Raw genomic sequence first — 72,089 nt, 5'->3', positions numbered from 1 at the left:
TCACAGCTGCCCACAGCCACTCGTGGCTCCGGGCTGGCCCCTCCCAGCGGCCCGGCCTCTGCCGTCAGCCCGGGATGCCCCCGCGGCCCGCTCCAGGACAGGGCCCAGGGGCCCCTCCTCGCCCCCCTCGGCGGGGAAGCAGGAAAAGGAACTTTTCACGGTTCCTCCGTTCTTAAAATGTCATCACAGAGGCGTTTCCAGCTTGTTCACTTGGCCTGGTAACCTGTCCATCCGCTATTGGCTCTGTGCCGGTCACAGAAGTTTTAAGCAGCTGTTCTTCCCTCTCTTTTTTCTTTTTCCTCTGCCCCTACAAACCAAGTTTTTGCTAACCCACCACACTCCCCTTCTCATCACAGTACAGGCTGCTTTTTTGATGCCATGATGATTTTTTGCCTTTTCTCTTATATACCTTTTATATAACTTTTATGTATCCTCAGTGCTTTTAGCATGCATACTTGTAATTCCTTAAGCCCGATAATTTAGCATAGTCCTAATATTCCGTTAAGCCAGGAGACCAAACATCCTGGAGGCCTCGCAGTTGGAGGCCAGAAAGTCCTACGCCATCCTGAGAAACCAAGGTCCTCTCTAGAACACATCCTGTAAACTAAGGTAGGCCCATGCAGAGGGGATATCACGCTATTCATTCAAGCCTCCTCTCATTGGGGAATCTTTGTTAGATATGCTAATTTGCAAGGCCTATTAATTGTATATGGAATCTATCGTGTGTGTGCATTTCAGCACATTCCGCCTGGGTGAAGTAGTGCACCGTAAGGATCCTTATTAAATACTGACATAAAAACCCCTTTTTCCCTTAACTGTGTCTGGCTCTTAATTTTAACACCAGGAAAAGGCAACATTTTAATATTTATTAACGATGCAGAGATGTTTTATGTGTTTGATTATTCTAGAAAGGTTGGCCCCAAATCTATTTATTTATTGCTTCCATCTCCCAAGCTGTTCTTGTCACACCAGCCTTTGTGCATCACTATACAAAGATCCAGCAATGATGTTTATGAGACTTCTCTTCCTTCCCATCAAGATTTTGTTATCTCAACTTCATCCTCTGCCAGCTCAAGTAATTGAACGAAGTCCTTACTTCTTTCTTGGGTTCATTACTCAAAATAGAAAAGAATAACGAAATAATTGTGAAAACATCAGTGTTTGAAAAGGGTGGAAGACACAAAGAGAAAGAGAGTCTGCATCCTTAAGTGAAAGAATGTGGTGTCTAACATTTCTCAGCTGGATAGAACTTAATGGTGCTTCCCCTAAATGAATGTGTTAGATGTGAAGAGTTTAGGAAGGATATACGTTTCTAGGCTTTGAAAAGGAAAATAGATTTCTATTTGTGCAGTTCTTCCTTGGTGTTGTTATCACTTGATTTCTATTTGTGCAATTCTACCTTGGTGCTGTTATCAGTTGTGTGTGTTTGGACGGGGCTTGGAGCAACCTGGGCTAGTGGAAGGTGTCCCTGCCCATGGCAGGGGGTGGAATGGGATGGCCTTTAAGATCTCTCCCAATCCAAACCAGTATGCGATTTTTTGTTTAATAAGCACAGAACCTCTGGAAGCTCATGGAAATTGGGAAAGGATGGCTGGAAAAAGCAAATATCACTTGATCTTCGTGAAGGACAAGTAGGAGGATTTGAACAAGCATAGGCTGGTTTGCCCCATATCAGACTCTGGGAAGGTGAGAGCAAATAATCCTGGAACCATTTCCAAACACAAGAAAGATAAATCCAGCAGTCTGTAGGAATTTATGAAGGAAATAATTAACCTGGCAGCCTCCATGGGCTTGGTGGACCAGGCAGAGCAGTGGATGGTCCAGGCTTGATCACAACCAAGTATGTGCTGCACAGAGACCCAGGGACACAGCCATGTCTGTCCAGGGGGCTTGGACACCCATCTGTGTCCCCAGGTCTGTCCCTGCTGCCACCCAGAGCTGGGGAACCTTTGTTCCTGCAGTCACATCTCCTGTGCACACCCTGACATGTCTTCACTGTCACCTCGTCCCACCTGGAGTTTGCTGTTGGTTGGACACAGAGGTCTGGAATGTGAAGCACAACAATGGGAAAGCAGTTGGAAATAGGATACAATGTGATCAAAGGACCCAGGGCAGTGATCGGGCCCATGGCTCAGCCAAGTGACACCTCCTTACACAAAACTTATCCCTCTCATGCCCTTTTCCCTTTATATTCCCATATTTACCCTCTCCAATCCATTTTGTTGTCTCCTTTCCCCTGCCTAGGGGTCCTTCCCTAAGCATCCCTTATGAAGTCTCACACATCTCCACACTGCTTTTAAAACATGCCATAAGAAATTTTACAGTGTCTCCAAATGCCCTTCCCTGGCATCCCATAAGTTCTATCCTCCTGTAGGCTGTAACTCCCTTTATTTTTCATACCTTTCTGGGGAGGAAATTTATTTCCTTGACTTCACCTCACATCAAGAGCACAGGGCAGCCCCTCAGTTGTCCCAGGAGGTGCTTTAAGCTCTCCCTGGTTGCTGCCTGTTGCATTTTCTTTGTGTTTAATGAGATTTACCATTAGTCAGATAGCCTGACTCCAACTCCTGGGAACCAGGCAACATTTCAACTCAAAATTCACTTCCCACAAGACACTAATTTTCACAGAAAACTGTTCTTCTATCTGTAATTAGGAAAATAAAAGTGACCCCTTTTGCTTTGAAGCTGGCTCATCCTGCATGGAAACATTGGCAGGTTTAATTCAGCTGGAGGTATTTAGGGTGGTGTGAGTCCTGGTCTGCTTTAGCTACTGCCATGCCATGGTGTCTTGGCGTGACTTCATGATGCTGTATCCCCTATCGCCTGTTCCATGCCCAGACATGAATCCTGTGCCTTCCTGTGGTTTTAAGCTGGATCCAGGAGAGGGGGGAGAGGAGCCAGGCGAATTCTTCAGAGCAGTTTTGTGCTCAAGGACACGCACACTCCCCTGTGCTCTTGCTGCTGCTGCAGACCCAAGGAAAGCACCTTCCTGCTTTTCCCAAGCTCTCGGCTCCTTTTCTCAAGAGAGAGACAGAGAGTCAGAATTCTTTGCTTTTTAGCTAACCTACTAGCTGAGGCAAGAACTTTTCCTGGAACTGTTTCAGCTCTACTCTGGTCTGGATCACCATCATGGGGACACCCACATGGTGGCCTGGAGGGGCCCACGCTGAACCCCAGCTCCAGAGAGAGAGAGAGCTACACCTACAAAGGACTCTGAATCTACCCAAGTTTTTCTCCACAGCGAGAGGTTTTATTATCTAATATTATTCATCCTTTTTTTGGTGCCTGCGTGCACCCTGCTTGTTAAATAAATAGGGTTTTTTTCACTTTCCTCCAAGAAAAATTCTTTCTGAACCTGGTAGGGGAGGGGGTGCTGAAACCTGCCTTCTATCAGAGGACGTTCATTTCAGATGTTTCCTCCAAATTTGTCTCAAACAGGGATACATGGAAAGTTTATTTTCTGACAGTGAAGTGGCCTTTATTCCTATTTTACAAGGCAGGTTTCTCTTATGTTATACTTAATATACGTATAGTCTCAAACATATAGAGCAAAATTCCTGGGTGTTATGGGTAGTAGAGTATAAAACTACCTAGGATAAAGTCCTAAGGATGCTCCTGAGGAACCAGGCAACGTGAGCCAACCGCTCATAGAATCATAGAACCATTGAGGTTGGGAAAGATGTCCAGGATCATCGAGTCCAAGCTGTGCCTGATCCCCACCTTGTCATCAGCCCAGAGCACTGAGTGCCACCTCCAGGCCTTCCTTGGACATCTCCAGGGATGGGGACTCCGACACCTCCTGGGCAGCCCCTTCCAAGGCCTGACCACCCTTTCCAGGAAGAAATTCCTCCTGGTGTCCAACCTGAGCCTCCCCTGGCCCAGCCTGAGGCCGTTCCCTCTCCTCCTGTCCCTGTTCCCTGCGAGCAGAGCCCGACCCCCCCCGGCTGCCCCCTCCTGTCAGGGAGTTGTGCAGAGCCACAAGGTCCCCCCTGAGCCTCCTTTGCTCCAGGCTGAGCCCCTTTCCCAGCTCCTTTAGCCACTCCTGGTGCCAGCCCTTTCCCAGCTGAGTTCCCTTCCCTGGACATGTGTGAGATGTACAACAAAGGAAATAAAAGCAGAGAAAAATGAAGTACTTAGCAGAAGTTATGCCTAACAAAATATTTAGACTAGTCAGTCATTATCTCATAATTAAAAAAAAAAGTCCAAAGGAAAGCAAATGAAAAGTTGTCTTTCAAACAGGTATTACAATGCTAATGTTTCATGCTTCTAATGAAGGTTCTAATAAGAATAGAAGATGAGAGTGATTGTAACGGGTGAAATACCAGTTCCCATTTTAGCTGTCATTCTAACAACATCATTCTGTGGTTCTGTCAGCTTGTTGGAGCTCTGTTGATCCCAATGTGTTTCATTTCCTGGCTGAATGTCTGCCTGTGTGAGGCAATATTGTTCCAGTGTGAAGTGTCTTCATCTCTGTGCAAGCGCTTGAATTGATCTTTAATCTTTTCTCCAAACGAATTTTTTTCAAAATTATTTTTGAATGAGCTTTTAATGCCGATGGAAAGTGTGAGATGTATTTATTCACATTTTTTTCCTCTTTTTTTTCTCTCTGAGTCAGGACATGAGGTGCATATCTCATGCCAAATGACAATTTTCTAGATAAAAATGTCTCTCCCATTATATCTGAGGCTGCAGAAGTGCAGATTTCCCCATATTAACTATTATAGCCCAGACTATTAAATATCTCAGCCCCTCACAGCTGTAATGTTTCCTATGAGCTAAATAATTTCGCAAACGACTTTGCACATTCATGAGAATTCCAGACCCACCTTCTTCCACTCTGTCACCTCCAGCCTTAAATTTGATTTGCTTTGCATTCCTTCTCCCTTCTAATTGGCACTGATTTCAATCATTTTCCAGCAAAGAGTCTTTCCCATGAAAATATGAAGTGAAATTTCTATATTGTTTCAAAGGGGCAGCAGGAGAAATCCAGGAAGTTTAAGGCTGTCCTAGTAGAGTTTGGTTTTAACTGGTAAGCACTGTACTCCATATGGATACTCTCCTGTTTGGCTGTTCAAGAGGGGACAAAACCCACAAAGAATCCCCAAAACACACAGAAAATCCTTATTTATTTATTTATTCATAGCAGAATTTTCAATTATTTCAGAATTGAAGTTTAATACTAAATCTTTTCAAAAAGGGGCATCCAGCTGCCAGTGGCCAAGGAAATATAATGGGACTAACGGATTTTACCATGATTCCAGTTGGATGGGACTGAAATGTTATCCTTTCCTGAAAATTTCCTGTGACTGTCACACCACTTCCCTGCTGCAGTTTTCCCTTATTTTTTTTAAGTAAACAACACTTTCTCATGCAGGGACCATTCATCCATATTGAGAGAACAAAGAGGGGAAATTTCTATTAGTCTGGGAGAATGAAAAACAAAGGAGGTAAGTAATGGAATTCCAGAACCCCAGGATGGTTTGGTGTGAAAAGGACCTCAAGGCCCATCCAGTGCCACCCCCTGCCATGGGCAGGGACACCTTCCACTGCCCAGGCTGCTCCAAGCCCCGTCCAACCTGGCCTTGGACACCTCCAGGGACCCAGGGGCAGCCACAGCTTCTCTGGGCACCCTGTGCCAAGGCCTCCCCACCCTCACAGGGAACAATTCCTTCCCAATATCCCATCTAAATCCTCCTAAATTGGACGATTCACCCTTATTTCCTCTTGTACTTTCCCAGGTTAAATAGGAGCTACGTCAACATTTCAGCCATGCTTGAAATTCTCTTGCAACAAGCTCATCTCTGGAGTTTTTCCTTTGCCTCCTGAACCATCTGAGTTCTCCTGTGGTTTACTCTGCATTATAAAGGGGCAAATGATGGAATTCTTAACTGTGGTGGAAGGAAACCCCTTTTCCCAATGAGCCCAGGATTTTCACATCCCAAGTCTTGATCCTAAACTTGGTGCTGCCCATGTTCCTTGTGCAAGAGCCTCTGCATTTTTCAGTGGGCCCTCTGTGCTGATTTTAGAAGGGAATTCTTGGCTGAGTGTGCAATTATCACACGTAATAGACACCAACAAAACGATGCTCTTGGATTTTTTGGAAAACTTTCCACAATTCTTTTTCATTTGTAATTCTTTCTAAAGACATTTCAGCCTGCAGCAATGCCTTCTACAACTCTAGCACGGTGCCTGATGTGAAAACACACTTTTAAAAAGCTGTGGCACATCCACGGCTTCCATTGGCAGTGGCTGATTTGTCACTGCGAGGAGCTGTGTGACAGCTCTGTCACCGCACTCTTTGCACACTCCTGTCCCCGCCGGTTCCAGCTGGTTCCAGCCGGTTTGCAGCTGGTTCTGAGCCCCCTGCCCCGCTGTCCGAGGGGTGCTGGGGAGTGGCCCGGGGGCCAGCAGCGTTCCCGGGTCCTTTGTGCCGGGGGGCCAGCAGCGTTCCTGGGTCCTTTGTGCCGTGGGCCATCACCAGAGATTGAGGAGAGGACCTGCGTCCTCCTGGAGGAAGACTGGGAATTGGACAGCCCCAAAGAGCTGTCCCAAGGAGAAGAGGGAACAGATCCAAGCTGGGGAAGTGAAGAAGAGAGGCCCCCTGTGAGGCCACGCGAGGCATGGGCAGAGCACGGGAACCTTCACCCGTGCACAGCCACAGGCCCAGCCCCAGCTCTGCCCAGCAGAGCCCCTCACAGCCGGAGAAGGGCCTCGACCCCATACCCGGCTATGGACCGCAGCTCCCCCAGCCCCTCGCCCAGCCAGCTGGAAGATCTCGATGGGCAGGGGGCAGGGGCAGAAGCAGAGCTGTGCCTGTCAGAGGCACCATCTGAGGAGGGGTCCCGCTCCAAGGAGCTCAGGTCTGTGTGCAGTTTGCCAGGGCTGTCCACAAAGTGGGCAGAAGTCACACACCTGAGCTGGAGCAGTGAGGAGGAGAGCAGCTCAGGGTCCCTGCCATGTGAGGAATGGCCAGAAGACACACAGCAGAGCAGGAGCACTGGGGAAGAGAGTGGCTCAGGCTCCTTCCCATGCGGGTCATGGGCCGAAGACATGCACCTGAGCTGGAGCAGCGAGGAGGAGAGCAGCTCAGGGTCCCTCCCATGTGAGGCCTGGGCCGAAGACGGAGACCTGAGCGGGAGCATTGCTGAAGACAGCGGCTCAGTGTCCCTCCCCAGCGAGTTATGGTCGCAAAGCAGCGACCAAACTGCAGCTGTGCCCATGCCGAGGCCGTCCCTCTTCAGGAGGGCACTCAGGGCTCTGCGCAGGGCGTTCGGGAGCCTCAGACACCTCATTCCAGTGCTCCAGGCATAGAGGCCGTCCCACCATGGCTCCATGCTGCCAATGGTGGAAGACCCACGGAGGGATGAGCCCTGCAATGAGCCCTGGAATGCTCTGTCCTTCCTCTGCTGTGCTCCCCACACCGTGTGTGTTTGTGCACAGGCACCTGAGCCAGGCCCTGCACAAAGTGGATGCCTTGGCTTTGACACATGGACTCGACCAGGAAAGAAGACTTGGCAAAGCAAATGCCAAAGCGAATCAGGGGTTTTGTCTGAGTATCAAAACCCTGACTATGGACTTGACATTTTCTACAATGACCTGGACAAGACGATCGAGGGCACCCTCAGTCATTTGGCAGACGACACCAAGCTCAGTGGCAGTGTCGATCTGCTGCAGGGCCAGGAGGCTCCTGACTGAGGTGCCATTGTAGCTGCTGCCCCAAGGATTTTAGGAGGAAAACTAGGAGAATGAATTAATTTGTTTAGGTGTAACTAGGGGTAGATATAAGTAGTATTCCCTGCTAGAATATAAGGTAAAAGGAGATTGAAATGCTGTTATAGCCACATCATCAAGAATTTGAGGAATAAAAATGGGAGAATTAAGAGAGTTAAATTCTGTAGGTGAAAGTAGGGGCAGATAGTAGTGCTCCCTGCTAATATTTAAGATAACAGGATAAAGGCCCTCTCACGGCTTCTGTTCCTGTTTAATTAATAAATTACAAGCTGGGGCTCAGCATAGGCAGTAACATAAGAAAACACAAGTGTTGAAGCTAAAGACCTCTGAAGGTTTAAACTGGACATTAGTTTGTAAAGAGAAGGGGTAGGAAGCTCTTTTTATTCCAGATAGATAATCTTATTCAGCACTTGGTCTGGAATATGCTCCTCTGGAATATCTTCCTTAGGCAGTGGAGCTGTAGCTGGTGCTCAGTTAGAACAGGTTGGATATAGATAAAATGATTTCATATAAAATATGAAATTAAAAAAAAATGAAATAAAATGACTGAATAAAAGGATTGAATTGATAAATCAGAAGTGCTTGTTGTTTTCATTGCGCTGCAGTCGTTGATCTGGGGGGAAATGCTGGAGCCCGAAGCCTTTTGGTTCTGGGGCGTTGCAGGGTGTGCTGGGTGGGGCAGAGGAGAAAGGCGCTGCCTGGGCCGGGAGGGACGCGGGGACAGCAAGTCCTTGTGACTCCTGGGGCACAGGGTGGTTGTTTGATGCAAAACAGCTTTCCCTGGGGCTGAGGCTCTGAGGAAGTCTGACAGGCTCAGAGGAAGTGTCAGGCACCAGTTTAATTTCTGAGTGCCATTTCTCCCTCCCCAGCTCGCAGCCAAGGTGTGATAACCTCTCTCAGAAGTGACAAGACCTGAACGTGCTGACCTCGGGATAAAGGAGATGCTTTGCTACCTGCTTAACAAGAATCCCAGTGAATGGCCGGCTTTTATGGCACTCCAGCCTGATCCTTGAGGAGCTTGGAGTGATGTCAGAGGAGCGATGTCCCGGTGTAGTGTCACAACACACAGGTGGATGGGACAGAGGAAGAGGGAGCAGCAGGGGAGGATGTTATTTAAATTTAAATCCTATGTCTTCCCTCTTTTATACAAACAGTGGCTACAGGTTGATTTCATCTGAGTTAAATGCCTGATTTTTTTACAGATTTTATGTTGACAGAACCAAAATTCCTTTTTCCATTGCAAGGCTTTGAATTTCTGATAGTGGTGTTGAGAAGCACTAAAATCAGCATCCATTATTTTTGAGGAAGCCTGGTGTTCCTCACTTTTATCAGAGACTGGCCATGCATGAGGTGGGTTCATGAAGCCCTGAGTGCTTTACAAAGACCTCACTAAGCCACAGCAGTGTTTCTTCTTGCTTATCTAAATCTGTCTCTTTTTGGTACGCATATTCTCTCCTTTTTGATGCATATTCCCTCATCCCTGGAATAGTCTACCTATTCCAAACAGGAAGTGGGAAACTGCTGTAGGAGAAGGGAACTACTAGAATCTCTGTTCAGTGCCCTGGTTCCTTGTCTTGCAGCAATTCATGTTTCTGAAATGGGCTTCTCAAAAGGACACTGCGGTTCTGACCCAGGTCAACCTTGAAGAGAAAAAAAAAGGGAACTGAATATTTACATGCCCAAGACACCAGAAATACTCTGTAAATTCATGTGATTTCTTATGAATCGTGTTTAACTTGGCCCAAAGACGCTGTACCACCTTTGAAAATGTATTAAAAGGGAATACAGGGATAATTTAATCCAATAAATGCACCTCCCACATGAGGCAAAAGTGATACTTGGTTTCATTCTCATCCGTTCTTGTCTGCACTGTGGTTTTCAGTGATTTCCTAAGCTGTACCTGCTAAAATATTACTTCATACATAGATATTCCAGGTTTTTATTTAGAAACTGCTAAAATAAACCTACCATGGGTCAGTATGAATTAGCACATGTGAGGCTATTGATAACAAACCCAAAAGCACAAACAAAAGTACTAATTGGTTGCTTTCAATTTATTGATTTAAAATATTATTTAGCTTTTAAATTGTGAAGTGCTCACCTGAAAACCTGGTCTTTCCTCACAGATATTGAGAGAAAATACTCACTTCTACTTAAAACTTCTAATTCAGATATGTATTCTTAAAATGATTATAGAGATAAAACAAAAACCCCCTTTAAATTATTTATTGTAATACACCAGCTGTGCTTTTTCACTACAATTCTTACAAAGCAAATAAAAGTCAAATGCACTGAAAATGTGAAATCTTTTTTAATCTTTTGAGTAATTTCAAGTCATTATAAACGGAGTTCAGTAAACCCTGCAGACAAATGCAGAGCCCCTAATCAGTGTGGTGTCTGAGAGATGGGTCCAAACCCCATTATTTGGTAAGATTAGATCCAAGAGTGCTTTCAGGGCTTTTTTTTTTGAGGTCTTCACGTGCCTTTCAGTCCCATGGATAAGCTCAAGCCACACTATTTAAACTTCATTTTCAAGTACAATTCCCTTGTTCATCTCCTCCCTCTGTCTCCCGTAGCTCTGCCTCTGCATCAGTGCCTTAATCTGTCACTTCAGTAATTTTGGGAAAAGGCAGCCAGACTTGCCTAATTTAATTTTCCCCCTTGAAGGCCGTGCCCCTGGCTGTGCCTTGTGCTGCTTTTTCTCGCTCTCCGCCTTTCATCCTCACATTTCCCTCAGCAGTTGTGTTATTTTCATAGCCACTAAATACACTTCACTCTGCTCAGGGACCAACCTGAAAGAAAACTCTCTCTCAGATCACTTTCAATGGGTGCAGAAATGTACTTTTCTGAGCAATTCAGGTGACATTTTAAGCTAATTTTAGCAATCTCCAGCCAAACGTGATTAAAAAGTGAAGCACACACTTTAACTCAATTTCATATTGAAGTTTTGGGGGATTTATATACATTTTCTAAATCGGCATGTAAGGAATATTGCAGAGGATGCTGACTAAACATAAGTAATTTAAAATTTCTTCTAGTTCATCAATTATGGTGCTTTAGTGGTTGTGGCTTTTGAGCTGTAAGTAACACTGACTGCTACAGGATCAGGATCGGGATCAGGAAATTCTTTGATTTAGTCTTATGAAATGAATAGCCTTTTGAGGGAAACTAAACTTAGGTAACTCCTCAAGCAAAGGAAAGTTAAAAAATAAAGTTAAAAATAAAACACCACAAAAACTGACCCAAAGCAGTAACAAAATATTTCTATGTAGTATGTGAAAGATGTTCTGTTTACTGGAGCAATTCCCGTATGAGGAAAGGCTGAGGGATCCGGGAATGCTCAGTTGGGAGAAGAGGAGGCTCCATGGGATCTTATCAATGATTATCAATATCTGATGGGGAGGGGCAGTGAAGAAGATGCTGCCAGAGGCATCCAATGGCAGGGCATGAGGTAAAGGGCACAAATTGAAATAAAAAAGAAGAAGTCTGGACATAAGAACCCTCTTTTACCTTGAGGGTGGTCAAACAGTGACGGTTTTCACCCCCAAATTTCAGTCACTTTGAGCATAGGGGCAATCAGTGAAGGGATCCTGATATCTGATTCCTTTATCTCACTTCTGTAAACAACACCTTCTGTGTGGTCACAAGGGTCTGCAATTTAAAGTCTGATTTAAATTGCACTAATTTGAAAAATGTGAAATTAAATGCAAGTTCCTTTATCTCTTCATGATATTGCAGAAGTGCTATAATACATTTTAAAAGTACTGGGGCAGCTACTCCCTGAGGCTTTCAATTCCACTTGGAATCACATAAAAGAGATGATAAAGGACACATTAAAAAAAATTACACAAAGCTTGTTTATTATTACTTGGGAAAAGATAAAATACACCTTAGCTGTTTCTCATTTGAATGTGTTATATGCCTTTTTGTTTCCCCTCTGTAAAACATTTTTATTTTCTTCTTTTATTTCAGACCATGGATAGACAAATATTTTTCACTAGGCTACAATATACAATATAAAAAGATTGGGTGCATTGCTTTGATAGTGTGCAATATAAATGTATTTCCAGGGTAGCACTGGGAGAATGGAGTGAATGGGTCTTTCAGCTCTCCCTAAGCCAGAAGGTCAAAATAATGCGTAGTGAAACGATACTTGGTAATCAATTTGGACAATGACCTTAAAGAGTTTCAGGTGCAATGAATTGCAAAGGGCAGCAGCACACCGTTTAGGAATTTTAGACTCTTTGCCCTAGAACTCTGTATGGTTTCCAGACTGGCAGTAAAAGCTATGAGTCTTTGAGAACCCAAAAATGACCCCAGGTATGTGTGGTCAGGCTGCTCCCCGGCTCTGCCACACACCTGAGGATCTCCAGTCCCCAAAGTATTCAAGAACGCATCAGAGAACCCTTGAGAAGCCAAGTGTTCACCAAAGTCATATCTCACTGCTGCTGAAAAGAGCAACATGTGCAAAACAAAGGCTCTTAATAGGTAGCTTGCAAGATTTCAACACAGAATGTAAACCTGAAGCCAAAATGTACTTAAAGGAATGTGTAATTTCAGCCAAGTGCTCCTGCAGTGCCCTTGGTCATGTTAACCACTTGCAGGTTGTATTTTGAGACATCAAAAGGTCAAATGGCTAAAAGAAGTGACAGAGCATATAAATTCAAATGGGCTTATTTGGGGAGAGTCTGGAGTCTGGACTCATGGAAAACACTGAAGAAGTTGGACTTTCTGTACAAAATCTTTAGGCTGTGCTCATTTTAATGCACAGTAGCTGTGCTGAATCTTTAATTTAGTGCAAAACACAAACACCTCCAGCTCACTTGAGAAAATGGTACAAGGCGGTAGATTTAGTGCACACCTGTGTGGCAAAAGACTATTGCAAGAGTGTGTATTTGCAAATAATTAAAACATAATTTTGGAAAAGCTTCCCATTAAAACACCTTTCCAATTCATTTACTCTTGCCATCCTTTACTCCAAGATCAATTATTCCACAATAGTGTTGTGCGTGGTTTTACGAGCGCGGTGCTGAATGGAGATTTAAAGGTGGGTGTTGGAGAGTTTTGAGATTATCTGTTATTCCTCCCTGCAGCACTGCAGGGAAGATAAATTAAAGAAGCAGAGGAAGAAAAGAAAGCAGTGTTTCAAAAGAATATCCACCTTTATGAGGAAACCACTCAAACATCTGGAGGTAGGACTCTTGACTTCTTTATATCCCTGTTCCCATTATCTGCATCCTGCAAGTGCTTCAGGATCATCAGTTCACAGGATCAGGCAGAAAAATAAACTTTCTCTGCAGACACAGAAGATGTGTCTGTACAGAGAGAGAGAGGAAGAAGTGGGTAAAAAAACGCTTTATTTTTGAAACCTCAGAGAGCAGATTGTGATCCTCATCCTGTGCAGAATGCAAAGACATTGCAGATACTCATTCCTTCCTCATAAAAATGCTCTCTGCAACAACAAACCAAAAAAACCCAAAACCCCAAACATGCCCTGTTTAGAATAGAAATTAATTGCAAATTGTGGTAGCAGTGTTCCCTCTATTTGCCAGCACAAAGAATAATCACCTTATTCTAGAGGAAATTAATTTTGATTCTTAGACATTCATCTCACACTTCCTTCCTACACAGGGTCAACCCCCTTTTTCCCCCCAATCTCTTCAACTCAGCTGGAGATCAGCTGTAAATTCTTTTCCTAAAAGTAGGAACATATAAGAACTGCCATATACCCTGTGGGTTAGAGCAGAGATCTCTCTGGCTCAAAGTCTCAGAATCCCAGAATCCCAGATTGACTCAGGCTGGAAGGGCCCACAGTGGCTCATCTGGTGCCACCTCCCTGTTCCAGCAGGGCCATCCCAGAGCACGGGGCACAGCACTGTGTCCACACAGCTCTGGAATATCCCCAGGGAGGAGAGCCCAGAGCCTCAGTGGCCAATCTGCTCAGGGCTGGCCCTGCCCAGGGCAGCAGTTCTGCCTCCTGGGCAGGGCAATTGCCGGGCTCAGGCCCTGCCCGGTGCTCTGGTGCCATTGCTGGGCCCCGGAGCAGAGCCCGGGCCCTGCCCTGAGCCCTCCCTGCAGCCAGGGACAGCCAGGGCTGAGGGCCCCTCTCAGCTGGGGCTCCTCTCGAGGCTGAGCAGCCCCGGCTCCCTCAGCCTGTGCTGGGCACGGAGCTGCTCCAGGCCCTTCCTCAGCTGCGCAGCCTCCGCCGGCCCCGCTCCAGGAGCTCCCTGGCCCTGCTGGGCTGAGGAGCCAGAGCTGGACACGGCACCCCAGAGGTGCCTCACAGGGCTGGCCACAGGGGCAGGATCCCTCCCTGACCTACTGGAAACACTCTCCCCAGGATCCTGTTGGCTCCTTGGTCCCCAGGACACTCTGCTGACTCAGGGACAGCTCATTGTCTCCCAGGACCCCCAGGTGCTTCTCCACAGAGTTGGTCCCCAGACTGTGCTGGGATATTTCTTCCCCAGGTGCAGGACCTGCGCTTGCCCTTGTCATTGGATCTGTTTTATTGCTGGAAATAGCCACTAGTGAATGCCTAGGGGAGCATGGGAAAACAGGGCTGGCACTCCCCAAAGCACTTTGGAGGTTTCTCAGACAAATCTACTGCCTGGGAGGGGAACCATCCTGGATAGATTTTGTTTTCATGAAAATAGGAAGTCCTGACATAGCTGGTGGCAGTGTAGTAAATGTGATACATCACTTAAATATGGCAGGTTTTAATGGAATGGCAACTAATTTTGTGTCATCCTCAGATGAATTAGATCTGGTTTGGAGCAGGTTATCCATCCATGGGAGTATTCTGGCCTGACCAGATGCAGTCTTGGGCAACCTGTCCGAGGTGTACAAGAGGATGTCAGGAGATCCCTTCCAGCCTAAACAGTCTGTGATTCTCCAGCAATGAGAGTGGAATCGAAACATCCTCCTCAACAGCTCCGTTCAGCTCAACATACTGACACACCTTTGATTTTGGATGTCTCACACCAGGCCTCAAGGAAGGTTTTCTTCTGCTGGGGACCTTCCTGGGATCAGCTTTAACCAGGTTGCTTGTGAACAGAACACACCCAAGGACCGATGGCTGCATCCTCCAAGGCTTGCAAAATGAGGAGGTGAGCAGAGCCCCCCAAAAATGTGATTCCTTTTTGTTACCCTTTAGTAACAGGGAAAGGTTTCTGGCAGTTTCACTGGAAAAGTGAAACCTCAGGAGCCCGGGTTGCCCCAGAGGCAGAAGGAGGGTTGGTTGCTGCAGAGGCTTTATATTCTCCACTTGTTCTCTAGTTACAGCATAGATTAGGTTACAGCTGGGTTTGGGAAATGAAAGCTCCAAGAGCTCAGTTTTCTACTTGATTTCATACTTCCCACCCCCCAACTTAGATGGAGAGCTTATGCTGGGAATGTTGGACTGAAGCCTTTGGGAAATAAGCTTAAAGAAGTGGAATTGTTCAATTTTGTTCAATTCAATTTTGTATCATTGCCAGAGACAGGAAGAGGCTGGTTAGAGCTGGTGGTTTGCAGTGGTGGGAAGCCTTATGGTGCCTTTCCGAGTTACAGCCAATGTGATGATTTTAATTAAGGTTCGGGGTTGGAAATCTGAAAGTGGCTGTTCCACAGGGCCACAGGAATAAAGAACAGGGAGAAAAACAGCACATCCTTTTTGTGGTCTGTGTGGAATAGAATGAAGGTTGCTGGTAGCAGTGTGCTCAAGAACAGGGCTGGGAGCTTAAAGGCCACACAATCACCCTCCTCCTGAATTCTCCAAGTCCCTCAGGGTTCTCTCAAGAGAGAACAGTTTCACTTTCCTTACAGCAGGATCAGAACCCTAAATCAGAGCACCTGGAGCTGAGATTTAGGAAGAGGTTTAGCCTGGGATGCTGTTAGATTTTCCTGGGGTGATGCTGCAACGTGAGGTCACTTCTGTTTGACCTTCCTGTAGATATTTTCCCTTGTTTGTGATGCAGTTGGGAATTGTGATTAGTGCCAAGCCCTTTTTAACAGCATTTTAATGTAGATCACCAGTGGGGGAAAAGACTTGCTTTCACTGACTGATGCTTACATTTAACTTTCTGTAATCTACTGCCCAAGAAATTATGGAATAAGTTTATCCACATTATAATCGAAGCCAAAAGTTCATTTCCAGCAGTTTCATCATGTGCCATTAGAGCTAAATGAAAACTCTATATCTTTAAATAAGTTCTCTTTGAATCTCTAATGTTTCTTTAAAGCCCGAGAGATGTAAAAAACTTATAATGAGATTATCCTAATTCACCCCCAGTGCCTCTTTCCCTAATACCAATTAGCACCAGGCATGGTGTGGAGTTAGGGACAAAAGGAAGGTCACAGCCCATTTCCTCACTTTCAGGATCCAACAGCATCTGGTAAAAAGTGTTTCTGAATATGGATAATCGTGTCTTGGGCTGCCATGTTGTAGTAGGGCTGTAAGGCTCTGATGATACTCAGCAAGAGTCTTTTTTCTGCCTCTGAGGGGTTTTCCACAACTGACTGCACAATTTTGATTCCAAAATATCAATTCTAACCTTAAGTTATCAATAAAATAAGATGTGGACTTTTAGGTTTTCTCCTAAACCAAGATTAGCCAGATCCATAACCCTCCACTGGGAATTTTAGCCACTTGGCTGTAGTAAAAAAACCCCCATATTTTGATCTCTAATATCCACCAAATCATTCCTTATCACCAAAGCCCTTGCAGAAGGCTGCAATAAACCTTTAATCTTTCATTTTCCTTAATCTACTCTTAATGCTGATCAAATTTTAGAGCTTCATTACCTCTCCACTAATCCTCTTCCTACCCTCAGGAATTTGTAAGCACAAACTGGGCTACAGAACCTTTGTATTTCCTATTTGGGGTCATAGCCCAGGTCTGCCTACCTGTACCAGAACTTTTCCCTAAATCCACGCTTGGACTTACCCTGACACTGAAGGCTTTCAGAATCCATATATAGTGTGGGATCCTTAACCTTTAAGTTCTAAAACCCTTGCCATCAAAAATGTAGAGCCCAAAGCCTTATCTAGATACTAAAAATAGGCTTTGGTTCATCCAATCCCTTCGGAGTTCTCATGGTTGTGCTGCATCCAAGGGCATAAACTGATCCTTCTGCATTTGGCTGCTCTGATCTGACCAGAGTCACATCAATGGGGTAAATGGTAAATCTAGAAGATAAACGGAAGAGACAACAGAGATACTGGCAGAGATAAGAGAATTTCCAAAGTGCTGAGCCCACGAGCACCCAGCAATGGATACCCAGCACCACCACCCAAGCCCTGGCCTTCATTTCAGCCTGAGATGATGCACTGGAAGATGTGACCAGGCTTAGGCCCCAGGAATCCTTTGCTGATTCCAGAGCATCCAGCCATGATCAGGGCATGAAATCAAAGCTGTAATTACAGCTATGGAGGCAGCACCTACAGCAAAATGCAACTTAAGGCAGTGGCTCCCCATGATAACCTTTTATCTCTAGGTGTTGGATAGGGGAATCTGATAGAAAATGTCTTCTTCACATCCTCTTCCCTCAAATCTTAACCCTAAGCAGAGTTGTCACTCAGCCTTGAATTACACCAGGGAGCTGATAGCTCCAACAAAACTGGATATTTGATAGAAATCTTTAAGGGCAGCAGCTTTCTTCCTGTCTGTACACACTGAGTCCTGCTTTAATCTCAGGAATTCCAGCCTCTTTTCACAAGAACTGCCCCCAAAACACCACCTCCACACACAGCTTACACTTCCCAAAGTTTTTTAACAGTTCACCCTTTTATCTCCTGTGACATAACCTGAAAATCAAAACAAATTGAGCTAATTGTGCTTCCCTGTCCCTGCCCCCCCCAAACAAAATGCAAGAAGAACATCTTTGTTAAAAAAATAATTAAAAAGTGCTAATCTCTCCAAAACTTCTGTGACTGAGGATAAAATACTCTGAATTTCTTTCATAGAGCTACATAAAGACATACATTACCTCAGCTGCAAGGCATGGATGAAATGCACTCCTGACTCAGTTTTCAGTACATTCCCTGGAAATAAAGCCTGGAATTTCCAGCCAGGCCTTGCTTGAACTTCAGCACTGAAAGGACCAGCAGATAAGCCTACTAAACACTTGATTTTTATAAAGATTTTCTGTGTTCCCAGAGGAAAAAATCCCTCAAGCAGCAACTATAATCTGTTCTGCAGGGGGGAATCAATAATCGGCAGGAAAGAAAATAATAAATAACACTGTCCTGCTGGATGGGGAGAAATGGAAATAAGAGTTCTGGTGCAAATGAAGAATGACAGAAACAAGGGAGGGAAAAAACAAAACCTGACATGTAACTCCATTTGCAAGAAAATGGGGTTTGCCTGCAATCTCACCGTGAGAGAACAAAAACATGACCAAAACACCTCTGTGACACGCTTGGAACAGAGTGGGTTTTCCTTAGGATAGAAACACAAATATTCAGTAAATTGATTTTATTCCAGTGCCAGAACTTGGACAGGCTGCAGTGCTGCTCATTGGACTGGTACAAATTGTCTCATTGTCAGTCACATGGCAAAATTCAGAGCAGTGGTACCAGAGCCCTGATGAAAAGAGTTATTTGGCCTTAGAAAGTGCATTATTTTGTGAGATTGACCCAGAAAAGACATTTCTTGTCCCACAAAGGCTCAGTGGCTTCAGCACTGCAAGGTGAAAGTCACCTTAAAACTCAATCCTGCTCCAAGCTTTTCACTTCCCATCCCTTCTCCTTTCTCTATTTGTGGCATTGGGTGGTGCATATAACAACATGGTAACATTTATTCTCATAAATTAATGCTGATAGAGTGGTAATAATGCCAATTACACTTAATTCCCTTGCAAACCGTAGATATTTCTGGTGCAGGCTGGAAGGTGCTGCTCAGTGGAATAAAATATTCTGATTTTAAATTCAGTAGCCTTGCAGTCATTGCAATTAGGATTCATTATTTCTAACATCTCAGCTAGTTAGTGTGGTACATTTTTACACCGCAGACTCTGAGAGTCTCCAACCCATTAAGGCAACACAATTGAACAGATTTGTCCCTTACCTCTTCTGTTTTTATTTTTTTAAAGGAGGCCACCATCAGAAGCTGGGATTGCCAAGAGCAGGTCTAGTTGTGCATGTCTGATTAGACTCAGTGTCCGCCCAAGACTCTTCTTGGACCAGAGCAGAGTGGTCAGACCTTGGCAGGGTCAGGCTCTAAAAATAAGAGCAGACTTTAGGCATCAGAAGCTGAGAGTGGCATCTGAACACAGGTTTTATGGCATTATAGCTCACTTTTCGGTATTCATGCAATATTTAATATTTTTCCAGGAATAAAACCCTGCTGTTCCTTACCAGGACCCATATCCACCTGCTAAAGTTTTTCAGCAAAGGTGCGATCACTCAAACAACATCGTGAGTATTGAGAAGGTCAAAATGATAGCTTACAATATGACAGTGCTCATTTTGGACAATAACTTATTATTCTTTCCCCCCAGCATACAACATGAGTCAACATTAATCCATTCTTCTGAGAAAGTTTACAAAGAGACTGGAAATTTTCACAGGATGAATACAGTGACATTCCAAGATTCACACCTCCAACCTACTGACACTTCTTTCTGGATGTAGCTCCATCTTCCTTGGCTCACAGCATATAAAATTATCACTTGGATTATCAGAAATAGAGCTGAAGACTTTCCCAAAGTCTGGAGTTCTGGGAGCTCGTGCTTATTAAAAACAATAATACTCGTTATTAATTTGTCTAAGACAACACCAACCTCTCTTGCTGGGAATAGTGAATGGCAGGGGAAGTCACTGCCAGTAAATCTTGAAAAATATTTCAAGTTCAAAAACATGAATTGTTCTCATATGTAACAAAGTTAGACACCAAACTTGAGAAACTTGATACAAAGCATCTTCTCTGGATTGAACAGATTTCTGTGTGTGTGAAACACACCCCTGAAACTGGAAAGTTATAGAAGAGGGAAGGGGGAAGAGCAGAGGTTTTCTCTACAAATAAGACAAACATGTATTTCCTATAAATTTGTCCTGCAAATGACCTTTTTTTTTCTGCAATAACTAAAAAATAAACCAAAAAACAAACACAAAACCGTGAAGCTTCTTCCAGCTTGTGGCTGGCAACCCTTGCAGAAGTGGCTTTTGGAACAAAAAAAGCTCCTTGAAACATTGTCCTGACACACCCATCCAAGCGTGGGAGGCTCTGGGAAATATCCTCCCACAAGTTCTCTTATGGTTTCTTTTCCATCCCTCCGTGGAGAAAAATCCTGGCGTCCTTTGCCGATGGAAGCTGCACACAAGGGTACCTTTTAAGAGAAACCATGAACCTGCACCTCTGGGTGACCTTCTGGTGTCACACCCCACCCCAGACCTTCTGGACTGGTCACTGGTTCTGGAGGACAAAAGCTTCTTTGGGATGAATTCTGCCGCTTTGATCTCAGGAACAATACCAGAAGCAGAGAGGAATATTCCCTGCAGGAATGGCTGAGAGCAGGGCTGGGAACCATGTCGTGGTGGTGACAGGATAGGGAAGGCAGGGTGGGATGAGGCCTGGCATCACCAGCAACACAAAATACTGAACTGTTTTCCTTGTAAAATGTCCCCATTTTGATTCCTAGCCAGGAACTGGAGCTCACGGAGATGAGAACAGATCTCAAATCTAATTTCATCGAATGAAGTGAATTCATTTTGAATCGAGGAGCTGAGCTGAAAGCTATGACAATTTATTACTTGCTCCAAATTAATTAAACTTCAGGGAAGGAGAAAAGACCAGAAAATTGCATGTTATTGACATAATTAAAATGCATCGTTTGTTCTCCTATTTCATTTTTTGTTTTGCTAGGGAACAAAAAAAAAAAAAGCTTGGAAAGAAAGAAGCTTTTGAGTGAGCAGTTAAAGTAATTAAAAGTCATAAATTCCAGTATGTTGAGATGAAGGTATAGATCACTTGTTAAGGAGGGTACACAGTGTCATTTACTGACATTAGAGGAGATTTGGAAGCATCACCTGAAAAGTGAAAGCTGGCAAAAAGCATCAGCCAGTGCAGAGATTGATTTCTCAGCAGCCTCCTTCAATTTAAACACTGTTCAATACTGCAGGAAAAACAGTGTCTCATGCAGAGCTTTGAGAATGGACAGAGAGCAGGTAAAAAATCCCTGCTGGTGTTTGGGAAAAAATGGTGTTGGAGCAACAGAAAAATTTGGAAAACATTCATTTATGTCATAAATACGTTGAATTTAAATCACCTGGTAGAAAAAAGAGCAATAAATATCAAATTATACAACAGCCTGTAGTAAAAGGCATATTTGGGAGGTGAGCTCTTTCTTCTTAGTGGTCAATTGAACCACAGTGAGCAAGGTGAGGTCATTTAAATAAATAGAAACACTGTAAAATAGAGGAAAAAATGAGAAAATCCAGCACCAAAACCAGCTTAAGGGTTATGGCACAAGTTCTGTGGGATTGCATCAGACAAAACAGGATTTGCATCTTGCTGTATCCTCCACTTCTGACCCCTTGATGTATTATTTCCTGTATTTAAAATGTTCATTATCAAAAATATAGGTGACCTTTATATTTGAGCACAATCTTCTCTATTTTCAAACAGCTGAGTAAACGCATTTTGAAAATAGCAGGAATTTGAAGATCACGCAGGCCAATCTCCCACACTCTGCTGGTGGTGAGACTTTTCCAGATGGATTCCTCAGGAAATCATCAGTGGGTGATACAAATCAGCAGACAAAGGAATCATAAAACATGCCCAGCTACGAGCAAACCTCTTTTTCCAGGTGATTCAGCCTTTCTGATGTTCACATTGTGTCTGCAAGAGGAGACTCCAGTGAAGGAAAGGCAGCAGGAATGGAAAATCAGCCACAGTCATGTGGATAAAACCAAGCAGATGTTCAGGTTTTAGTGATATTGAATTCTGTCACTGCTAAGAAATAGCAAATGAAAGACTGTGATAGAAAGAAGATGGAAGGTTGCTGCCAGACACCCACCCAGCTGCTTTCTCCCTGCCCTCCTCAACAGGATGGGAAAGAGAATTTCATGGGAAAGCTCAAGATGATGACAAGGACATCACTCGCCCATTACTGTCATGGGCAAACCAGACTGGACTTGGGTAAACAATTTAATTTATTGCCAAGTATTAACACAGTAGAGTAGTGAGGAATTAAAATAAATCTAAAACCAACTTCCTCTCCCTCTCTTTTCTTCCCAGGATTGAGGAAGAACTTCTTCCCTGGGCAGTGACCAAGCACTGCAACAGAGACCACAGAGGGTGTGGAGTCTCCTCACTGGGGATATACCAGAGCCATCTGGACACACTCCTGTGCCTGTGCTCTGGGATGGCCCTGCTGGAGCAGAGAGGTGGCACAGATGAGCCTGACCCATCCTGGGATTCTGAGATTCACTCCCAACTGTTTTATGTCCTCCCACGTGGGGAACGAGGGTGGTGGTCAGTCTATAACACTTCATCTCTCCTGATTCTTCTTCCACACACACTTCCCCTGCACCAGCATGAAGTCCTTCCCATGGGATACACTCCTCCAGGAACAGACTTCTCCCAGCCAAAGGTCCTGCCAGAAAACCTGCTCCTGTGTGGGTTCCTCTCCATGGGACACAGGTCCTGCCAGGACCTGCTCCTGTCCGGGCTCTACACAGGCTGCAGCTTCCCTCAGGACACATCCTGCCACTCCGGAGTGGGCTCCTCCAGGGGCTGCAGGTGGATTTCTGTGTCCCTGGGGACCTCCAGGGGCTTCTGATGCCTTTTCTTGGTCTTAAAATCAAGAGTGAAACACGGTTAGAAGGGGAAAAGGGATTTTACCTTGGTATTTATTTTAAGGATCCTTAGGTGCACATGTCCAGGTCGAATGCACCTCCATGCCCACCACTATGCACACCCACAAAAGATCTGGTCTAACATTATAGGTGTTACTAATTAGCAGATCTATCAAACATTCCCCAATGAGAGGCTCGAGTGAGCCCCCCTCCCCAGGGAACCTTCTCCTGGATGGTTCTATCTTGGTTTACAGAATGTGTTCTGGAGAGGACCTTCGGGTCTGGGGCACACTGATCCCTAGCTATGAAGTCTAAAATGTTTAGTCTCCCAGCTTGACAAACAAGTCCAAGAATGTAGGGAAAAAGCACTAAGAATACGGAAGTTGTAAAAAGGTATAACAGGGTTTTAAAAGAAAAGGCATAAAATCATCATGGCATCACTGCAGGTGGATCTCTGTGTCCCTGGGGATCTCCAGGGGCTGCAGGGGCATGGCTGCCTCACCGTGGGCCACCCCACGGAATCTCAGGGGAATCTCAGCTCCAGCACCTGGAGCAGCTCCTGCCCCTCCTCCTGCCTCGCCCTGGGTGTCTGCAGAGCTGCGTCTTCCACATTTCCTCATTTCCACCTTAAATAAGTTATCCTAGAGGTGTCTCCAGTGTCACCAGCTTGGCTTTGGCCAGAGGCAGATCCTTGGACATGGCTGGAATGAGCTGTGTCCATCACGGGACATCCCTGATCTCCTCTCACAGCATCACCCCTGCAAGCCCCCCAGCTGCCCAAACATTGCCACACCATCCCAAGAAAGTGTCACAGCCTGTGTCACCAATGCCACAGTTCTCCCAGGTCTGTGCCACCAGCACCTGTGAATTTAGTCTCAAGCTACTTCACGTTTTTTAGTTGAAACCTGGTTTTGTTGTCTCCATAAAAGAGTCCAGACATCATTTTGGTTTAAAATGCACTTCTGTCCCCCAGGGCAGCAGATGAAAGTTGGAAAGTGTGAATCTTAACAGATCAAACAGCAGAAGCAAATTAAAATGGAGTAAGTTGCTGCTTTCCGAGCACATGGCCATAAAGCAAATCTCACAATTAATGGCTGTTTTCCATTAGCCCATTTCCCACTCCCCAAGAGTCAAGATAAAGCCCCACAGTGTTATGTCCATGACATCCTTCAGCAGTTTCACACTCATTAAGTATTTCTGGACAGCACTGCAGTTTTATTTCAGGAGCAGGGAAGGGCTGATGGAAAAGCAACTCTGATAAAACCACAAACTCCAAAAACACTCTCACCAAGGCCTCTTACATTGTGTTTGATCCTGAATTCATCAGCAACAAGCAATCAGGAATACTGGGAGTCATTATGTTGTGTTAACTCTTACAGAATGCATTTGAATCTTTAGATCAGACTTTGCAGGGGCTAAACAAAGCCAAAAGCAGAGCACTGAGACATTTTCAGTGCATTCGGAGTCTGCCTTAATTGTCACTCAGCTCCATTTTCAGTGCAATGCCACGTGAAAAACACCCACACCACATCTCACTGAGCATCATAACACAGGAAACAGGGCCTGAAAGGAAGAATTTAAACCATTTCAGTGTGGATTCACAATCCCTGGAAGTGTTCAAGGCCAGTTTGGAGCAACCTGGTCTAGTGGAAGGCATCCCTGCCCATGGCAGGGAGTGGAATGAGATGATCCTTGGTCCAACCTGACCTTGAGCACTTCTAGGGGTGGGGCAGCCACAGCTTCTCTGGGCAACAATTTCTGACCATGCATACTGAAATCCAAAGGCTCCCTTCCCTTCCCTTCCCTTCCCTTCCCTTCCCTTCCCTTCCCTTCCCTTCCCTTCCCTTCCCTTCCCTTCCCTTCCCTTCCCTTCCCTTCCCTTCCCTTCCCTTCCCTTCCCTTCCCTTCCCTTCCCTTCCCTTCCCTTCCCTTCCCTTCCCTTCCCTTCCCTTCCCTTCCCTTCCCTTCCCTTCCCTTCCCTTCCCTTCCCTTCCCTTCCCTTCCCTTCCCTTCCCTTCCCTTCCCTTCCCTTCCCTTCCCTCCCCCTCCCCCTCCCCCTCCCCCTCCCCCTCCCCCTCCCCCTCTCCCTCTCCCTCTCCCTCTCCCTCTCCCATCCCTTCCCTGTACAATTTGTCTATGATCCCTGCAGCTGGAATTTCAGAGCTATGTGAATATGTGAAGCATTATCATTCCAGCATCACAAGAGAAAGTAGTTGAAACCTCTGATTAATGCTGAAGGGATGTGCAGCCATGGCCCTTCCCCAAAACACTCTGCTGCAGAGAGAGGAGCTGCTCCTAATGGATTTTATAGCACTGTGAATGTTAAATCTGTCAGGGATAACTGTGTGCTTTAGCTTTGGATGATCCCAAAAATCCCCAAAAGCTGGGGGGCTTCATGTGTGTTCATGTACAAACCAGCCAGGATTGATGGGCACCTGGTGGATGGGAGAAGGGGGGATATGCTCACAGTCTGGGAATTCCAGGTGCAGAAATATGGAGTAAGATGGCCAGAATTTATAGATAAACTGTTGGGAAGCTGTCAAAAGAGTCTCACAGCCATTTAATCATAAAGGGAATGCTTGATATCAGCTCTTGATACAAGTTCTCCCTATCCGCTCTAATTTATAAATGGCAGAACAGTGGCATTGAATCCCAGAATTCCAGAACCACTAAGGTTGGAAAAGTCCTCTAAATCCAGTTGTCAAAACAGCACCAGCACCATGGTCACCACTGATCTGTGTCCCCAAATGCCACATGCACAAGTTTTTTTAACAATTCCAGGCATGGTGACTCCACCATTGCCCTGGGCAGCCTGTGCCAGTGCCTGACCACTCCTTCCATGAAGAGATTTTTCTTCATTTCCAATTTAAACCTCCTCTGGTGCAATTTGAGGCCATTTCCTCTCATCCTGGCAAATGACAAAATGGTAAATACGAAAGTATTTAATTTATTATATATATTTAATTATAAATACAAAAGGAATAGCTTAAAAAACTGGGACTGCTTTCACTTGTTTCATTTCCTTTGGATTTCATGGGAGTACTTTGGTACCTCAGGCAGGCCAAGGTCTCACAAGCCACAGGTGCTTAATTATTAAATGTGAAACTTTAAAGGCTCTGATTGTGCAAGTTTGTGTCACACAAGATACACACATTCAAAGTTTGGAAGTTGTGGAAATTAATTTAAAAATGATTCAATTATTTAATTAATTGAATAAAATTTTAAAAAGCATCAGTATCAAGAACAACCAAAGAACACGCATAAAGTCTCTCTCCTTCAGCTAAATAAGCCAGAGGTTGAAGGCAGCAAGGAAATGGTGCCTTACCCACTTACCCTGTATTTGGTGTCCCTCCTTACCCAAAATAAATGCGATGTATGAAATAAAAAGAAGAAAAGACGATTGTTAATGGCAAATACTGATGTGGAATTATAAATTACCATGATCCCAAAGAAACATCTAATGAGCAGTGAGAAAAGGAGTCTGTTGGGAAGAGCATTGTAGAAAAGGAGTGATGGGAAATTCCTTCTAAGGTGCCCATAGTGTCACTGCCATAATGGCTGTACCAGGTGAGTTCAGTCTAACGTCCTGAAATTAGGATTATTATGGAATCAAGACAGGTCTCCAAACTTTTCTATTAAAAAAAAAAAAAAGCAGAAATAAATTCTCTCAACAAAACCCAAAAATGTTTTGCCTGGAGTTGTGCCAGGGCAGGGTCAGGCTGGAGATCAGGGAAAGGTTCTTCCCCCAGAGAGTGCCAGGCACTGAACAGGGAATGGGCACAGCCCCAGGGCTGCCAGAGCTCCAGGAGTGTTTGGACACCGCTCCCAGGGATGCACAGGGTGGGACTGTTGGGGTGTCTGTGCAGTGCCAGGGGTTGGGCTGGATGATCCTGGTATGTCCCTTCCAGCTCAGGATGTTCTGTGATTCCGTGCAAGAAAAAAAAATCAATTTTACATGAAACAGAAATGTTAAATTTTGATTCTGCAATTTCAGCATCTGCCTTGCTCACTGTCACATCAGCAAAACTTCTTACAACAGGAATCCACTAATTATCTGAGGAGCTGATAACAAAGAAATTCCCTTTCAGTAGAAATTCTGAAAGCAAACAGACTTTTCCCCAAACCTTTTCCCAATAAAAGCCAAAATGCCGAAACAACCTGCCTTTCACATGGACTTTCTTTTGCTATATTCTTTCATTTCTCTCGTCTTCAAATACAGCAGTGGCTTGGAAGAGAAAGGAAGGGCTTGGAAGGACAATCCCAAAGGTGTGAAAGGAGGTGAGGTGGAATAACAGAATTTACATGTCCCTGCATAAGATTTCTGCCCTAATTCTGTTCCCCACTGGTGTGTCCCCCACACACCTCCACAAGTGACACTGATTTTTATGATCAACACCTTCTCACTGTGGCTTTTATTAAGGTTATGTCAAACCTTGCACGTGGCTGAATTTCATTTTATTAGGAAGAAATGATAAAGCTCTTTCGGCTTGAGTAGATGAGAGAGGTTCAAGGTCATTATTAGTAGGTACTGGGTGAGAAGAGTCAAAGATTGCCATGGGACCGTGTTAGTTTTCTTCAGACTTAGCTGGGAATAGCCAGGAGCTCAGCTGGAAAAAGGCAAAATGGATAATAATAGAAATTATTAAGAAAAAAAAATTACAACATTGAAAAATACACCCAAAGAAACACTTGCTGAAAGGTTTAGGGATTCAGTTGTGAGTCTGACTGTGCACCTCTGCCCTCTTGCACTCTGTAAACACCTTTGTTTCTTGAGGGAAATACTCATTCTGCAGAACCTTGGAATCTGTTAAAAACCCAGGTATTGTTATACTAGATAAGCTTGGTTTTGCATAATTGTGAATGGGAACATTATGTTACAACAGTAATTCCAATTGATGGCTCCAGTTTTGTGTTTTGGAAGTTTAAGCCAATTAGTTTGGGATTCACACTCAGAAAAGGAGGAAATTGAGGCTGAAATAATTCTTAGCTCCTTAGGATTCCCCCAAATTCTGTATAATCCCATGCTGGTTGCAAGGCGTTTTTATTCTTAGGAAAGGGAGTTTGATCAGAGGCTGATTTGGCTGTGAACTCCAGAAGGTATTTTTTGGGAAGTGAAATAATTTTAAATAATTACCTCTTACCCCAGGCTTGGTAAATCTGGGTGTGATTGAGGCCTCTCTTTGTTCCTCTTCTGCTCCATGAATTTTTTGTGCACTGAGGGACTGAGATGATCAGAGCCTGGCACATTTTCCTTAAAGAACAGTGTGGGGTTTACTTATATTTTCTCACCTTTCAGCGAGTCTATTTAAAGTGGTTTATTTTTGCAAAAGACAGAAAAAGCACCTTAAATTGAAAAAAATAATCCCTGGAAAGGAGGATTTAGGAAATTATTGCAATTCATCACAGAATAATGTGCTACCACAGAAGTAATAAATAAGACCAACTGAAGAGTGGATTCATGGAATTGCTGCTGCTCCTGCATTCCAGCTGCACGAATCCTCCTCTCCAGGATCCCAGAGAGGGAACTGGGGCTATGGAAACAGCAGGGCTCAAATCAAACAGGTGGGGCCTTCCTTCCTATTTTTTAAAAATATCATACCTGAAATTAAGAAATAATAGTTTGTTTCAAAGGCTTTTCCTGTGTCCAAGGCTTCAGTCAAGGTGATTTGCACTGAAAAGCAAAGAGCTTCTACCCCAGCAACAGAGAGGCAGAGTCATTTCAGAGCAGTAGGACAATAAAAAAGAGGCAATGGGCCAAGCTGGAAATTGGGGAAGTCCAACTAGATGGGGAAAAATCATCACCAAACTTCAGGTGCCCAGAGACTCTGTGGAGATACCCAAAGTCAACTGGACAAGGCCCCTGGAGCTCCCTCCAAAGTTCATTTCTTGGTCTTATGACCTTTATCAACTCATGAAAATCAGTCCTGTGGAGGCACCACAGACATTTCCTTTTACCAGAGCTAAAACACAAGGAGAGAAAATCTAATCAAGTTTCTATCTGAAGATTGCACCTCTGCTTCTCAGGTGCTGGGGGTATCAGGCACCAAGGATGGAGGAATCTGATGTTCCCTCTGCCTCTGGAATGGCTGCCTGGGGAAGGAATAGCGGAAAGGAGAGGGAGAATTGAAAACAGAGACTAATCCCAAAACTAAAATATTCATGTGGCAATACAGGTTCATATTTTATTAGCATGCCCTAACGTGGCATTTGACACTCCATAATTGAAGTTATTCCTTTGTGCTAATTTTATTTCTGGCTTGACTCAGATGTTCCCCTCATTCTGTGCAGCACCTGCTTCATAACTCAGCTCCTCACTATCAGGGAAAAGAGAGAGGATGAGTTTTAAAAGCCAAATTTTAAATGCCAAAAAAAAAAAAATTAACATACAAATGGGAGCAGATGTTGCTTTCATAAAGGTTCACAGCACACACAGAGAAAATTCCATGCTGAATCTCTGCTCTCTCTTCCACCTCTCTTTTTTAAAATTTGGCAATAATTTTAAATACATTTTGGGATTTCAGGATAGATGGCCATCAGTTTGGTAGTCTGTCTTTTATTTTTTTTTTCCTTTCGATACATTTACTCCCAAAGAACCAGCCCAGTTCCGACCTAGGACATGTTCTAGTCCAGGATCATGGAACTGGTTAATCCTAGGGACTGCAACGAGTTTCCAGCTTAATTCTATGTACTATGGCAGCATTCTTCTCTCACAATATTTAAGTCCAAGTAACAAAGTGGGAAGATTTTAAGAGAAGTGCCAGCTGATCCAGTCTGTCTTTGGTCCCCAAATTTTAACCTAAATGGAAGTATTTTTCCTTTACCAATGAACAAATTGGAGAACACGTCACTTCTCTTCCCTTAATGATGGATGATTGGATTTTCCAGCTCCTGCTGACATGGCATCCCTACAAACCAGACTCACATCTCTGTAGGATTTCCTGTGGAAATCAGCAGATAAATAATTAAACATGTTTGCGTAGTGGAAGTTAATGAAAGCAAATCAGGAAGCGTTCCTGAGCATGGAACTGGGGCAGGATTTTGTCTTTTAATCATTGTGAGCAGAAAGGAAACAGAGGGAAAGGCACCAGAGAAAGAACAGAAAGTTAATTAAAATGCACAACCTTCTGGTGTTTCCAAATTACAGATTGACCTGGGGCAAATTTCCTGTTCTATCCACCAGGACATTCTGTAAACACAGACTTACAGAGGGGTTGTTCCTTCAAAATCATATGGAAAGGCTTTTTTTTTTTTTTTTTTGGCCAGCTGAGTCATTTAAACAGGTAGGATTCTGCATTTTGCCATTTACCAAGCTCATTTGTCATCTTCTCTCACCAGTTCATTTAGAAATTGTTGGGGTTTTTTTCCCCTCCAGAAAATGAACCCATTTCTAAACTTCTCACATAAAGGAAGGTGGCTTTGGAACCCATAAAAACACAGTTGCTCCTGACAGCCTTCCCTGTGGCTCTAAGGTAGGTCGTATTTCCCACTTAAAAGGTATTAATTTCTTTATCACTTCACATGCTCCAGATTTCTGAACTTTCACTGTGACATTTCCTAAAGATCACATTACTCAAACCCTTCTATCATCAATCCCTTCCAAAATCAGCTGTTAGAAATCCCCAAAGAGGAATTTATATCTTATCCAGGGGTACGTATCCCGGGGAGGTTTTGTTCATCAGGGCTCTGGTGTTATAAGGACTCCTCTCCTGGGTTCTGCCTGAGCCTATTTCTCTACTTCCAAGGAATCAGATTGAAATTTCCTTGTTTGCTGTCAAATGGGAGGGTCTTCTGTAATTCCAAACATCCATAAAACTATCCAGAAACAAGAAATGTAAATCCTCACAAATTATTTTCTTTTGGTGGAAACAGTTTTGTCAAAAGGAAGAGGTATTCTTGTATGTAACTAGAAAAGTGACTTGGTTTGCTCCTTGCAGGAATAATCAGCAAATTAATTGTAGAATTATGGAATATTCTGAGTTGGAAGGGGCCCACAGGGATCACCAAGACTGACTCTTCAGGGAATGGCCCATATCGGCATCAAACCCTCCTTCCATGGGGGGAACACTGGACTGCAGTGATCTTTGAGGTCCCTTCCAGCCCAAACCATTCTGTGATTCTGTGAAATAAGCCCAGAGCTCTTTCTGATCACCAAATATTGAAACAATCCTAGAGTCTTTTTGTTAGACAGTTCCAAACACAGAATCACAGAGCCCCAGAGTGGGTCAGACTGGCAGTGGCTCATCTGGTGCCACCTCTGGTTCCAGCAGGGCCATCCCAGAGCACAGGGCACAGCACTGTGTCCACACAGCTCTGGAATATCCCCAGGGAGGAGAGCCCAGAGCCTCTGTGGCCAATCTGCTCAGGGCTGGCCCTGCCCAGGGCAGCAGTTCTGCCTCCTGGGCAGGGCAATTGCCGGGCTCAGGCCCTGCCCGGTGCTCTGGTGCCATTGCTGGGCCCCGGAGCAGAGCCCGGGCCCTGCCCTGAGCCCTCCCTGCAGCCAGGGACAGCCAGGGCTGAGGGCCCCTCTCAGCTGGGGCTCCTCTCGAGGCTGAGCAGCCCCGGCTCCCTCAGCCTGTGCTGGGCACGGAGCTGCTCCAGGCCCTTCCTCAGCTGCGCAGCCTCCGCCGGCCCCGCTCCAGGAGCTCCCTGGCCCTGCTGTCCTTCCCCAGCAACGAGAGTCATTTGGGAACCATCATGAGCCAGGTTTGTTTCACCCTTCAGACTGAATTTTTCACCACAACACCCAACCAGAACCACTTTGCCTGTGCTGAATAACTGAGACAGAACAGCCTAGAAATGGACCTCTGTGTATCTTCAATGAATTGGAAAGCCAGCTGCTGAAACACTGGAAGGTGTGAAAATAAATGTAAATAAATAAAGCCCATGCTCTGTGTGAAACCCATTCTTCGTGTAAAATTTAAAACCCTAAAATTTTGCATGAACACAAAGGGAGATAGAAGTGAGAATGCTTTCACCTCATCTCTTTGCCCATTTTTTCCTTTGCCACGTGCTGGATGTGGAGTCTAAGCCCTGAACTACACATGCATCACACAGGTATTAAACACAGAAAGCCTGCAGGGATCTTTTCCTTTGCTCTGCCAATTACCTGCCTTCAACAGATATAAATATTTAAAAGTTTTAGGGCTCTCCACTGAATAAACTGGGGAAATCAATCTGTATTTTGAAGAATATTTATTAGCCTTGTTTAATAGAGGTTAAGATTATTTTTGTCCTAATTTGGCTGAGCTAAAGAGTAGAATAATACTGATAATATCTGCGGATAGACAATGCCTGTAGTGCTTCAAACAACACTCCCTTATTTAGAGATTAAGGAAGTGATTGGATTCCACCCAGACTAATTAATGGTAATCTACAGAATCATTCAAAGGCTTTAGTCTGGCTTGAAAAAGTGCCAGCTCTTATTCCTTTCAAACTCTTTCGAACTCAAACCACGCAGCCAACAGAAGTTGAAAACCTGAGGAATGATGGCATTGCTAAAACCAAACCAGATGAAATTCCAAACACAGTTTACTTGCTTTAATCTGTATTTTTCTAGGTGGAACACAATGAGTTGGTGATTAATAGGGGAGGCAAGTTAGCAAGACTAGCTTCAGCCACTTAGAATACAAAATGAAATGGAATGAAATAAAATAAAATAAAACATAAATAAACCACCTTGTGTTTGAAATGTTAAAACACAAGCAGGGAAAAGAATGTATTAGGAATGTATTATTGGTTCAGGTTTCTGGAATACAGGGTTTCAAATCTGTGAAAGCCCCCACAAAACTCTAAAATATCTGTGCCTGCTATATATAATTATATGGTTATAGGATTACAAACACATGCAGAGAAATATATTCAGAGAGACACAGAGGCTTAACTGTGTAAGTTTTATCTCTCTGGAAACATGCTTAGGATGAAATTCCTAATTAGCCTGATCTAAGTAAACCAGCAAGTTTAGAGCACTCAGTTCCTCTAGTTTATATTTTATTGGGCCAGATTTGGTATCACAGGCAGGAGTAGAACTCTGAGAATGTTGCACCTGTGATCATGAGAAACATAAAGTGTAGCAGATGCAAGATAATCCATGAAAAGTGGCTTTTTCAGGGAGTAGGGTGATCCCAGGAGTGACATTGGGCAGAAAAACAGGACCTGCCTGACATGTGGCTCTTCCTGGGACTCCACGTTCTGGAATTCCTATAATTCAATATTTTGACCTGGCTTCAGACTTAGAGAAGAGGGAAAAAAAACCCCTCTGCCACAGATTCGGAAGGAAGGCAGGCAATATTTTGGGGAAATTAAAGATTTTCTGTAGTTGGTTCCCCTCTAATTGTGTTGTAATTGCTCTGGGCCAACTTTAAAAAAGAGGCTGTCCCAGAGGGAGGAGGCACTGGAGAGAGGGATGATAGGAGAAAATGTATCAGAGCTGTGTAAATGAATATCCCTGAAAATTAATAAAGGAAGTAGGGGAGGATGGATGTCAGGGTCTCAAAAATGCTGCAATGGAAAAATACAATAAAAAGGGAATTATTATCTTGGGAGTGACTAAAAACAATATAAGATTCTTTAAATATATAAAGGGAAAGAGATAAAGGGCTGACAAGTGAAATAATTAGTCCACTAAGGGATTAGGGAGAAACTTAATATGAAGTGAACAGGATAAAGTGGGAAAATTAAATGAGTTTTGCACTTCTTAGTATTCATGAGGGAAATCTGAGCTGAAAGAGGATAAATAAAGGAACCCTATTCTCCAACTGCTGAATGGTTCAAGGTAAAGGGTGTCACTTGGACAAGTTAAAAATCACTAAAACCAGATAAAGCTTGTAGGAAAGGGGTTATCCCTTCAATAACTGAGAGGAACAAAGACGGAATAAGAAAGAGACTGAGGAGGTTCTTTGGAGAGAAGGAGTGTGCAGAAGAAATAGAGAAACAGTAAAGGAGGGACTCATCCAGATCCACAATTCCAGTTGTGATGGTGCACGATGGAGAGCTGCAAGGTGAAGAAGTTAAATGCACTTATTTTATCAGTGTGAGATTGATGGCCTTTAAGGAATGGATGACTTGAAGTCCTGTTTACCAAATATACTCCCCATAACAGCATAATTATTGAACAATTACCTATATTTACTTTCTAGGAGAAAACAGTAGAAAAAATTTGAGAGAAGAAACTTAAAGGCAAGAAATACCATTTTTGTTAACATCAGTCTGAACATCAGATATGTTGTTTACTAACAATGCATTCAGACTTTTGCAGCAGTTCTGGTCCTAATTACATGCAATTATTACACTGCATGCAGAAGAAATATTCTGCAAATTATCCTCTTTTGTATTGTCAGTGTTGCAGTCTAAAGCAATTGTTGTGTATTATTGATAAATAACAGAATTAAAAGAATGACAGTACCTCATTTCTGGACAAAACTCCTTATAAACAGAATAAAATGAGTATTCTGTCTAAAGAAAACTCAAAAAAATGGGGTAACACTTCTCCAGTCACCCCACAGGTTGTACTGGTACCAGTCTAGAACCTCAAGCACAGAGATAATTAATCTTCAGAAAATGATCTATAATCAACTGATTACTCTTTCAATGCCACTGAGGTCAAAAACTTGCCTTCCCCTTTAATTACTAAATTCATAATATTTATTAAGATGCACACACTTATTCGAGTGGCAGCAATTAGATAATTTACCACATAGGTGCTGCAATTTCAGTCCAAAAATTGATTGTATAAATTGTTACCTATAAACATCAGGAGCTGCCTACGTAAATCCAGGCCACTCCAGTGCTTTAAGAGAATACTCACTATACAAAAGCATCAGTGCTTTTAAAAATCAAAGGTTCTTCTTCCATTTATTCGGTACAGAGTGCTATGCTTAACTACTTTGGATGTGAAATTGGGAATAGTTAACCTCTCCAAAACTGGTTTTGAGTTCTGGGAGATGTCCAGAGAGACTGCAGGGGACCAGGAGGGACATTAATTCATAATCACAGAATCCCAGACTGGTTTGGGTTGAAAGGGTCCTGAGATTTCATCCAGTCACCCACCTGGGCAGGGACACCTTCCACTAGCCCAGGCTGCTCCAAGCCCTGTCCAACCTGGCCTTGGACACTTGCAGGGATCCAGGGGCAGCCACAGCTGCTCTGGGCACCCTGATAATGTGGCAGAAATTATATAATTATCATTACTTATGAGCCATCTGAGCAGACATATAGCAAAAGATTTGTAGATATATAAACATGTACATTCTGCTCCTTACAACAGAAACGAACCCCAGCAGCAACACCCAGAAATGGCTCAGGTTTCAGCACCTGAAATTAGATCCCACTCTCCTTAGTTCATAAAAATTGAATTTCAACTATAAAGTGGAATTTTTTCTTTTTTTTAATAATCCTTTTCCATCAGTTTGGTTGATACCTGCCTCCATTAGACTTGAGGAATCACATCAGGATAGGATCTGCTTCCTCAAGAAGTGACACCTCTAATTATTCCTTTGCTGCGTCTTATTTGGTAACAAGAAATGTATCTTCAGAAAATCCCACCTGCAAACAAAGTCTTTTTTTTCCTTTTCATCTTTCCTTTAGTATGGATTTGTCTGAATGCAGGAGAAGGAAGGTCTGAGCACTTTCCCTTGGGAATGGCTTTCAAGGAGAGCGTCAAGGTACACAGCCTCCTGCAGTGCCCTCCCAGACTGGGATCCAAACCCCCAAAATTGCAGAGCCTTACTGTAGACAGTTATTTTTGGACCACCTGCTCTTTGTCCTATTGCTGAAGTATTTGGGTAATTCAAGCGTGTGAGTCTCTGTTTCAGTGAGCACAAATTAATGACCTTTGCTCCAAATATTTTATGGATTCTTTCAGTCAATTAATTTTTATCCTTTCCATACCTGTGGACATTATGGACTGGTTCTCAGGTAATTAATTTTAATGGCACCGTGCATAAATGGCAAGTCCACCTTCCAAAAGGGGGGAATTTGGGCCTTTTTTTTTCCAGGTTTCTCTGCAGGAGCAGAAAGGATGCTCTCACACCTCAGGAGCACAGCCTGCCAGAAGATTATTAGGAATAACATATCCTACGGATTTCCTGGCTACTCCTGAGGGGTCACCCATGTCTTTGGGGAAGTAGTCACAAACAGGAAGCAAAAAGTTCCATCTATCCTGTATTTCTGCTTCTCCTGCGCACACACACACACACAGACACAGAATTCCAAGAAGAGTTCATGGAGGAATAAATTCGACTGTTTCTTATAATGAAAACAGAAATGATTCCCTTTATTAAAACGATTAACTGAACCAGTTTCTTATGAGTCGAAGGGGCTGGATTGCTGATTAAAAAAAAAGTTGAAATAAGACATTTTTAGCTGTCAGAAGGTGCTGCCAGCCTGACAGACTTCCCTCAGAGGAGGCTGTGTGAAACCTGGGTGCTGCAACACCAACATTCTCCGAGGGAGTCTGAGGTTAGTGTTGACTTGGGGTTAGATGGAGTTCATAAATAATCTTGTGAAATGTTGTGAATTAGGCCCTTCTCACTTTTATTTTTCCTTTCTTACATCACTTTTTCACTAATCTTAGCTCTGTTGCCAAGTGCCAGTTACCTCCCAGGGTCTGAGCTTCTGTCCATGTGCTGTGTGTGACAAGGCCCGTTCCTATCAGACAGCTCTGCCTTTCAGAATTACTGCAATCAAGGAGAATCCCGCTTTTACAAAGAATTGAAATGCTTTATTTAATGCCCTGATTTCTGTCCCTCCCCAAAGTGCTGGAGCAGATTCATCCAGCTCCTCCAAGCAGGAGGGAACAAATTTCTTCTGAAAGGGCCCTAGGTAGGAAGGGAGGAAACATGGTGAATTTTTCCCCTTACCAGGAAGGGAAAGAACCACAGAATCACCGAGGTTGGAAAAGACTTCCAAGGTCATGGAGTCCAACCTTCAAAGGAATCCCACAGTTTCCCACCAAACCAGATCACCAAGTGCCATGTCCACTCCTTCCTTGAACACTTCCAGGGATGGGGACTCCACCACTGTCCTGGGCAGCTGTGCCAGTGCTTGACCACTCTTTCACTGAAGACATTTTTCCAATATCCAACCTGAGCCTCCCCTGGCCCAGCCTGAGGCCGTTCCCTCTCCTCCTGTCCCTGTTCCCTGCGAGCAGAGCCCGACCCCCCCGGCTGCCCCTTCCTGTCAGGGAGTTGTGCAGAGCCACAAGGTCCCCCCTGAGCCTCCTTTGCTCCAGGCTGAGCCCCTTTCCCAGCTCCCTCAGCTGCTCCTCATGGGAATTTTTCTGTGCAAGGCTCTCAGTAATTTGGAGAGTGCTGACCACACCACAGGGTAGCACTACAGACTGATTTCCCAGTGCCTGAGGAACTTAGAACTCCTACATTAAGCCCCAAACCATTAAGCCCCTACATTAAGCCTGGCTTAGGTACAGTATTTCTTCCTGAATATTCCTTCCCAACCCCCATTAGTCAGAGGCTGCTTGTGCCCTGCAGGTTGAACCTTTATTTTCTCTTCCAAGACATGTGTTTGTTTATTTATTGAGGAAGAGGAAATGAGTCTTTGTTTAGTCTTTGCTATGATGACTCATGGATCACTGTAATTATCCAATTGATTTTTAAATCCTGCAGAGCTCTCAGCCTCGCTGATCTCTGGCAGTTTTGAAAGGAGCACTGAGTTATAATGAGCAGTGTCTTTACTTTTTAATGTAACATTTCCCAAGAATTCCACAGCAAGTGCCGATCTGCCTCTCTGCTCTGTCCTTGAGAACAAGGTTAAGTAGATAACCCACTGGTTTTAAGCACTTTTAGGAGTTTCCTGGGGGAAATGAACACCTGCTGCTGCCAAATTTATCTCCTTGGCCATGTCCTGGGAAGCTGTTCCATGTTGTCATGTTCGAGCCGTCACACAGGATTTAAGAAGCTGTGCTGGTGCACGTGCATTAATCCAGGCTTCTGATGGTTTTTCTTTCTCTTTTTGCACTTTTCTCTGCAGAAATGCTGTGAATGCTCTGCCTCTGCACAACCCTTTCTATTTATCAGGCCTGAGATGTTCACTTTAGAGTGTTTTCTAATCCATTAGAAAATGTACTGACATTCTTTCCCCACATGAATTTTAAATTCTGCCAAGAGAATGTCCACCAGTTCTGCCACAAACTTTAGTATAACTAAACTGCAAAACACTCTTTGTGCCTCCATGAAACTTTCTTGCTACCAATGAGCGTGCATTTTGCTCTTTTATATAGAAATTACATCAAGGAGATCCATACTGCCAGCAAAGACTACGCTGTAAAAAAGGACAATTTATTTCTTATTTAGAAAGACCTCTGACACTTTTTTTTCCTCCTGGAGTCAATTTTTAGTGCTGGGATTTCAATGACATCTAAACTATTTTCTGTATTTGTTTACTGATATATTTCAGTTCTGCAGAAATTAGAATACAAGAATAATCAATAATGACTAATTAGGATCAGATTCAGTCACTTCAGTGGTCTGTACAGGACCATGGCTGTGTTCACCTACTGCCTTTCTTCGATATCAATTCTAATTTTATAAATATGAGTAGAAACCTCCATTATAGTAATTTGTAATGATTACTGGAAGTTCTTCTATGGCCAAACAGATGGCAAAATCAGGGATGGGCCCCATCATCTGCATTTAACCTAAAAAAATTAATATTTTGTACAGCAATCCCTTGCAATTTCCTGTATCTTTTTTACGTAGTCATCATTCTAATAATTGAAACTTTGGGGTTCATGCAGCTGCCTGAGTTAATTTAATTTATGCATGCAAATATGCTAAGGAAGAGTTCCTGAAGGCCAACATTTGTCTGATGAGGCTTATCTTTCTTTCTTCCCTCTGCAGTCATGGAGAGGATTAATCAGGCTCATCACTCTCTTGATTGCTGGAACTTGGTTTCTTTTCTGGGTTAATCTCTGCACTGACCAGAGCTGGAGCCTTGGAAGGGAAGGTTATTTAAAGTTGCTCAAGATCCCATGTAATGTATGAATTAAAGCCTTTTCCCGTTTCCATGTTAAGTCCAAGGCCGCTAATGGAGATATTTGACTTTTAGGAATGTGTGTGCTCATCTACAAACATGCAATTGGAAATTCCTGTTCCAAATTATGTGGCAGCAGTGAATTAAATGAAGGGAGGGATGGAGAAGGTTGAAACAGCCTCATTCTGGAACACCAGATTCCAGTGAAAATAAAATAGCAGTTGGCAACAAATACACTTGTTTCATGTTAAAGCGTATGAATTTGGCTTCTCCTCCCTCTGATAAAAATCCTTTAGACTTCCCTTCATAGGAATTATAGAATTCCAGAATGTTTTGGGTTGGAAGGGACATTAAAGGCCATCCAGTGTCACCCCCTGCAGGGACACCTTCCACTATCCCAGGTTGCTCCAAACCCCATCCAACCTGGCATTGGAATGCAGGTCCCTGTCCAGAGCAAAAACATTTTGATTATTCTGGATTGTTTCATCCCAGGGAACTTTATTTTTGGATGGCGGCAAGGAAGGTGAAGCATCCTGACTATCAGAGAGTAAAGAGTTTCTGGTGTACGGAGCTGCCCCAGCTCGTTGGGCTGGACACTAAGCCAGATCCACCCTCTCCGCACAGAAAGGATTCAGGAGCTGCACGTCCACACTTCTGCATCCCAGATCTCTCAGGGAGGTGCCAGTCCTCAGAGCTGTCACAATCAAGATCAGAAAGGATTTCCCCATGCCCATTGCTCTGACATTTCAAAACATTCTTTGTGGTAAATGTGGAGGTTTTTACAAGCAGCACACACTGGGGTGTGCACATCAACCCTTGATCTCCGGGGTTTGGTCTCATTTCTTTACAGAGTTTTTAATCAAGGTCAGGGGTTTGTTTCAAAATCTCAAAGCAGCTCAGTGCTCTCATCCATTTATCTCCAAGCTGAATAAAAGAGTGGCCAATTCCACTCCCGGGCCATGACAAACTAAATTTAGATTCAGACTGCATGTCAGGAAGGAATTCCTCGCGGTGAGGGTGGCACAGGGTGCCCAGAGAAGCTGTGCAGTGCTGCCTTTAATGTCATTGCCCAAATACGAGTCTGGTGTCACTGCAGCCAAGCTGGCACTGCTGGTCACCCTGTTAGAACAAAATGTTTCTGACAGTCTCCACTAAACTTTTCGTGTCCTGACTCCATGGGGCCTGAGGGAAGCAAGAGGTCAGACCTGTTGATCTTGGAGGTTTTTCCCAATATAAATGGTTCCATGGTTGAAAAAAGATGATTATTTAATATTATTGATATTGATTTGGACTTTCCTACCCCTTCATTCATTTGTAGGGCAGCAAAACCTGTACATTTCAAACTCTGCTGTTTTCTAACAATGCAGAAAATATAAAAAGCTTTGCTTCGGGTCATCAGTCCTCTCTTAGAGAGTCATGATTACAGGTTTTAATCTAAAATATTGCACTAACAGGCCACCATTTAAAAGCCATGTCAGGCATCCAGAACAGCCCCTCTGTGCCCCTGATTTAGCTCTGTGCCTCAGGAATATGGAGCCCATCATTTTCTCCCTGGCTTCCAGGGATGGCGCTCACCCACGCCTGGAGTTTGGGAATGAGGCTGTGCATCCCTAGCCACCAGTGCAGGGATGGACACCAGAGCACTCATCCCCAGGGATGGGAGGGAAGAGGGCCCAGTTTCTGTTGGAGAAATCCCTCAATTTCATTGACTGAATAGCTTTGCCACGAGTATTTTAAATTGTCCCTAATTTAGTTTTTCCCCTTATTGATTATCTGACTTCCCAATTAATGCATCCACTGAGAAGCTCCTATGTTTAGTTTTCAATCTCTTTTCAAACGAGACCACAGAACACATATTTCAATTATAATAGACTAGCTAAGTAATTAAGGAATAATAAATGAATAAAAATCCCATCATAGCAGCCTATTTAAAATGTCTAATTAAAACTACAGCACACATATAGAATCAGGGAACCATTAAGGTTGGAAAAGGCCTGCAAGATCATTGAGTCCAACCATTAACCCGGCACTAAACCATGTCCACAAGTGCCACATCCACATCTTTTGAGCACTTCCAGGGATGGTGACTCCACCACTTCCCTGGGCAGCCCTTTCCAATGTCTGACCAACCTCTCCTATACAAGCAATCAGAAATACACACATTAAGCATTTGCCAGCCCTGCATTTTCAGTTCCTTCAGGAAATTCAGGGTGAAAAGGGAATGCTGAGTTATTGTTTATCAGTGCAAATGCCCCAGCTGACTGAGAAAACTCACAGTTAGTGGTGTCCATTTCTCCAGAGCTTTTAAGAATAGGAAAAGGCAACCCCTGAATTGTGTCACTGTTTTTATTTGACCTGGGAGCCAGAGGGACATCTCTGTGTCAGCAAAACACAAGGCCTTGGAGACTACCAAATATCCAAGATTTCCAATTATTTCAGTGTTCAGAAGGCTCATTTTTCCAATAGGGCCCACAAAGGGAAAATCATTTCTCCAGTAAATGTTTATTAGGTGAAGAGGGTAAAGTAAATCCTATCTCAGCAGCATAGGCTGAAAATCTCAAATAAGAAGATAAAAAACCATCCTCTTCCCCATTCCTAGGCCCTTCCTGAGTTGTATCCCTGCAATTAGAATGATGGTGATAATGGTAATGCTTAAACTGAAAGATCTTAATCAGAATTATTTACACAGTACAGGCAGCTATAACTAATATGGTGCCTTATTTATTGAAGCAATGACATCAAAGCTAGAAGAACAGTTATTAGGTAGAGATTGATGTCACTCCCCCATCCCAGTGACCAAATCTCTTTCCTCACCCTCAAGGAGTGACCTTGAGGATGTCCCCACTCCAGGGAGGAATCTCCACACACTCCCAGAAGGGGGTGTTAGAAGATCTTCCCATTAAAAAGTGGGGCTGGGCTTTGACGGCATAAAGTGACTGATGTCAGATGTCCCCAGGCTGGGTCAGATCAGTTGTCAGCCCTGTCACCTGTTGGTTCCTCTGTCAGGATCTCAGGAACATTTCTCCTCAGAGTGTTTAACTTTGGGATGGATGAGTCAGGCTGGTCTCAGCATCCTTCCACCCCAAAGTGATCCCCATCTCCATCCCTTGGCAAACAGGGAATTGTCTGAGCTCTGTTTACCCCATTTAGGCAGAGTTCACAAGAGGAAATTTCTGTAGAGATAAGCTCAGTGTTTTAAGGAGAGAGTCCTCCTGGAAGTGCAGTCACATGCAGTCATCCACCAACACTCTCCTGCCATGGTAAAGATCTATAAAAGCTGAAGCAAATGTTGATTTACAGACTAAAAATTCTCCCACCTAAAAGCCTGTGTCTTTCCGTTACAAAAAAAGGGAATTGAGGATGTTCTTACATGGATTTTTTAACTTCAGAGTCACTCCTGATTTTTTTGTTTGTTCCCTTTCCTGGGAATTTTTGCACACGTAGCAGTTTTTCAAATGGAAGGTGGAGGGGGAACCTTGATCAGATGCTTCTTCGAAAGACTTTTCACAGCAATTCATCTGTCAAGTGTGGAAGACAGGTGAGTGAGGAAATTGCTTATATTTTATGAAAGGTTTCTTATTTTAAAGGAGAAAAAGGCAGTTATGAGTCACCTCCAGTGCAGACAATTATCTTTCATGGAGACTGGGCAGCAGTTTTGCAACCTTTCCCATCATGTGTGTCCCTAAAATGTTCCCAGAGACTCCAGCTGGGTCAAATTAAGCACACTGAGCTTCATAAAAATTTGAAGCTCATATGTCAATAACCTTTTGTGTCCTCTGACTCCAAACTTTTTCTATTGGCAGGCTATAATCTGAAGCCTGCCTGGCTGCATAGCAATTGTATTATCTGGTTGAATTTCCTGGCCACACTGGAATGAAGTAATTTGCACCTGAGTGGGGACATCCCCACCAACTGCCCAGGTAATTCCATCTGCAGTCTCAGCAGAAGGGCTGAAGAGACAAAAAGACTGTGCCAAGAGCTGTTTCCTGTGTCTGGAGAGGACCACAGTGGTGCTGCAGGCAGGAGCTGTCCATATCACCAATGTCTGGTCCGTGCCTTTTCTGTTCCATAGCTGGAAATTCATTTTTTTTTTTTTCCTTTTGTGCACCTTCCACCCAGTATCAGAAAAAAGCACTTGGATGCTGCGTCTCCATTTAAGGCTTTGATGTTTGTTTAGAAGCTTGAAAGAGGGAGGAAAAACAGAAAAACAAAAGACCTTATAAATCTTTAGAAATCCCTAAGTTTTGGGCTCTTTTCTTTTGCTACAAAGAAGAACATCTATAATGTAACAGTTAAAAAATGCCTTTAAAGCTTTATGCTTTTGCCTAAGTTGAATAAAACAAAGCCACAGAATATCTTTAAAAGGCTCTAAAGAAGGAAGCAGTCTTGTGTCACTCCGTGATAAACTATCTACTTAAAAGCTTAAAAGGAAATAGCCTGAAACCCGTGGAAGCACTTCGGTGTGAAAAAAGGGGGCTGAATGTTCAGAATTAGTCTCACATTGTGAGCAAACTCTCCGGGAGCTCACTGTGGTCCACCCTTCATGTGAAACCAAGGGTCTCCCGAAAAGAAAAGGTGTGAGGTTTTTTTTACTTTAGGTGAACAGTTTATTATGGGTTGGTAAAAAAGGTTTGCCCTTAAGCCCTGTATGCACAAGTAGGACTGCATGAAATACAAGCCAAAATGGCTAATTGGAAAGAAAATGCAGATGTTTTATTCAGTTGTAAATGCTGGCCCTGCTGCCTGGAGGAGCCACTGACAGGATTTCATTCTTTTGTGACTACAAAGCAGAGGTGGAGAGAGCAGGCACTGACAGGGGTCGGGAAATAAAGGAGAGGCTGTGCACAAAATGTATTCCAGTGCCAATTCCAACATTTCACCATCTCAAGCTGGAATTTGCATGACAATGGAGAGCAAGAAACCTTTCAGCAGCAGAGAAATAAGTGCTCCCTCCAAAACCCCTGCCTGCCCACACACAGACTTTGCTGTGCTTGATGAGACACATTTCTCCAGTCTGATCCCACTTCATGGCTCATTATGGCTCTCTGTAACCTGCTCATATCTTCTTTTGAGGCTAGAAAACAAAGCAGGGCAGCTTTAATATCACAAGATGGGTTGGGTTGGAAGGGATCTTAGAGGTCACCTCATTCCACCCCCTTCCATGGGCAGGGACACCTTCCTCTATCCCAAGATGCTCCAAGCCCCACCCAACCAGGCCTTGAACAATTCCAGGGATGATCTTGGAGGTCTTTTCCAACCTCAGTGGTTTTATGATTCTGATTTGTTCAAAACTGCTGATGGATTAAGTTTTAGCCAGCAGATTCCCTGACAGATCGAATCCCACCAGCCCTGCACAGCTGGCACAAAGCCATTAAAGAGCAAAAACCCGACACAAACTCTCTGTTGGATGATATGGCTCATTTAACACAAAGGCACTTCGATCCCAATCTATATTTGTATGCAGGGAGATTTGGAAGTGCAACAGATTCCATATTAATCATGGAACTCCCGCTTGTCTTCCTGCATAAAAAACAAACAAACACCAAAACACCCAACAAAGGGACTAAACAGAATCCTCTCATGTCCTACAAGACAAATGACACGCTGCCTCTACCTGGTGCTGGCTGGCAGCTCCTTGGGCACCTCGGGAGCACGTTCCCAAACAACAGCAGCTGGGCCGGGCTTGTTGGGATCCCATTCCCGAACAACAGCAGCCGTGCGGGGCTGCCCAGTGCTGGGTTGCCCCAGTTGCAGAATGTGATTGATGCCCACTCAACTTGGTGGAAGCAACTTACTCACTAATTAGTTCCTCCTTTCAGCACATTTAGCCCAGACTGGCAGGACGAGCTTCCTGGGAATAAGTTCCAACGGATTGTCTACAATTATTCATCACTCAGCATGGATGGAAGGAGCTTTTCTTTCTGGCAGTGCCCTCCCACCTAAGGCTGGATGCTGAGTCTTCTTCAATTTCTCTTTGCTGAGACACTCACAATTAATATATTGTTATTTGTGTTTTCCATGCATTATTTATTAAATCACAGATAAAGCTGAGGCTCCACAAGCATGTCAGGGGAACTTATTTTGCCAAGGGTTGCATGGAATCCCAGAACGGTTTGGGTTGGAAGAGACATTAAAATTAATTTCATTCCACTCCATGCCACGGGCAGGGACACCTTCTAATATCCCAAGTTGCTCCAAGTCCCATCCAACCTGGCCTAGGACACTTCCAGGGATAAGACAGCCACCATCTTCCCAGGCAAAGCAAAAATAAATGGAAGAGTCATTTGTCTCTGCCACATCCCAGTCTCCAGACTGGAAGGATCAGATCAGACTGACACAGTCATCTGTCATGTGAATGCACCCATGCTGAAAAACATAACCTCAGCTGATGATAATGAGACAGAAAATCAGAAGGATTAGCACATGTGGGCTGCTCCAGGAGTGCAAGGTGAGCAGAGTTGGTTCAAAGCCAAAAAATTACAGGAGTGATTTTGATAAAAGACCAGTTGTGGCACAAAGTTGGAATGAGACAACAGAACAGATGAGGAGTCAGAACTTTCCTGCACAAAATGGGAGATGGTGAGCACACCCTGATGGGACAGGTACAGGGGACTCCCTTGTGCAAGGGACATGGAAGGAGGAGCACAGACAGACAAAATTGTCCATTGTAAACAACAAACCAAAATTAGAATTTTTCAATTCTGTCATTTCAAAATATATGCCTAGTTCTTCATTATTAACTTCTGTCCAATTGTTTAATTACCTCTTAATTGTCAGAAGGCATGCCTTGGTTGGCAGTCAGAATTAAACATGGGTTTGGCACTTTCAGAGTGCAAGGTTATATATGAAGTACCAATAAAGCCCTGAAAGACAGCTAAATAATATTAATTATGTCTTTCTTAAAAGAGAACAACTGAACACATTTTTTTCTTGTTTTGGTGGTTTTACCATCTGAGTATTTTGACTCTTATTTTCAGAGGAGCATGAATACAAAATTAGCATCTGCTTTCAGAGCTGCCTTAGGTTTATTGAAAATGCTCATTTATTCAAACCTGGTGACAAGTGGTGATGACTAAATTAATAGGCAACTTGGCAAGGGGGATATTTGATAAACTGCTTGGAGAAGTGTTAAATACCTTTCTCCAGCTATGGAGGAAACTTTAACTGAATACATATCTTAAAAAAAAAGTGATTAAATAGAAGAGTATCTAAAGCTTTTGCACGTAATGATTGAACACAGGAATTTTCTGAGGGAACAATGGCCTCATATATGCTGTCATTAGTAAAACATGGTATATAAAATAAAAATACTGGTCCACTAATAACAACCCTTTAGGAAAAATTTATGAACCATGAGTGATTTTAACAATAAAGTAACTGTTTAGCCTGAAAGATTTAGAAGGAAATACTTGTAAAGCAATAACAGTTTCCTACCTTTCCTGTCAAACTTAATAACTCTATCAGATACTAATTATTCTAAAATAGTTGTAAATAAAACCATTAGAATTTTATTTAATAGAACTAGAATGTCTTTGCATAAATCAGTTTATTTCCCCAGGTAAAGTGTCCTGATGTTTTTAAGTGGAGTTCATTCCTTCAGCTTCAAGATAATGAAAGGCTAAAATTCAAAAGAAAAGCCAGGTATGAATGAAGCATAAAAATGTGTGTTAAATGTTCATGTGGGGAAATTATTTTGTTTGGTATCAGGATGTGATATTATTAAGGGACAGGATTTGATGCTATTGGGAAAAATTTCCTCACAGAAAGGCTGATCAGGCACTGAGACAGGCAGCAGTGGAGTCCCCATCCCTGGAAGTGTCCAAAAAACAACTGGATGTGGAACTCCATGATTTGGTTTAGTGACATGGTGGGATTCAGTGGAAGGTTGGACTTGATGATCCTGGAGGTCTTTTCCAACCTTAATGATTCCATGATTCTATGGAAAGGTCGTATTGGAGTTTATACAGAATTTTCTAAAGAAAACCAACAAAACCCAACCAAATAAACAAAATCCCAACCACCACCACCATCCCCTCCCACCCCTTTAAAAAAAAAAAGACACGAAATTTTGCATTTTAATTTTGAGGCAGAACCTGTTGGGTTTCAGAGGGGACTTTCTCCAGGCCAGGACAGAGGCTGATTTCTGCCCTCGATCTCAGCTTGAGGGCAGAGACCTGAGGAATCTGCCCAGGGAAGGTGGAAAACCCTGCACATGTTGGACGTCACAAACCATGGCTTCCAAAGGATCCATCCCAGAAAATACTGAAAGGTTCCAAAGAAACTGGAAAAAATAAATCTCGCTTTCAGTCTTCACAAGACCAAAATCACTTTTCAAAATAAATTTTCAGCTCTTCAGTTTGTCTAATCTGCTCAAGACATCACAGCTCTTCTTTCCTTCCCACACTTCTGATGAGGATACATCCCAGCTGGATCTATGGTAGATGGAAAAAGGGAGTAAGAGCAAATCCAACACGGCAAAAAGTGAAGAGGAGAATTAATTTGCCATAGTTCTCCACCAGAAGAGGTTTGGAATTGTGAGCACTCAAATATTTTTGAAGGTGGTGATAAGGCCCTGGCATAGGGTGCCCAGAGAAGCTGTGGCTGCCCCATCCCTGGGAGTGTCCAAGGCCAGGCTGGACAGAGCTTGGAACAACCTGGGCTAGTGGAAGGTGTCCCTGCCCACGGCAGGGGATGGCACTGGATGATCTCTACATTCCTTTCCAACCCAAACCATTCCGAAATTCTATGATTCCATGATTTTTACAGCGTGTTCAGATGATCAGTTCACTACCAGTACTTTTACAGCTGTAAACCCAGGATTTTCCAAGGCTCACAACTGCTCCTGTGGTTTCCTATACTAAATGCCTTAAATCTGCAGCAGAAAATGAACCTTTTAGGCAGTGAAGGAAAAGATTAGAACCTGTCCCAGTTTTGGGCAGACATGCATATCATTTACCCTATTTTGCTGTGTTAGTCCATTAAAGTTTATGACCCTCCAAGTTTTATTTTTTTCAGAGCCCCAGTTAAAGGGCTGGGATGTTCTGGTGGTTTGATCCAGAAAATAGACAGACTTTGCTGCTGACAGCTAGCAAATGATCCACCAGATGCTTGGATCTGCAGCTCCGGAGCCCAGCCAGGGGCTTAATGTGAAGAATTAAAATCTCTCTCCTTCAGCAGCACCGAAACGCCTCATTAGTGCTGTAAAGGAAGAACTGAGGGTGCAGCACTGCTGTAAATAGGATTCTACGTCTCTCGCTAGCACAAGTCATTAATAGCCTTGGGAAGGAAGGAATTTCCAGGCTGATGGATACGGGCTTTATGTCCACACGACTTGGGCATGTGGGTTGTTTGGCAGTGTTCTCTCTGCTCTTCATCTGGCCTCATGTACTTCTCAACTCCCTACCTAAGCCAAAAAAAAACCACCTTTGAAAAGTTCATCGATTCCTGGCTTAAAAAAATAACAAGGCTCTCGAAGAGAACAAAATCAGCAGTTCCCATGGTTATATTTTGCTTCACTTACCTACGCAACACTTCTGTTCTGGTGGTATTTGTCCCCAAATGGCACAACTTTTCAGATTTCCTCCCCCAAACCTTAGGCTAAAATTGCCTTGACAAATACTTAGCTCAAATTTCAGGAAGACTATTATCTTTTGAAAAGAAAGTCTTAATTCTCAGTGAAATTGCCATCTTTGGGTCCCTAACAGAGCCATTTCTCCCTTTCAGAGAGAACCGTGGTGGATCACAGAACATCCTGAGCTGGAAGGGACCCCCAAGGATCACCAGCTCCATGGAGTGCTTGACTTTAATACCAATGCTTCCACATTTTTTAATATCCTCCATCAGGGCACTCCTTTCCAAGGACAATTACAACAATAATTTCTACTTGCTTATTTAATTGGAGGTAATAACTTTTAATATATCCTAGCTGAAAAGTAGTATTCTGAGTTTATTTGCCAGAGCACTGTTTAAGTCCTCCCCAAGTGTGTATTTTTATGCATGATATGTACTTCTCATCTACAAAAAGGTGTAGCTACTACAACTTAGATCATTATATAAGATGATGTTGCCTATGCTAAAGAAAGACCTTGTTTTTCCAAGTTTTCTCCTTCAAAGCTGTCTGAAAGGAATAAAAAAATCCCAAAGATGTATTTAAAATCTTCTCACATCAGATTTTTCACTTCACTGTGAATTTGAGCGCAATGTGGAATGAGAAAGTAAACAATGTGGTTTTTATCTCCAAGCATTGAGCTCCAATTAAACATCATAAATTAAGCCTGTTGCACTCAAAGCTGACTAAATCAGGAAGAAAATGGATACAGTTGTGGAAGTCTTAAATAAGAAGTTTATATTATGCCACCAAGATCCTTTTCTGTGGGAGGAATTGTCTCAGCCTTGTGAATCTAAAGTGTAACGTGGACTTTCGTTGTTAATTATTACAATCCACAGATATTTGGGATGTTGCTTTGTTTATGAAGTCTCTTATTAGGCAAAAGATTAACGAAGATGTGACCCACTGCAAGCTCCTTGGGAAAATCTCAGTTTAAGCACTTTAAGTTTGATAATCTGATTTCCTATATCAACAGAAAAATTTCAGGAATGTGTCCATCAGCTGTTCTATGGGCTGAGTGCCAATAAAAAATCAAATCCCAGGAGAAAAGGCTTCAATCAGCAAATGCACATGTCCTGTGCTGAATTATGATATTCCAGTGGCTTTTCAGTTTCATTCATTCCCATTCAAATTTGAAGTATTAATATTAATTCCGGTCTTACCTAAAGTCAGGGGGAGCTTGGCCAGGCTAACAGTGGAGCTGAGATAATGAAGGATCTTGGGATTTGACCTGTACTGCAAGATTCCATGGATCTCTGAAAGGACAAATCCCCTACTCAGCTCTTTCTGAGCCAGGATTATGAGGTTTGGCCCATGTTAATGTCAAAGCCCAAGTTTGAGTCTGGAGAAATCCAGGAAGATGAAAGCAGAGACTGAAGTGTTTTCCACCGGACTTCAGTGAACCTGGGACAGTGAGATAAGATCTCATTTTATGTGTATTCACATATTATTGCCTTCCCAGATCTAACAGAACACCTGACTATAGGAAAACTTCAGGCTTTTTATTCCTAAAGGCATTTTTTTTTTTTCTATTTTATCAACCTCATTACCATGGAAAGTCAGTGAATATAAAGCCATCTTTCATGTGGCAGAAAGACAAAAACTGCTTAATTTTTTATATTTATCAGCAAATATTGAAACCTGCATATCAGGGATTATTATTACCAATTTATATCACTGTAAATTTGTTGACCGAGAAGCACCTCCACCAGCTTTCAACAGGGCAATGAGTAGAGAGTGGGACATGGACATCTTCTGATTTATTTTTCTTTCATATTCAACTATTCCATGCATGATTTGCATCACCATTTCCAAGGCTATCAGAAGATAAAACAAACAAGAAAAGTCAGCTGCAAGAGCTGATAATCTATATGCAGTACAATCAAAGCCCCTTTGTATGAAGGCCTCTCCAGAAAGCCTGAATTCCAAGAAGATTGCTTGAAAGGCAGGGAAGTAAAACAACTGCTGTGCAAGGCAGCTGAAGAGGAACCTGCTGGAGCAGTGACTGAGAGAAGCAAAACAGCCCCACAGACCAGATGAAGACAGAGTTAAATAAACCACTCACACAGCCTCATGCTGGACCTGCAAGGCTCTGCCTGGAAGGTGCAGCTGAACTAAACCCAGAGGTAGATCCGGCTCCGTCTCTGCCAATAACCAGTGGTAGATGGGTTGGAATGTCAGAACTAATTAAGTGGATAGTGATTCTTCCCTCTGATAATTTCATTACTCCACGTGCAGTGTTCCACTCATTGTAGGTTTAGGACTTCCTGCATCAGTTCTGCTTTTCCGTGTTTTAATTCTGTCACTTTGTCCTGTTTCTCTTTCAAAGAAAGACTCTTTCAGTCTAAAACTTCATTAAATCCGGTGTGAAGATTCACCTCTTTTGCTTTATTTCAAAGCTGCTATTTTCTAGTTTCTTCTGAAGTCCCCTAGATCTGGTGAGAGATGACCCGGAGAGCTGCTCCCAATGGATCCTGGACTCCGGGAGTGATGGATCTGCTGGGACAGCCCTGGGAGGGACCTGGGCAAGGTGATTGTTCCGTGGGAGTCCTGGTTTTGGAGCCCCAACTCCACTGTGCATCCTGAGCTGCATTGGATGGATGGGGCTATAATGCACTGATGGCCCCTGGGCCAGGCCTTAGGCTGGAATTTGGGCTCACCCTCCTGCTGTTCCCTCCTGAAGCTCCTCAGGGACCCCATTCCAGGTCCCTCCCAACCCAAACCATCCTGTGGTTCTGTGAACACCTCTCTGTGTTCAGAGAACTCCCTGGGATATCTTGGAGAAGAGATCAGAAATCCAGGCACAGCATTCCCAAGGAGCTGGGTTCCTCTTGGGTTTTTAAGTAGCCTAATGATGTTTTGATCCTCACTCTTCTACAAATTATTCTCAATATTTCAATTCTTTTTTCTGACAGTGACTGAGCACTGAGCTGATACTTTTCTCAGAATTATCCAGTATAACCTAAGATCTCATTCCAGAGTACCAACAGTAAGATTTCAGTCCTTCATTAGGACTAATCAAATTAAACTCTCTCTCTCAATGTGTTTTATTTTACTTTTTCTTACAATGAATCTCACCTGCAGCTGAACGATCCTGTCATTCCCTCAGCAATTCCTGCTGCAATCCTTATCCTGCTTTTAACTCCCCACTTTCTCCGTGTAATGTGTAAATTCTATTGTGCTCAAATAAATTGCCAAACATCCCAATTGCATAAAAATGTATCAGAAATTTAACAGGTGAAATATGAAGGGCCAAGTTTGACTCAGGTTTCAGAGAGCAATTCTACATAGATACAGAATGTTTCCTGCTTTCCTATTTTTCTCCAAGAAAATAGAAGTTTTATTTAAAATTTGGACATAATGTAATTATCAGATATTTAATAATAATTTGTTCCTTCTACAAGGAGAACAGCAATCTTTCATAGCAGTTTTATGAATTAACAAGCATTTAAGAGAGTGTAAAAAAACTGAATTTGAAAACAAGTTGTATTGACAGCTCCTAAAATAACAGTTACTCATGGAGAACCATTTCAAATCAGTTTCTAATGGCACAATTCAGCTCCAGGTTTGGTATATGCTGAAAGCTGCACTTCTCTAAGACAAATATATTTTATCCACTGATGGGGAACAGTTTTGATAGAAAAGTGATTCCAGTTTGCAGGTCCCAATATCTGTAGAATTAGAGAAATGTGCTTGCCTAGAAAAAGACAAAGAAAACAAGTGCATGGCCGTATCAGCATAAATGTGGGTTTAAGGCTGCAAAGATGATTATCTCAATTTTCTTTGGAATTGTATTTATTTGTTTTTATTAAATGGCAGTTGCTTGGATCTGACAGTATCTGGAGATGCAATCTAGTAATGGAAAATTAAAATGTGCAGTTTCAGCTACAGGGGCTTATCTTCAATAATGGAACTATCCAAGCAAAACTTGCCTTTATTGAGAGTTTCACCAGCAGATGGTCTCTGTCCAAAATGGAAACCCACTGAAGGAAGAACATTTTTTGCCATTAATCAGCACAAAACTTTCTATTTTTTATGCCCCACCTTCAAGTCTCATTAAATTTCTGGAAGTCCTTTTTCCTATCCATTCACCACAAAAAGACAAGGAATATCCAGCAGACATTTTCATTAGTGCTTGACAATATTTTATGCCAATTTCTTTATGCTCTTTGCTTGACTATTAAGCAACAGCACAGATTATACATAGATTAAAGAAATCAGGTTTAATTAGACTGCTGATTAAAGCAAATATTTTCCTGTGCCTTAATAAACAGGGCCATTAACACACAACTTTCTGCTTGAAGGTGATGACTTGGTTTCAGTCACGGTGTGTTTGGAATAAAGTGTGATTGGGATTTGGGAAAGGACAATGGTTTCCTGAGAAAGTGAGAGGAAAATTTCTTCATGTCTAAAATGCCAAGATATGAAGTCAATTCACCAAGGTTTGAAAGAAAAACAAGCAGAATACTGAGAAATACTCAAATGACATTGGCATTTTTCCCCCTGAATCTTTTTTTTTTTTTTTTTAAGTGTTATAATAAACAACATTCATGCTGATAAACTCCTGCAGGCTTGTTCATAGTGAGCATTGGAATAAACCCTGCTCCTGCTTCCATCCCATCCATATTAAATGGGAACAGAGGAGCACAGACAGACAACAATCACACCCACACATCCATGTTAAATTTCAGGTTATTCTCATTCCCAAAGGAGCAGCACCAGGCCAAATAAAAATCTTTCATGTGCCATTTACTGGTGTTTTTCTCAGAAAAACAGCATTTATTTACATGAACCTAATTTACTGTAGATGGAAAATTCGGTAGCAGCACTGGAGGCTAAACAGAGACGTGAGGCTGGTAATAAAACTTGGAGTAAAATTCTGTAATTAAAGCTCCACTGAGAACATGAAACAATCCGTGCATCCATCTCCATGTATATGATTACATATGTCCAGTGTTACCTCATAGACATATGAGCCACCAAAATGAAATATCAGTGCTGCCTCGCTGAGTGAGGGAGAGAATTAAACCTTCATAGCTGGATTTGCCAGAGAAGCATTGAAATCAATCTCTTTAAAAGACATTTTAAGGACATAAACAAGTGTTGTATATACCCGCAGCAAAATTAAATGTAAAAATGTATTGCCTCTGAGGCAGAACAAAATAGTTGCTTGCAGTGAACAATATTGCACAGTCGCAGCATGGGCTTGGAATTCTATTTCAGGGAAGAAGGTCTGAAAAAGAAAAACACATTAATAATAAGCTTCTGCCTGTGATAATGGAAGTTTCGAAATCCTTGATTTTAGTGTGCCATGTAAGTGAGGAAAATTTTTACGGGCTTTTTTTCCCCCCCTTTTCCTTTTCTTCTTTTAGTTCACTTAGTGCACAGCACCAAAAAAGGATAGGAGCTTGTTTCTTGGGAAGTGTTTCTCTCTCCCTCTCTTCTCCTTTTCCTCCATGAGCTGATTCCTTACATGCACCAGGCAATACATAACTCCACTGAACCAAATAGAGGAGCAACAATTCTTTCTAACGATTCCCACATGAACAATAGGAATCTGTGTCAGATGGAAGCATTATAAACAATATGACAGCACAGAACCACAGCAGATTTCCATAAACCCTGGTGATCATTTGCCTTTTATTTTATATTTGCTAAGCATGCCCACTGTAACTCTTCCCTCATGCACTGCCGGTGAGTGATTCCTACACTGGTAGAAGGAATTTCCTCCCTCAGACTGAATTGTTAGCACTTGGATGAACTCAAATGTAGCTGAATTATTTGGGAACAAACGCAGATCTTACAGGCCCCAAATATTCAGTCATCTTGCAACAGGCCATGGCAAACAGTCAAATGAGAATTCTTCCCATTTCTCTCAACAGGACAAGAGGAAACGGCCTCAAGTTACACCAGGGGAGGCTCAGGTTGGACACCAGGAGGAATTTCTTCATGGAAAGGTTTGTCAAACATTGGAAGGGGCTGCCCAGGGAGTTGTTGGAATCCCCATCCCTGGAGGTGTCCAAGGAAGGCCTGGAGGTGCTCTGGGCTGGTGACAAGGTGGGGATCGGGCGCAGCTTGGACTCCATGGGCTGGGAGGGCTTTCCCAACCTCAGTGATCCTCGGATATTACTCTACATTTCTAAGATTCTTTATTGTACCACCAGGATGGATGGATTGAGTAAAGTATTGATTTTGCTCATTTCCTAATGGTAGCTCTTCTGGTGTGCAAGATAATGAAGGGAAGGAATTGGAATATGCAGAAGAAGAGCTAAATGTACATAATCATCCTGGAACTTCCCACTGTGACAGATTATCCCGATGCTCTGGAGCAGATGTACTATATTTACTTTAATATCTCCAGAACAGCATGGATACAGCGTTGTACATTCTGCAGTCCCCATAGGAAATCATTATAATTTTCCTTAATTTTTTCACTTTTTAAATCTTGGAAAACTCTCACTTTTATATCCACTTCTCCAGCACATCACTTCCTTCGTTTTTTAGAGCCACTGTAACTCCTTTGAGAAGTGTCATATTCAGTGTTCTTCCACTGATGAGAACTTGAATTTTGATTTTAATGGAGACTTCTCTGGTGGATGCAACAAGAATAATAATTACTGTGTGACTAAGCTTGCTTTCCTCCCAGACAAAAATAAATTTCCAAGGTCTTAATTTACACTGCATTTTGTTTGTTCATTTATTTAATTTTTTTTTTTTTTTTTTACAACTTGTCTTTTCCATAAGTTTGAGTCTTATTTTTTTAATTTGGGTGGATTAAATGCTTTTAATCCACACACACACTCCTTCTTCATGCTGTACATATTTCCCTCAGAAATACTAATATCTGCCAGTGGGAAATAACTGCTGAACAGCAGCTTCCTTTGTGCTGAGCTAATTTAGGAAGGTATTCACCTTGTCCTCCATGGTGTTAAACCAACTGCTGGTCGGAGGGCTTCACCTTTTATTTCTAAATATAAAAATAAAAATGTCAAGGCAGCTGTAGGGAGCTGATTAGAAAATTGCCCTTCCTGGGAGACAAGAGAGAACAACCAAGCCCTAAGTAGAGAAAATGCAAATTAATTGTCCCTTTCCTTCCTCTGCCTGTTAATAGCTGTTAAGAGAGAATTCCAGACTTTTTCCATTGTCTCGTGTTTAGCATTCACACAGAACAACACAGCCAAGCTCCTACATGAGATGATCTCAAAGCATTGTGAATTGTACAAATTAATTAAATCCAATCAGGTCCCTGAAGAATCAGCCTCTGGGACTCCTGAGGCACTTTGGCTTCATTCCCTTCAGCGAGCCCCGTGAGAGGAGCAGCGCATGGGCAGCGGCTGGCGGTGGAGCAGAGCCGCACCCAGCCGAAACGTGCGCTGGAGCAAGGCGCGGGGGCATTGTCGCTCGGGGGCGCAGCTGAGACGTGGGCACGGCCCCAGGCAGCAGCAGCGAAGCTGCGACCAGAGGAGGCGGCAGTGGTGCGGGGGGAGCTGAGTGGCGCGGCCCGACCTGGCCCGCGTGGCCCCGAATGCGACCCCTGGAAGAGCGCGCAGGCAGGAGCAGCCCCGACGGCCCCAGCAGCCCTGGCAGCTCCAACGCGGGAGTGAGTGAAAGCGAAAGAGAAAGCAAAAACTCAGCGAGACAGAAAACGGCAGCCACTCGGAAAAAGGAAAAAAATCATCGTAGCTAAGGTTTTAGGAATAGTAAAGTGGTATAATGTTAAACAAAATTATGGCTTTATAACGAGATGTGACAACCAGCAAGACATATTCGTTCATAGAACTGCTATGAAAAAGAATAACCCTGAAAAATACATCCCAAGCTTAGGAGATGGAAAAGTAGTAGAGTTCAAAATTCTGCAAGGTAGAAAAGGGTTACAAGCATCGCAGGTCACTGGGCCTGATGGTGTTCCTGTAAAAGGCAGTATATATGCTAAAAATCGTAGTCATGTTAGACAATATCCACATTATAAGCCCCCCCTACAGTCTCCCTTTCCTAATCTGACCTTTCCCTTTTGCCCTATACCTTATATGAACCCTTTCCTAAGTTTACCCCATCCCCAGTTTATCCCTAATCCGTTCTTTCACCCATGGTTTCCCTCACAAAACCATGCCTTTGCCAATTGTTTCCCCAAAAATCCCTCTCCAATGATGATGGGGGGATGAAAAGGGGGAGGGAAGAAATTAACTATTGTTGTTTGGAGTTCCAACAGGTACAAATGGAAGAAACCCTCTCCTGCCTCAGTTTCCCCACAAACCATGCTCAGAGTTCTGTCTCCCTTCTGTCAGCCCTAAGATGTTCCAGAGAATCTGTTTGGACATTTAAAGACTCAGGAGGGTTGCTTGTTTTGTTTTAAAACTGTTCTTGCTATGTTCATCCAGTTGTTTTCAATGTTAAGTTTTAAATCTCTTTTTGTTAAAAATAAACGGGTGAAATGTTGGGGTCCCTTCCCCCCTGCCATGGAGCCCTGGGAGAGGGGCCCTGGGAGGGAGGCACGGGGTTTCCCTGCCCCTGCTCAGCCTCGTTCCCATTGGTTGGTTTGTGTTCCCTGTGCGGGGAAGGACCCTCGGGTCCCGTGACTGAGCAGTTCCTCAGCAGAGCCCCGTCCATGCAGCTGGAGAAATAAACATCTCTCTGAAACATCTATCAAGAATCCGTCCATATGTATTTCTTTTCCACGGGCCTCGTTGTCTGATACACGTGTTGCAGTGTCCCCGCTGTAACACCCTACCACTGTTTTATTTGGGAAATGGTGCAAAGTCATGCTAAATTAGAGTGGTGAGGCATCAACACAAGGCTGGAAAAAGCTCTTGTAACAAAGATTAAAGAGACAAGGAATGGGCAGGAATTTTCCTTGTAGAAGCAGTGTGGGAAAGCCACTGGACATCACTGGGGAGGGATTTGAACTGTGGACTTGAAGAGAGCTTTCAGAGCACACTGAAGTTACAGAAATCCCAAATCATTACACCTGAGTTCTTTCTCTTGGGGGGGTGAAATCTGTACTACAACAGCAAGTAGTGGCTAATCATTGTCAAGGAAGGAATGATTTTCTGAGGCGAGCCTCAGAAATCACAGAAAGATTCCATATGTTGTCAACATTTGCACCAACCTGAACATTAATATCTATATTTGCATCTTTTCTGTGCACCATTTTCATTGTTAGGTTGCCCAAGTAGGTCCCCTCAAGCTGGTGAGGCTGTGACTTCAGCCTCATCTGAAGTCAGAAGGAATTTTAAAGCTGATGTTTTCACTGCCACTATTTTATACTCTAAATATAGGTGATTCACACTTTTAAAGCTGCATTTTTAGTCAGCAAATCCATTTGCTTAGGAGGCTCTGCTTGGTGAAATACTGGATGAAGACTCCTTGAGACCAAGATGAATCAATTAAAGAAGAAGAAAACCTGGCCTCACTTATGACATTTTGTGAAGGGTCCCTTTTTCCCGTGAAAATCCTGCCATTTTAGAGTCCAGAAGGCACCAGTGTTTTCCACAAGACAAAGAACCCTTGATCAATTGACTTCCTCATTTATCTGTGTGCTTTTCCTCAGCCATCTGCAAAACAAGCAGGAGGCAGGGGCCCCCTGACATTCCATAATAAACTACTTCTATCCCAGAACATGTTGTGTCAGAAACTCCTGTACAAACTTTCTGCTATCTCCTCATAAGTATTTTGCTCTATAAGTGCATCTGGAAGTTCAGCTGTTTCCAGTTTTGGTTTTGTTTTTTATTTTTACTGAGCTTGCATTCATTGCCACTATAACGAAAACTTCCATGGTTCATTACCCCTGAGTGATAAATTTAGGCAGAGAGTTCATTTGTCTAGACAGGAATATCTGAAATAGATGAACCGAGACCCAATTTTACTGTAGTTCATGAGATGAAGGCTGTGCACACCAACAGGCACTCAATTTTCAAAAAGAAATATTTTATATTTACAAATGATGTAAATAGGCTGAAGATTTGAGACAATATCAATAGATCATACCCAAGCATGACTGGGTTGGACACTTATAGATTTTCCAGTTCAATACTTTGTTGCCCAACACGAGAAGCATTTTAAACACATTACAAGGGCTCTTTAACAAAATGCTGCATTATTATAGAGGAAAGCTGATACCATTCTCTGCATCACCTTCAAAATGGAGTTGTTTTCTTAAACTTATTAGTTATTCATTCTTTAAAAGTCATTTGCCTCATGTAGACCCTCAATATTCCATCTGTGTAAAAGCCACATGCCCTGGACTCTCGCCATTTGCAGTAACCCCTGCCACTGCAAATATTAGCAAAACCCCACCAAAAAAAATCATCCTTTCACATGTTGTGTGGATCATGTTTCTTCACTACTTCCCCAGCCAAATCTTGTCTTGGCTCAGTCCTTGCTCCCAGATTAGGAGTGGGGAGTAAACTCCTCATGGGGATTGTAGGACTCCAAAAACCACACTGGAAGATTATTCTTGTTTAGGCAATGTGTCCTTCGGGGTTGTGTGTGTTTAATCTCATGGTTTTGCACAGACTGAAGACATCCTGCAGACAGACCAGACCAAATGTGTGTCTTCAGTTTTCCAAGCAATCCCCAAATCCCAAAAGGCTGAAACATCCAGGTAAATCCCTCAGATTCCCTACAAGAGTAAAGAATATACTGCTGAGGAGAGGCTGTCTGGGAAGAAAAGGAAGGGAGATTTATTTCTGCATGAGTAGGGGCAGCACTGTGCAGGGATAGAAATCCTCAGGTGCAGTCTGAGATATGGGACACTTCTCCAGCCAGGGAATTCTCAGCTGCCCTGTACCCAGCCAAGCACATATAAAGCTTTCCCTTCTCTTGGACAATCAACAAGGTGTTATTTTATACATTTACTTTAATTGTCGCTTTTTCTTTTTCTTTTTTTTTTGAAGGGGACTGTTGTGTAAGAGTAAAAAAAAAAAAAAAAATCGAAGCAACTATCCAGACACCAGTCCAAACGAATATTTTAAAATCTCAAAGCATTTTTAGACACAGACTTTATGTCCCACTCATGTTTTCTACTCCTCCATTTCCTCCTAGTTGCCAGCTAATATCCAGAACAATCATTTCCCAAGTGCAGCCACCTCAATTATAACGTGCTATGGACAGAGGCTCTTCTACAAGATAGTAAGGGTAGAGGCTTAATTAGAGTGTTGATGAAAGAGCTATTTGAACTCTCCTCACTTCTTAAAATTATTTCTCTTACAGACCTCAGTGGGCTTCAAAAAATCTCTCACAGTATCTGGGGAAAAAAACCCTCGTGGTTTGGTATCTCAGGTTTCTGTGGCCGAGGGTAGGGAGGAGCAGTTCCTTCTGGGGCGAGCTTTTCCTTGGAAAGACAGAATCATGAAATGGTTTAAGTTGGAAGGGACCTCAAAGCCCATCCAGTGCCACCCCCTGCCATGGGCAGGGACACCTTCCACTAGCCCAGGCTGCTCCAAGCCCCATCCAGCCTGGCCTTGGACACTTCCAGGGATCCAGGGGCAGCCACAGCTTCTCTGGGTACCCTCACAGCAAAGGAATCCTTCCCAATATCCCATCCATCCCTGCCCTCCGGCAGTGGGAAGCCATTCCCTGTGTCCTGTCAGTCCCTTCCTTGCCCCAATGTCAGAGATTGAATCACCGACACGGACCGGCAGGGAATCCGAATCGTTTATTCAAAGGAGTGAGTTGGTTTTATACACTTTTCTAAGGCACAGCATTTCCTTACATGGTGTGACCTATCCTGTGTTGCCACATCAGCAACACACTTCGTAGGGGTCTGCCCTATGACACCTCCTCCCCCCAGGGCCCGGTGGAGACAAGCCTCTCTGTGCCACCATGTGCTCCTTTGTGCTGCCATGTGCCTCTGCAGGCAGGTTTTACAGCTCACAACCCAATTCTATCTTATAATTCCCCATATCTCAAGTCCCTCTCCAGCTCTCCCGGAGCCCCTTTAGGCCCTGAAAGGGGCCCCGAGGTCTCCCTGCAGCCTTCCCTTCTCCAGGTGAACACCTCCAGGTGAACACCCCCAGCTCTCCCAGCCTGGCTCCAGAGCAGAGGGGCTCCAGCCCTTGGATTAGCTCAGTGGCTTCATCTGGACTTGCTCCAACAGGCCAACATTTCCAAATCTTGGGCTAGCAAACTTGACATCAAATACACGTATTCAGCTGTGTATTCTGCACCCAGACATCCCAGCAGGAATTCCAGCAGGTATTTGAGGTCTCCTGCATGTTTTTTTCAGAGGCCAGGTAAATGCATGTTGCTGGGATTTGGTGTGGCTGGCTGCTGGAGGGGAAACATCAGGATTTTGCCAGTTTGCCTAGCAACAGCTGTGATAACTCTCCAAACCAGCACAGTCCTGCTCCTGCCTGGCCAAGAGACTCAGCCAGACCATTTCTATCACGTGTATTTATTAAGCTGTTTACATAATAACCAGCCAAAGGCTCCAATAATAGGGACAAAGTGGATTTCATCCACATGGCATTTCCTCTACACCACTTGCTTCAGGTGGAAGCATTAACAGGAACTCCAGCAAATACAATTACCAACCTTCCTTAATCTAAAGCCTTGATAAGCATAAATTAAGGAATTTTAAGCCTTTGGAAAATTGTGTATTCATAGGCCCAGCGAATTAAACCTTTCCAGTGAACCCTCAAAAAACTGCTGCTAATTTAAATAGCAAGTCTGCAGAGGATGCCAATCCCAGCGGTGCAACATAATTTTATTAAAATACTGCTTTTGAGGCAGCACACCAACATTCTTTAACCTCCAGGTTCATTAAGTTATGATCTCCTAATAGAACTTCCTATTAAAATTCCAAACAGGCAGCGAAAAACTGGGGGAAGGTGTAAAGAACTGTGAATGGCACAAATCAGAGCTTTGGAGTTACAAGATTTGAAACAGAGCATTCAGGGATGACTTTTAGAAAAAGCAGAAGTTTACAGTGAGAAATAGAAAGGAAATTTTATTTCAATCACATGTGGTTTTTTGCATATTTTAAGTAGGTATTTTCTTTCTGAGCACTGTGAGTGTTGCAAGCCAAGTGGGTGAAATGAAGTAACTCCAGCAGACACAAGATGAGCTCCTGCCTGTTGCCATAAGACTTCCCAGCAGGATTGTGTGTCTTGCCATCCAAGCTTTGGGGATCAGTCGGTGCCAAGCTGTGCCTTATTCAGAGCTGTGGATCCAGAGGCCTCCTCTAATTCCTGCCTCTCTCTATTCAGTGCAGCCAGTTCAAATTTGGGTTTTTCATTCTTTCCGTTTGCCACGATGATTACAGTGTCATCCAAGCTGGCAGTTAGAGAAGGAAGGATTTCATATAGAAGGGTAGGAAAATGGCTGGATAGGACCAGAAGTGATGACTGAATTGAACCTTGTGTTCAGAGGGAGGTTTCTCTGTGGCTGTGCAATTCCAGGCAGATTATTCCTTAACTGATTTCAGACAAATGCTCCAAGTACTATTTGGAGGATGTGTGGATGTGAATATTGGGTGGGAAACACCAACATTCACCACAAGGATCAGTAAGGAAAGAGAAGGGATGGGATTTGGGATGGGGATTCTGCCCCTCTGCCCCGCTCAGGTGAGATCCCACCTGCAGAGCTGCTCCAGCCCTGGGGCCCAGCACAGGAAGGACCTGGAGCTGCTGGAGAGGCCAGAGGAGGCACCAGGATGATCAGAGGGGTGGAGCAGCTCTGCTGGGAGGAAAGGCTGGGAGAGCTGGGATTGTTCAGCCCGGAGAGGAGAAGCTTTTGGGGTGACTTCATTGTGGCCTTGCAGTGCCTGAAGGAGCTGATAGGAGACATGGAGAGAGACAATTTCCAAGGGATGGAGTGACAGGACAAGGCACAGGGAATGGCTTCCCACTGCCAGAGGGCAGGATTAGATGAGTTTCTGGGAAGGAATTCTCCCCTCTGAGAGTGGGGAAGCCCTGGCACAGGGTGCCCAGAGAAGCTGTGGCTGCCCCTGGATCCCTGGCAGTGTCCAAGGCCAGGTCGGACGGGGTTTGGAGCAGCCTGGACTAGTGGAAGGTGTCCCTGCCCATGGCAGGGGGTGGCACTGGATGGGCTTTGAGGTGCCTTCCAACCCAAACCATCCTATGAGTAATTTTATAATTCTATGAAATCTTGTTTTTGAAGTTGCTGATGTTATTGCAGCTCTTTAAGAGATCAAAATCTCTGAAAGAAAAACCCTTGCACAGTGTTCACTGATGGATCAGGCAAGTGCGTGCCAGGGAAGGCCATGAAATATATGTGCATTTTTACTGGAATGTGCTGGGTTTATAGCAGGATTTTGGGTGCCTAATGAGAAAAGCTATGGCTGTCAGATGATCAATAAAAGATGAGAAAGATTTTAGGATTAGCATCAGAAAACTCTTAAAAGGCAGCAGGAGAGAGAGAAAAAAAATACAACTTTCTTATGAATGTAAAATGGACAAATACACAGAGGAGCTATTGCTCAGGTGTTGCTCTGCCTTCACTTCATGTTTTCTCTCTGCATCATTTTCCCTCTGCTCCAAACATTCAGCAGGAAATGAGTTTCTGTTTCCTCAGCTGCAGAGTCTGGTGGAGACACCGAGACAATTCCTTTTCCTGCCTTGGTGCAGTTGGATAATTCTGTGTCAATGAGCATTACTTGTCATAAATGAATTGTCAAAAAAGACATGGAGGAGAAGAGGAATAGAACATTTTGGCAGGTTAAAAATTCCATCAGGTACCTATTAGTGCCCTCTGGAAAATATTCTGATTCTAAGCAGGCATTGAAAGCTATGAAATATTGTCAGTGTCACTCTGTAACACCTGAGGATGTCACTTAACTCTCCATTAACAGAGAGAATTGTGTTGATCTGTTGTTAAAAAGGGTCAGAAATCAGAACCACTTTGCTAAATAAAGCCAACTGTGTGTGTTTATTCTGAGTGTGAATGAGTTCTGGTTGTCCACACTGCAATGCAGCAGTGGGAGGCACATCTTTCAACCTTTGAGGAATCATAAATGATTAATGCATTCTCATACCGAGCCAAGAACTTCTTAAGTTAAATAAATCTTCATTGATATGATCTTAAAATCCAATTTGATTTTCATTGATGTAAATACTAATTAGTACCAGAGAAGTCCGTGTTTGCAGCAAATACAAGAAGTGAAAAGAAGGGTTTTATTTGAATCCCTCTGTTTCTGCCAGGAGTTTTAGCTGCACATAACATGTATCTCAAAAAAAGAGCCATCATATGAAGTAAAAAAATAGTATTTTATTTATCTCCAAGAGTGGTTGAAAATGCTACTGGAATTATTATTTTCTTTTTTTTTAGGGTGAGACAGGTAGAGAGGAAGCCATGCACCTTCTCCTGTTAACTTTCAAGGATTTGTTCAGGTGTAATGTGAGTCCAAAATTTCTGCCACCTCCAGCACTTCCCTGGGGAGCTAATCCTAATGGAGAGAGAAAGCCTTGCTCCTGCTGCTGCTGATCCTATTCCAAGAAGGATGCTCAAGAATAAATGAGCTTAGCCATGGAAATCAAGGAAAGAATTTTAAAGAAGAATTTAAAGCATTAATAAATACATTAGGTGGCATTCATTACTATTTAATCCACAAAAAAAGTAGGCAGGAAATGCTGATCCTCACTGAATGTGGTTGTCTGTAGTGTTCAGTCCTCAGGCCCTGGGATGGATCTGGCTGGAGTCCCCAGGACTGTCCCCCCAGCCTCACCAGGCATGGAGCAATCAGCACTGGGACCAGTGTCCCGCCAGCTGTGGCCACACTGGATTTGGAGAGTGGGGCACAGACTGAGCACAGACACAAAGGAATCTGTGGCACTCGGCTTCAATTCAGGAGATGGACACATTTAGCCCAGGTGTTTTGGAAGGGCTGTGGGTAAAACATCTTGCTCAGCCTGGGTTAGCAGCAGGAATGAACTTTGCTGTAGGGGAAAATGTCCCTTTTTAAATGAAAGGAAAGGATCATCTGGTTAAATACTGAATTAATATTAAACAGCTCTCTTCTGGGGGAAAAAATGGAGTATTGATAATATGGACCCCAGCCCTCTATAAAGCTACAATTCCCTGTAGACTTCTGCTCTGAGCAAGTGGCAATTTAAGCACTGGGCAGCGAAATATTGCAGATGCCTCAGAACACATCTATGAGATGCTGCTTTTAATGGAATAAAATAAATGGAAGGTAAACCCCAACAAACCCCCAGGAAATAAAGTTATGGTTGTGCTACGAAAATCAGGCTGACTTCTGGGCACCACCCAAATATTCCATGTGATATCACTTGGAAAGGTTCTTCCCCCAGAGGCTGCTGGGCACTGCCCAGGCTCCCCAGGGAATGGGCACGGCCCCGAGGCTGCCAGAGCTCCAGGAGGGTTTGAACACCGCTGCCAGGGATGCACAGGGTGGGATTGTTGGGGTGTCTGTGCAGGGACAGGGGTTGGACTGGATGATCCTTGAGGGTCCCTTCCAGCTCAGGATATTCTGGGATTCCATGAAAGAAGTTTACTGATCCAACAGCCTTTAGCTCCCAGCTGGGTGTGAACAAATGCTCAGGAAACCACTGCTGGCTTAGAGACATTCTCCAGGACTCAACCAGCAAACCTGGGAAGGTGGAAGTACAATGAACGTGATCCCAATGGATCTCTGAGATTCCTTATGAACTATAAGGTTTTCTTTTTTGCTTTGTTTTTGTTAAGGCTGAGAATTATGCCCAACAGGAAGACATGGGTGGGAAAAAAAATTCTTTGATATTCACTGTTAGTGCAGTTTCCACTGTGATACCGATGATAAGGGAAGCAAAATATTCCATGGAAAATTTATAAATTGGTAAGTCTCCTTACAGATACATACTTTTTTTTTCTGTCTTTGTTTACAGAAAGCATTTGTTCCTTTTTTCCACTTCCTCAGCCAAGCCCAAGATGACTTTCAGAATTAACCACTATTTAAAAACTGATACCCTCAACTAAGGTCTCATATTTCCATGGGCCAGCTGTCAGTATATCCTGTCATGCTTTAAATGGGTTATTGCACAGTGATTAAAAAACTTCTACTTGTTCTCAAATAGCCATAAAATTGTGCATTTGGGCAACAACTTCCATTTATACCGCACATAATAATATTATACAAGAGCCAAAGCTAAAGCTACACCAGAGAAATATCACATCATTAACAGTGATCCTATGGTACAACACCATCTACTCCCAGCCTTGCCCTAGGGAGGAGTGTAGAGGCTGTTTTCTTCCACTGACTGTTGAATAAAACCACATTTTGTATTTCTCGAGCAGCTGTTAACCTGCCCACTTAAGCTGTTCAAAAAACAAAGAGCTTTTTTGCTAAAACCTGAGGTCAGGAAGTTTTCCTTCTCTTTTTCTGGTGTAACATCACCCCAGCAGCACTGATTATTCTGGAATGCATCAATATGGAAAGAGAGAAACTCGAATTGGCCCAAAGGGCATCAAGTGTCTACTGGAGCTACTTAAACCTCACAGCTGGGCAGCATCCAAGCTCGCTCCGGAACAAAATCCACCAAACTAGACTGTGGTTTCGGAGGTTTTAGGAAGAAAAGTGTAATGTTAGGCAAACCAGGTTTGGAAAAGAAATATTTAGGAAAAGAAGATCCCTCAACTCTGATTCAGGTGGAACATTTTGCATTAAAAACACATTTAATGTCCACACATTTAATTGAGAGAATCACAGAAAGTAAGGCTGACAGAGGCTTCACCAGGTGGAAATTCAGTACTTCAAGAGAAATACATTCCACGGAGGATGTTGTCTTCATAATGTCTTCACCAATGTTTCCTTGTCCTTTTCCTGACTTAGTTATTAGCCCATTACTCTTGACTAATTCACCTCAGAAAAGACATTTTTTCCTGATTTTTGCAGCTTGTTGCATGTTTTTTGACTGTTCCCACATCTTCCTTTAGTTTTCCCTTGTCTAAGCTACCTTGGCTCTTTTAATCCTTCCTTGCAGGTCCTGTTTTCTACATGTCTAATTATTTTTTATTGCTTATCTTTCTGCTTTACATTTCATTAAAAATCTGAACACACCTTTCCATTATAGATTATTTCTACTCTACTACCAGCTTCCTCCAGGGAGATGAGTTGGAGTAATTTTTCTCCTGCTCTTTCCACTTTCCTTAATATTATCTTACTTGGTTTATTATTTTAGATTTATTTTAACTGCTTTTCTAACCTCTGCTTCCTTCCCCCACCCTCTGTGGATGGCTGGGTGTCTTTGAAAGTTTCCTTTTCTATTAAAGAAATCTGAGGAGTCAGCAGTTCAGTGAGCCTGATATACAACAGCTTTCAAAACTTGGAAAATAAATTTGAAAGCATCTTACTGTCACTGGGGAAGGAAGAGTAGAGTCAGTCAGAGGAGTGAAAGTTCTGAAGGTGTGTATTTTATCTCATTTCTATCATTTTATTCCTTTTCACATTCAGGATATTGCAATTTAATTGTATTTAGGGTACCAAATGGAGAGAGGCTTAGAGAAAATTGAACTGAAGGCAAATAAAACTTGCATGTAGAGTGAAGAACAAGATGAAAAAGGAGAGAGAGCTGGGAAAGAAAACATTTTCTCCTCAGCAACATTTTAGTATTTGAGGATCTTTCTCATCCTGGATCTGAAAACCTTTCAAAAAAAACCTCTTTCGACATAGCCCTTTCTCCCTACGCCAATAAACTGATAGTTCCCTGATCAGGAAAGGGGGCAGGAGCTCTGGTTTGCAGAAAAAAGATGGAAAAATACTTTAAAGGATCAGGTCCTGGACTGCTGTTGCCTTGCATGGTGTGGTGTGGGGAGCCAGGACAAGCCTGTCAGGTTTTAAAGGAGAAATTTCAGAAATTTCATTCTGGCCTTGAGGATAATCTTTTATGGCTGAATATTTAGCAACATGTTCAATCTAAATCTCCTTTTTCATTATTAAATGTTGATTCAAAGCTACCTCAGCAGATTCCCCCTGGCCATGAAGCGCAGTTTGATGGAGAGAAACAAAGGAAATATATTTGGGGTTTTCAAAGCAATGGCCATTCCCTGGGGAGCCTGTTCAATGCCCAACCACCCCATTGGGGGAATAATTTTTTCCTGATATGCAGCAAAACCTCCCCTGACAGTTTTGTGTCATTACAAATATATGTAATATAGAAATACGTGAAGTATTGATGTACATGTAACCCAAGCAAAATTGGAAGTCTTTTCAGAATGATTTGAGGCAAAGCTTCCCACAAAATTAATAATCTAGTGGTCTAAAACATCAGAAAAATATTTTCTTTAGCTATGAATTATGCAGGCAAATATCAGAGACCTTGTACTTATAAACTGTGTGAATGACATCATCTTACACTGGTATGAGATTGCATAAAGCTGCATTTGGATTAAATGAGCCTTTTTACTCATAACCTGCAGTCAGATATAAGATCTGAAATAAACACCATGGAAGTCAGGTCTTTAAAAATCATCTGGAGGAAAGATAATACTTTTAGAGACAGAGTATAACTGAGTGAGTTCAGTGGATGTTGCAGAGGTCACAGGGGGGACCACACTGACCTGGGACCACGCTGGCAACATGCTGCAATTGTAACCTTGTCATTTAGGAACTGGCTGTCCAAAATCAGAGTGACACTGAACTACTGCAGCTGCCACTGTGGCTCCCATTCGTGCCCCTCGTTACCAAGTGCCTGCTTTGTGCGGGGCTCTGAGGGCTGTCATTAAGTGGTGGCACTGCCAGCACTGCTCCCTCCTGTCCCTGCAGATCCCTGTCCTTCCTCAGTGCACCAACTGGGTCCCTGTTTCCCTGGGTTTGCCCCAGTCGTTAAGGAAAGTCTGGTTTTCCTTGTTCCAGGTGAAGTGTGCAGCCCAGGGAGTGGTGGCAGTGGTGTAAAGCAGTAAATGTGTTGTTGCAGGTCCTTGCAGCCTGTCCTGAGCTGACAGCACAGGCTCCTGAGCCAGCCTGGGCCTACCTGCAGATTTTTTTGAGCTTGTTTGGCTGTGGCAGCAATCATGTAACCACCAGGTGAGCACTGCCTGCATTTCCATTACCTGGATTTATTGACTCATGTGACATTTGCTGTGTTGGTGGAACTTTACCCATCAAAACCAAGAATTTATTCTGCATAGGCTGAGTCTTGCATGACCCAAAATAGACACTTAAAATCATGGAGTCATTCAGGTGCGAAAAGACCTTTAAGACCATCAAGTCCAACTGTTAACTCATCACTGATCAAGGCCACCACTAACCCATGTCCCCAAGTGTGGGGTATGCCCAGCCACTGCCCTGGAGGGATGTCTGCTGAGATAAGGGGATTGCTCAATCTTCCAGCAGGACTCCCTGGGAAGGCAGCTAACCAGTCACTTCGAGAAAAGACAGACCCAGAATCCTCTGGAAAACCCTATGCAGATTCTTTGTAACCCATTGGCCTTTACCCTCTGACACCCACCCCCTGTATCCCTATAAAAACTAGGCCTCTGCCCCTGCGAGAAGAGAGCTCTCTTCCCTGGCTTTCCCCTTCGCCGGAGGGGACCAACGATAAAGCTCCTTCCGTGCAGAACCAGCCACACGAGCCTCTCCTCTCTCCCTGGTCTGGCCTGGAGGCTGCCCTGCAGAGCTGAGCTGGAATCACGAGCTGACAATCACTAAAGAGCTGACAGCCTCTGCACGGGCCCTCCTGGCCAGCAGCTGAGGGAAGACACTGGGCCCCGGGAAGGCGATTCCTTTCGGGACCATCTCTCCAGACCGGTCACAGCTTCCTCGGTCAGAGCTACTGACCCCAACCAGCTGTAATACCCAAGTGCCACATCCATGTGGCTCTTAAATCCCTTCAGGAATGGGGACTCCAGTCTGATCTTGCTGTTAAACACTGAGGCAAAGAAGGCATTAAGTGTTGCAGACATGTAAAACCGTATACAATGCAGGCCTTGTTGCCTTTGTAAAATCATGGCCTACTCCTGTTACTTCGGCTGAGTAGAAAAGGATTCTGGGTGATGACTCAGCTGGAATAGAGGTAGAAAGCAAGTTATGTAACCATAGAAAACAAGTTATGTAACCATCACGTGTTTACATTGTGGTTTATGGTGGTTGGGTAAATTATATTTCTTGTATTTTAAAAGTATGCAGCTGATAGAAGCCTAATTGCTTAAAAAGGCCTGTTTTTTGCAATAAACGAGCTCCCTTTTGCATCTGCCTGAGGACTCTGTGTTGCTTCTTATCACAACAATTAAGCACTTCAGCCTTTTCCTCACCCTTTGTGTCAATGTTTTCTCCATACCCAAGAAAGGATTGAGACTCCTCTTGGCCCTCCTTTGTTTATGTATTTAGAGAAACATTTAGCATATAAGACAATGTGTGTGAGAGGCCTAGAAACTCCAGACAAAGGATGAGAGCAGAGGGCAGCAAACGAACAGCTCAACAGTCACCAAAGGAGCTCAGCCTTGGATAAAACTCACTCTGTAGGTACAATTCAAATGGAAGATGGACTTAGGACAAAAAAGACACATAAAAGCATGTTAAGATGTGTAACAGCAGGTTAGCAACAAATACAAATCGAGTCCAAAGAATATTATAGCAAAGGGCAAGAAGCTGTGAACAACAGGCTTCCTCTGGCAAGGGCCTCAGGGTGACACCACCATTAAAATGTCCTCCAGCCCCAATCTGAAACCACTGAGAACAAATCTTAGGTGAGCAATGGAAAAACAGGATAACATCAGAAGATTCTGAAGAAGTCTGGATATGCACATAGCATTTTAAATGCAGTTTTAGAATTATTATAACATTACTTGTAGTGATGCTCTGATTAAGCTTCTAAGATTTTGACTAACAACTCAGAAAATCAAGGAATCATGGAATGGCCTGGGTTGGAGGGACCTTGAAACTCATCCAGTGCCACCCCCCACACCTTCCACTAGCCCAGGCTGCTCCAATCTGGCCTTGGACACTTCCAGGGATCCAGGGGCAGCCACAGCTTCTCTGGGCACCCTGTGCCAGGGCCTCCCCACTCTCAGAGGGGAGAATTCCTTCCCAGAAACCCATCTAATCCTGCCCTCTGGCAGTGGGAAGCCATTTCCTGTTGTCCTGCCACTCCAGGCCCTTCTAAACAGTCTCTCTCCATGTTTCTTTTCAGTTCATTCAGGCACTGCAAGGCCACAATGAAGTCACCCCAAAAGCTTCTCCTCTCCGGGCTGAACAATCCCAGCTCTCCCAGCCTTTCCTCCCAGCAGAGCTGCTCCACCCCTCTGATCATCCTGGTGCCTCCTCTGGCCTCTCCAGCAGCTCCAGGTCCTTCCTGTGCTGGGCCCCAGGGCTGGGGCAGCTCTGCAGGTGGGCTCTCACCTGAGCACAGGGGCAGAGGGGCAGAATCCCCATCCCTTCCCTGCTGTCCACACTGGGGGATGCAATTAATCCTTGCCTTTGTATTCCAGACGTGTTCCTTTTGCCATCAGAGGGATTATAAGCGTAAGAAACTTGTGGGAATTCAAGCAGCCCAAATTCTGTAACTTGGATACAACAAATTGTCAGTGCTGGACCTTCTGAACTGAGGCTCCAAAGCCACCTGCACCTGCTGGGTGCTTTAGACAAGTCAGGTCTATCTCTCTGTGCCTCATTATTTTCCACCAGAAAAATGAGGGTAGGGAGACTGACCTCTGCTGACAGAAAGCACTGGAGAAGAGGAGCCAGGGAGTGTGAATCAATCTTAAACCAGCAGAAAATTCAGTGCTGGATTTCAGGATTTGTCTCCCTGAGGAATTTTTGATGCCCAGAAGTTCACAGGTTATCAGACAATGTCTCTGGAAGTGCTCCAGTTTTAGTCTTGCTGTTGACTCCAGAGTAATGAGAGAGAGGGGAGAGGGTTGGGCCTGGATCCATTTCTCCAGCGCAGACAATTTGCTGATCTCCTGTCAGCTCCTCGGGAAAAGCAACTGTAAGAAAACTTCTCAAGGGAAAAAATAGAAGCCACATGTAAAATTAATGTTATTTCTCATTTAAAAAAATAATTTGGGCACCATGATTATTATTAAAAACTATTCTCACCACTGACTGAATCTATACAACCTTTACTGCACAAGAAACATGAGACACCTAGTTTAGTCCATCTACTTTGAGTTCATAAAATGCATCTATTTCATCTCATCTATATGAGTTCATTTATAAAAAATAAAATAAGACACACAGTATATCACTTGACTAAATTATTAAATCCTGTTAACTGACTTTGTAAAATAATGTAGCATCCAAGCCCTTAAAGACTGCTAAAAAAAGGACAAAATCTCACTGAATGATATGAGTTTCTTCCTCAACATTAAGTCACATTAAAATAAAAAAAAAAATTACAGGACTTCAATGTATTTCATAATTTTGATTGAAATTCTTTTGGTGATTGTGGGTTTTTTGTAATAAGAAAAATAAAAATAAGGAAAAAAAGAGAAGCTGGTCAGATATTTTATCAATGATGGGTACCCAAGTAATTTCCAACTGTTCTCTCTCCTCTTTTTACATCTAAAAATCTGAAAGAAGAGGTAAACTGAAGGATTAATTTCTCTCCTATTTCAGACGGATCATAACAAATTTGAACAAAGCTGAATATTTGGGACTCGAAGTTCAGCAGTTCCATTATAGAGCAAATTGAATTTTCCTGATGAAGACAATAATGCTGACACACCTCTAACAACCAGTGTCCTAAAAAAGAAGAGCTACCTGTGGAAGTATAGTGTAAAAAGTCAGAAAAAAATAGCTTTACTCTTTCTTATATCTCAGGAAATCATCAGTTTCAAAAGTTCCTCAATGCATTCCTGTATTTCCAGCCTAAAAAAAAAATTAAAATAATAACAAAAACCAAAGAACTCCCCAACCATCCTTTGTACAAAATAAAATGACAAGAAATGGAGAGAAGAATTATTAAAATGAGAAAGAAAATGCCTTTAAATAACAATAGAAATTAGCATGATATTATTTTGCATTGAAACATTCAGGTCCTGTCATCTTGTCCTCCATTAAAGTGACGTGAACTGATAAATACTGATAGAGTTTAACAAA

At 43.3% G+C, this 72,089-nt stretch overlaps 1 long non-coding RNA gene across 1 annotated transcript; it reads left to right on the top strand.

Moving 5' to 3' along the window:
• Window positions 1-41,725: 41,725 nt before the first annotated feature.
• On the top strand, window positions 41,726-50,276 carry LOC116448193. The gene is made up of 3 exons (XR_004241839.1): window positions 41,726-42,028; window positions 42,294-42,410; window positions 48,214-50,276. It is a non-coding gene; the product is annotated as an uncharacterized LOC116448193 (long non-coding RNA).
• The last annotated feature ends 21,813 nt before the right edge of the window (window positions 50,277-72,089 follow it).

The sequence above is a fragment of the Corvus moneduloides genome, chromosome 9, assembly GCF_009650955.1.
Source record: "Corvus moneduloides isolate bCorMon1 chromosome 9, bCorMon1.pri, whole genome shotgun sequence".
Lineage (NCBI taxonomy): Eukaryota > Metazoa > Chordata > Aves > Passeriformes > Corvidae > Corvus > Corvus moneduloides.
The sequence above is the reverse complement of the archived record's forward strand: the minus strand, read 5'-3'. Positions and strand labels throughout refer to the sequence as shown.